This window comes from Myodes glareolus, chromosome X, assembly GCF_982192425.1.
Source record: "Myodes glareolus chromosome X, mMyoGla1.1, whole genome shotgun sequence".
Classification (NCBI taxonomy): domain Eukaryota; kingdom Metazoa; phylum Chordata; class Mammalia; order Rodentia; family Cricetidae; genus Myodes; species Myodes glareolus.
Genome location: NC_142053.1, coordinates 128,631,286 through 128,703,374, shown reverse-complemented (window position 1 = coordinate 128,703,374; position 72,089 = coordinate 128,631,286). Strand labels below are relative to the sequence as shown.

The 72,089-nt window shown below is 38.6% G+C and overlaps 1 protein-coding gene across 2 annotated transcripts; it reads right to left on the bottom strand.

Moving 5' to 3' along the window:
- Positions 1-36,468: 36,468 nt before the first annotated feature.
- On the bottom strand, positions 36,469-68,665 carry Rragb (Ras related GTP binding B). Of its 2 annotated transcripts, XM_087902918.1 has the most exons (11): positions 68,046-68,665; positions 67,227-67,260; positions 63,486-63,585; positions 59,066-59,149; positions 57,179-57,245; positions 55,060-55,282; positions 49,133-49,228; positions 46,884-47,006; positions 45,155-45,246; positions 38,409-38,524; positions 36,469-37,213 (listed from the first exon to the last, which is right to left on the bottom strand). In XM_087902918.1, the coding sequence occupies exons 1-11, from the start codon at positions 68,135-68,137 to the stop codon at positions 37,116-37,118; spliced, it is 1,125 nt and encodes a 374-aa protein (XP_087759044.1). In that variant the 5' UTR covers positions 68,138-68,665; the 3' UTR covers positions 36,469-37,115. The 2 variants fall into 2 exon arrangements, with proteins under 2 accessions (XP_087759044.1, XP_087759045.1); XM_087902919.1 differs by lacking the exon at positions 59,066-59,149.
- Positions 68,666-72,089: the final 3,424 nt, after the last annotated feature.

The window sequence follows — 72,089 nt, the reverse complement described above, 5'->3', positions numbered from 1 at the left end:
AAACCGATTCCAAGAACACATTAGAAAAATTATCCATTACGATCAAGTAGGCTTCATTCCAGAGATGCAGGGCTGGTTTAACATATGCAAGTCCATCAATGTAATCCATCATATAAATAAATTGAAAGAAAAAAACCATATGATCATCTCATTAGATGCTGAAAAAGCATTTGACAAAATCCAACATCCCTTTATGATAAAAGTGTTGGAGAGATTGGGGATACAAGGATCATACCTAAATATAATAAAAGCTATTTACAGTAAGCCGACAGCTAACATCAAACTGAACGGAGAGAAATTCAAAGCCATTCCATTGAAATCAGGAACAAGACAAGGCTGTCCACTCTCCCCATACCTCTTCAATATAGTGCTAGAAGTTCTAGCAATAGCAATACGACAACATAAGGGGATCAATGGGATTTGAATTGGAAAGGAAGAAGTTAAACTTTCGTTATTTGCAGACGATATGATAGTATACATGAGCGACCCCAAAAACTCTACCAAGGAACTCCTACAACTGATAAACACCTTTAGTAATGTGGCAGGATCAAGATCAACTCCAAAAAATCAGTTGCCCTCCTATACACAAAGGATAAAGAAGCAGGGAGGAAAATCAGAGAAACTTCACCTTTCACGATAGCCACAAATAGCATAAAATACCTTGGGATAACTCTAACCAAGGAAGTGAAAGACCTATTTGACAAGAACTTTAAGTCTTTGAAGAAAGAAATTGAGGAGGATACCAGAAAATGGAAAGATCTTCCTTGTTCTTGGATTGGGAGGATCAACACAGTAAAAATGGCAATTCTACCAAGAGCAATCTATAGATTCAATGCAATCCCCATCAAAATCCCATCAAACTTCTTCACAGACTTTAGAGAATAATAATTAATTTTATATGGAAAAACAAAAAACCCAGGATAGCTAAAACAATCTTATATAATAAAGGAACTTCTGGAGGTATAACCATCCCTGACTTCAAACTCTATTACACAGCTACAGTATTGAAAACAGCTTGGTACTGGCATAAGAACAGAGAAGTCGACCTATGGAATCGAATAGAAGACCCAGATAGTAACCCACAAACCTATGAACACTTGATTTTCGACAAGGGGGCTAAAGGTATGCAATGGAAGAAGAAAAGCATCTTTAACAAATGGTGCTGGCATAACTGGATGTCAACCTGTAGAAGAATGAAAGTAGATCCATATCTATCACCATGCACAAAAATCAAGTCCAAATGGATTAAAGACCTCAACATTAATCTGACCACTTTGAACCAGACAGAAGAGAAAGTGGGAAGTAGTCTACAAGACATAGGCACAGGAGACCACTTCCTAGGTAGAACCCCAGTAGCACAGACAATAAGAGAATCAATGAATAAATGGGACCTCCTGAAACTGAGAAGCTTCTGTAAAGCAAAGGACACTGTCAGTAAGACAAAAAGGCTACCTTCTGACTGGGAAAAGATCTTCACCAACCCCTCATCAGATAAAGGCCCGATCTCCAAAATATAAAAAGAACTCAAGAAACTAGACACTAAAACTCTAATTAACCCAATTAAAAAATGTGCTGATCTGAACAGAGAATTCTCAGCAGAAGAACTTCGAATGGCCAAAAGACACTTAAGGTCATGCTCAACATCCTTAGCGATCAGGGAAATGCAAATCAAAACAACTATGAGATACCATTTTACACCGGTCAGATTAGCTAAAGTCAAAAACACCAATGATAGCCTATGCTGGAGAGGATGTGGAGAAAGGGGAACTCTCATCCATTGTTGGTGGGAATGCAAACTTGTGCAGACACTGTGGAAATCAGTGTGGCGGTTTCTCAGGAAACTGGGAGTCAACCTCCCTCAAGACCCAGCAGTTCCACTCTTGGGAATATACCCAAGAGATGCCCTATCATACCACAAAAGCATTTGTTCAACTATGTTCATAGCTGCACTATTTGTAATAGCCAGAACCTGGAAACAACCTAGGTGCCCCTCAATAGAAGAATGGTTAAAGAAGGTGTGGAACATATATACATTAGAGTTTTACTCAGCGGTAAAAAACAATGACATCTTGAATTTTGCATGCAAATGGATGGACATAGAAAACGCTTTACTGAGTAAGGTAAGCCAGACCCAAAAAGAGGAATATGGTATGTATTCACTCATAAGTGGATTCTAGACATAATTAAAGGTCTTTGAGCCTATTATTCCTGATCCTAGAGAAGCTAAATAAGAAGGTGAACCTGATGAAAATCATGTAGTTATCCTCCTGGAGATTGGAAATAGACCAGAGTCCCAGGTAACCTCGGGTGCATGGGGGGGTGGGAGGGTTGTTGGAAGGGGAGAGGGTTAGAGAGAAGGGAGTAGGGGAGGAATGGGGAAAGCTCGGGGGACTGGGATGGGGGGGAGGGAGGAAGGATGAATATGGGATCAGGGAAGAATATATCTCAACTAAGGGAGTCAGTTTAGGATTTACAAGAGACTTGATTATAAAGGGGATCCCAGGTCCAAGGAGAGATCCCCGGATTGTTCTCTGGACAGAGGAGAGGGTACCTGAACCGCCTTGGCCCATAACCATACTGATGAATATTTTGCTTATCACCATAGATCCTTCATCTGGCGATGGATGGAGATAGAGACAGAGACCCACATTGAAACACTGGACTTAACTCCCTAGGTCCAAAAGAGAAGCAGAAGGAAAGAGAACGTGAGCAAAGAAGGCAAGACCAGAGAGAACCTTCATCCGATGATGGATGGCGATACAGACAGAGACCCACATTGGAGCACTGGCCTGAGCCCCCCAAGGTCCAAATGAGGAGCAGAAGGAGGAAGAACATGAAAAAGGAAATCAGGACCGCGAGGGGTGTGATCACCCACTGATACAAGGGGACTGATCTAATGAGAGTTCACCAAGGCCAGTTGGACTGGGACTGAATGAGCACGTGATCCAACCTGATTCTCTGAAGGTGGCTGGCCCGGAGTCTTTCTGAAAAGCCATTGACAATGACACTGGGACTTGTTTCCTCTGCATATACTGGATTTTTTGGGATCCAGTCTGTTTGGATACTCACCTTCCTGAACCTTGAGGGAGGGGGGAGGAACTTGAACTACCCACAGGGCAGGAAACCCTGACTGCTCTTAGGGATGGAGAGGGAGGAGGAGAGGGAGTGGGGGGAGTGGGAGGGTTTTGGGAGGGGGCGGAAATGGAAACTTTTATAATTTAATAAACTTTGAAAAAAAAGAAAGAATATTGATTCAGTAAAAGCAATTTAAAAAATATTTTCAATTCACAGTTGGTTGGATCCACAAATGTGAAACTCATGGATACAGAAGGTTTTTTTGTTCTTATTGTTTGTTGTTTTGCTTTTACTTGGTTTTCCAAAATAGGGTTTCTGTACCTTAATCACCATGCTCCACCCCTAGAACTGACTTCCATAAGTTCATGCATTTGGGAGCTGCTGCTGGGATCCTCTTCATATTGTAGGAATGAAGGAGGATGATCTTGTAGAAGTGTTCCATGGTAGCATTTGGCACATAGTAAAAGTGCAATAAATGATGACTTCTTTTGTTATTATCAACTATATTCATTGTTTACAGCACAGAGAGTGAATTCTATAGGCATACTGAGTCAAATTTTTGGTCTTATGGACACTGTTCCTCTCATGGCAATATTTAGAAACAATTTTTCTTTAAGATCTGGTAAGATGTTTCTTTTCCTCTTTCATAATGGTCTCTGACCTAATAACCAGAAACTGACCTATTAAGAAAACAAATTCCAAGGAGTGAGGTAAAGACTGAAAAGGAAGTAATTTGGGGCTATGAGAGAGAACCTTCTCTGGGAGACTAACATGATACGCTAACAAATCAAAGCCTTGAGTGTAAGACTCTACTGCTGAGGATATTACATGCTCGACTCATAGAACATGGGTCAAGCTGGTGCTGACCTGGAAGCTCCATTCATAGCGGCAAGTTTTCATAAGGCTGGGAGGTGATATTATACTACTGGGGGAAAAATAATCATCAGTCTTACCCAGATATGAATCCACAAATTACAATAATTTTTTCCCAGTCAAGTCATTCCCAATGGTGCATTAGTGGTGCAGATGCCATGAGAGTAACCAACCTTTTGGATTTGATTTCCATTCCTTTCCACAAGATGAAACCCATACCTGGCACCATTATCAAGACCCAAACATGTGGCTAGGTAGGTCTTAGGCCCTAGAGGAGAACCTACCATGATTATTCTGCTAAATGGACATAGTGATAAACCAGTTCCTAATAACATATTGGTATATCCATAGATTACTGAATCTCTCAACTCTCATTTAGAGAAGTTTCTTTTTGCTATATGTGGTTATCAACATAGAGACTCATAACTGGCCAAGGTACAGAGAATGTAAGGCTGTGAAATGCTCATCCCTAAGTGGATTACAACTCTCCTCCCGAGGCTAAGATGTCATTTCAGAAGAGGGGGGTTGAAAGATTGTAAGAGCCAGAGAAAGCTGATGCCTAAAACAGTATTCCTCAGACACAATAGGTAGCATATAGGAATTCACAGAGATTGGAACAGCAGGCACAAGTCCTGTGAAATTCAAATCCAAATAATCCCACCATAGAGTGGGGAGATGGGCACCGAGTCCTAGTCCTAGCTGAGGCACTACTGGCAATTGGTAACTTCTGGAACAGGTGAAGTCAGTTCTTTTGGACAGTATAGTGCTTGGTAGGTTAACCATGCACCACTGGGTGTCTGCACACTCAACAGTATATAGGTAACACAAACTGTACTTGATGATCTTAGAAAAAAAGAGTACACAAAATTGAGTGGGTCAGGAAAGGTGGGTAGATCTGGAAGAAGTTGGGGGTGCATATGATCAAACCATATAGGATACATTCTCAAAGAACTAATAAAAGCAGAAATATTAAAAGAAAATGAAAGAACAATAATTTTAAAATGTAATAAGGGAATAATTTTTAGTATGCCTGTAAAGTAGGTGGGAATTAAAGACTGACAAAAGGAAAAGACTATAAAACTGAGGCATCTAGAACATTAAATAATTCCACTAAAGTCAGATAAACCAGACACAGAATTTTAAGAAGTATCTGATACTATATCCTATGTGAATCCCATGATTTTAAGATTATTACTAGTTATCCTGAATAGTCCACAAAACACGGTAGAAAGCTTTCCAGGAAAACTGCCTTTGGAAATGGAATCAGGTATAGTACAGTGGTGTTCATCTTCTGACCCCATTTTTGGCATTGGAGCTTTGCTGTTTAATGAGCGCTTAACCTTAACTGTTGGATCTATCGCTCTTATTCATTTGATGTTCACTGACTTAAAAAGCACTGTTTGAGCACTGAATATCAAAAGGTACACAAACTAGTTACACATACCCCTCTTTTGGGGGGCTCCCATTCTAGTGGCAAAATCTGGAGTGAAACTCCCTCTAATACTGTAGAACAGAGATTATAAGACACACGTGGAATGCTAAAGGAGCAGGGTTGGAGCAGGGACCAAGGCAGTATCACTGGCATTATAACACATAGGTCTCTTCTCTAGGAATGTCCTGTTTATTTATCATATATTGTGTATGTGCACACACACGTGTATACTCATATGTGTGTGTGCATGTTTATGGGTGGAAATGCATACACACGTGTGTGTAAGCTAGAGACCAATTGCAGATTTTATTCTCCAGTGGTCATCCATTTTATTTGTTAATTGGTTTGGTTTTTCTTTAAGACAGGGTTTCTCTGTGTAACAGCCCTGACTATCCTGGAACTCATTCTGTGGACCAGGCTTGCCTTGGACTCACAGAGATCCACCTGCCTCTGCCTCTCGAGTGCTGGGACTAAAGGTGTGTGTCATCATTCCTCGGCTCACCTCAGTTTTTGAGACAAGTTCTCTCAGTGAGACCTGGGGCTTACAGATTCAGCTAGGTTGGCTTAGCAGTGAGCACCAGAAATCCTCCTGTCTCGGACTCTCGATTCTGGGATTACAGGCACACCTCCATGTCTGACATTTTTTTTAAATGTGGGATCAACTCCAGTCCCAGTCACACTGCCTTCTTCACAAAGTCACAGAACTTTCAGTGGCAAACTCCACCCTATGCCAATCTGCGCATTGTAGTTAAAACTGTCTTATCATCATCTGGCCGGTCACACAGAAGGTACTCAACAGATACATGTGGACTGTGTATGTACGGAGACATCTACTCTTTCATACATTTTGCTCTAGGTGCTTGACATAGAGCAACAAACCTTGTGAGGATCTAAAAAAAATTCTAGTGAGAGCAAACAGATAATTACCAACTAAAACAGCAACTTCAAGTACTGATGACTACATGAAACTATGGTACTACAGAAAAGCCACCAGGAGTGAGATAATAGTAGTTATAACAAGACAGTCATGGAGGAGACTTCTGAGGTGAGTTTGTGAGCAGACACTAGTGTGATGAGGAAGAATCGGGGGCATGAAGAATCGTCAAAGGAGATGTAGTAGCTAGAACAGAGACCTAGAAATAAGTTTAATGCATTAAAGAAAGAGCAGGCATGGCATGGTAAGAGCAAAGTGAACCAAGAGAAAGTAGTTAATGTTGAAGAAGTAGACAGAAGCAAGATTATACAGGCCCTTGCTGTGCGCCATGAGCGGGGCAGAGGTTAAGCTTGCAGGGAAACCATCTATGGACTTGGGAGTGAGGATTGTGAGTTAAGTTTAGAGCTTCTAGTATAGACAGTAGAGATTTAAAGTCTACCTATAACACTGGTGCCTCAACCACTTTGTCCCTCATAAGAAAATAGAAGGCAATGATAGCATCAGCATTGTAGGTTTCTTTGGAGCATGTTAGGGGACAGAGCGCACACAAATGATTAACCAGAAAAAAGTCAGTGTTGTAAGCAAACCCCAGCCTGAGGGTGAAGGAATCATGTTTGGGAACACTTGAACTATGTGCAGAACAAAGCACTGAACAAATGAGAGTAGGGTCTGATACTACATGACCAATAAGGACCCCTTCAAAGAGCGGTGCTGGGCTTAGAAGGGACAAAGAGCATCCTTATAAGAGTCTTCACACTTTTTTGTCCACATAACTATCTCAAAACCATAGATTTTTATTATGGTAAAGAAAAGGCATTGGGATAATAATAGGAATAAATAAATCAAAGGTTGATATATATGTATACATGGAAATGACAGAGTAGACCCCATTAATTGGTTTAAGTCATACGAGTTAATGTGTATAATTTAAAAACTCAGTGGCCTACCTTGGCTGGAATTAGAATTAATGGGGCACAGGCCATACACCACACCACCGTGGTCAGAAACTACAGAAGTGCGACTTAGCCACCCATACATTTTACAGCTCCAATGTGAAATCAAAGTTGACAACCTTTGCAGTTCTTATGTTAATATGCTTTTCTATATTTTGAAGTTGATATCTAGAAAAGCCTATATATTTTTAAAGATTTATTTGTTTTTATTTTATATGTATGGATGTTTTGCCTTCATGTATGTCTATGCCCCACTGTGTGCCTAGTGCCCAGAGAAGACAGAAGAGGGCATCAGATCCCCTGGAAATAGAGATAACAGATGATTGTGAGCCACCATGTGGGTGCTGGGAATTGAACTCAGGTTCTCTGCAAGTGCAACCTCATTCTTAACCACTAAGTCATCTCTTCAGCCACCTATATACTTTTAAATACTTAAAAATGATACAATCTTTGATGTCATAAATGTTGACAATTTAAAATACACTGTGAACTCTAATGGGAATACCACAATTTATACTTATGAATATAAATAAATTCAGAAATGAAAAAGATTGAAGAATTTTACATTGCTTTTCATTGTATTCCAGAACCTCTGTTTGATATCATTATACATTTTTGATCTCTTTATTGACATCTTCTCTCTGATGAGACATAGTTTTCCTGTACTTTTCTTTAGGAATGGTTTTCTTTAGTTTAACATTGTTAAAACTATGTATTTATTTTCATTTAAGAGTGTTTTGCCTGCATGTATGTAAGCTTAGAAACCATGTGGGGCCCTGGTGCCCAAAAAGAAAAGAAGAGGGCACCACCCAGATGCCCTGGAGCTGGAGTTACAGAGGTTACAGGCTGCCTGTGTGTGTGTGTGTGTGTGTGTGTGTGTGTGTGTGTGTGTGTACCCAGATCTTCTGTAAGAGCAGTATGTTCTCATCTGCTGAGCACCCTTTCTAGTTCCCAGTATGACATCTTTTGATAGTTTATTTGCATTAGTTAGCAAACATCTATATGGACTATATTTTTCCTCTATACAGGCCATTTGTTTCTTTATATGTCTTATAATTTTTGTTGACAAGAAATGCCCCATAAACGGGTCCCAGTGAAATTTTCGGTGCCGGACTACAGTTTTCTTAGATTTGATTATCAATGTCTTCTGGTTCATCCTTCTTGGAGTAGAAAGGCATGTATCATATTTTCATTTTACAGGCACTCGCAGTTAAAAGATTTTGGAATTTTACACAGATTTTGTATTTTAGGGTGACTGGATAATTTAAAGATTCTGAACTTTTAAAGTATTCAGAATTTAAAAGATTGTGACAGTTTTCAAAGTTGGAATGCTTCATATTGTGATATAAAATTAACATGCAATGTTAGGAACAAAGAGGGAAGTTTGGAGTTGAAGAGTGATGTTTGTCCAGCAAGCTGACAAGAGGTTAAGTGTGCTGGCTAGTTTTTTTTTGTCAGCTTGACACAGACTAGAGTCATCTGTGAGGAGAGAGCCTCATTTGAGCAACTGCCTGCATAAGACTGGCTTATCCACAAGCCTGTGGAGCTTTTTCCTAATGGACAATTGATGTGAGAGGGCCAAGCCCCATATGGGTGGTGCCACCCCTGGCCCGGTGGTACTGGGTGCTTTAAGAAAGCAGGCTGGATAAGCCATGAGGAGTGAGCCAGTCAGCAGCACTCTTGCAAGGCCTCTGCACCAGCTCTTGCCTCCAGGTTCTTCCCTAGGTTGGGTCCCTGTTCACTTCCTTTGATAAGGATTGTGATGTGGAAGTATAAGCAAAATAAGCCCTTTCCTCCCCAATTCCTTTGGTCATGGTGTTTTATCACAGCAATAGAAACCTTAACTGAGACACAAGCTTTAAGAATTAGGTTGCTTAACAGTCTGCCCCAGGCTTTACTTCCTGATTTAACTGATTCTCAAGCTACCTGGAAATGAGAATCTTTACTGAACATGCTCACCATTTGAAGTGTTAATTGAGACTTCTGGCTTCCCAGAATATATCAGAGCTGTTCAAAGGCATCCTCAATCCAGATTTACCTTTTATGTTTTTCGGTTTTGGTGGGCAATTGTTTCTCAATATTATGTTACTGACTCAGTTAGCTCAGAGTTCAAGAATTGCCTGTGTTTTGTTTTGTTTTGGTTTGGTTTGGTTTTTATTTTGTGAACACCTGATGGGAAATGGATAAAGTGAGCTCTGAATGAAGTCAAATGCAGATAAGAGCTGTGAGTGAGCTTTTATAGGAAACTCCCAGACATTTCAAATACTGAGCATTTTCTAAGAACGGATCTTTGAAAGTGTGCTGGCTCCATTGCTGCTGCTCCTGTGGTTGACAGGCTCGGGTTATCATGATGATGGCTGGCTTTCAAGTCCACATGGAAGCTGAGGATGGACTAGAGCAACGAGACAAGCTACAGGGTGGGAATCTCCTCTACTCACCATGATCACCCACACGAATAAATGTTTTCAGACTACTGTCAGCCTGAGTTTATTTTCAAGATTCTGAAAAAAAATTGATTCATTCTTACTGTTTCCTCTTTGATGGAGAAAATAATTTCTGAAGGTTCATATGACAGTATTTTTAGATCACAGCTACCATTCCAAAGGAAATACTATGGGGTTTATTCTGAGCCACATGAGTGACCATGGTCCAGGAGCAATTCTGGTTGTCATGAAGGACATGTTCTATCAATGAAATGCTTCTATGAACCTTTTCTAGTTATGGAACAAAAGAAAACCATGAACCATTTACAAGATACACTGGTGGTGAGGTCAGGTCAACAGGCAATGCAGAGGAATCCGCTACTGATTTCAGACCCTAGCTTAAGGCATCACAGGCTTCAGACACTATCTTATTCTTAGCGTTTGAGTCACTGGAAGCAAATGGCCTGCTAGGGTAGCACATTTTTTCAGTGGTTATCTGATAGTCAGGAGGATGTTAGGGCAGAAACAGAGGTGAGTGATGCATGCGTGATAAAGAGGATAATGATCGCCCAAGATGATTTTGGTCTATTGTCTGTAACATTCCAACTCCTCACCATCAGGAACTTCTAATGAGAAAGTCTGCAGATTTTCACCATACTTGTGGCTTTTCCAGGAAACCAACCATTACAACACTCAATACTGTAAGGTGAACAGGGACCCAACAACTGGACTTTAAAAACTAAAATTTCTTCATATAATCCTATGTTACGAATGAATTCTGAAGCTATAACAACAGAAGGAACCCTACCCACTGCATCAGCAAGGGATTTTCAGACTTCTAATACCTTAGCTCACAGCTAAATGTACAGATAGTTCTTAGCTTTTGTCACATTGAAAAAATTGTTGTAATACTGAGACAGGAGGAAAGGAAATGAAGTTTTTGAAGTTTTTCCACTCTAGTTGTGGCCCAAAAATAAAGAAACTTATTTTTCTTTGCTAATTTGTATCTCCTGTTTTTTGTGTATTTGTTTGTTTCTGTTAAGACTGGGAGTAAGCAGTGAAGTTTTGTGCTGCCCTTGCATCCATATTGTTCCTGGTTTATAAAACCAACACTAATAAAGCACTCCCCTAAACTGAAATCAGGTTGTTCCTGCTCTAAATTTCTGAATATCATGCAAAACAGTGAGCAACTCCATGTTACAAGCAGAATTCGAATGCTCCACTTTGCGTGCCAGTGCAGAGGCAGGGGGCTTGAGCACACTCCATTGGACGCATAAGCACCAGAACGGGTCAGCAGTACCAGACTGACAAAAGACTCATTCCTAAAAGTCAAAGGGAACCATCCTGGAAACTTACTAAAGTAGACTGAGAGATTAAGGTAGATAAAGATTACTAAATCACTACACAGGGGTATTCAAATCATGTAAGAAAAACTAGGCCCAAGAACTTATCAAACACACCAGACCAAGGAAGGTACAACACCCTCACCTGGACTCCATGAGGAAAGGGACTCCGATGTCAATGTTTCAATACTTGTAGATGATAAGATTTAATACATAAAACACCCTAAAACCTCCATCAAAAACAAAACAAAACAAAAAAACCTCTTAGAGCTGATGAACACTTCCAGCAAACTGGCAGGATACAAAGCTAATCTAAAAAAAAAAAAAACAGCAGCCTTCCTATGCACCAATGGCAAACAAGCTGTGGAGGAAATGAGGGAAACAATACTAGTCATGATTCCCTCAAGAAAATCCCTGGCAGTGTACCTAAACATGGAAGGCAAAGACCTCCATGATGTGCATGATGAAAACTTGGGAATGCCGGAGAAAGAAACTGAAGAAGATACCAGAAGATAGAAAGACCTCCTGTGCTCTGGATTTAAAGATCAACAAGTGAGAGAATGGGTATACTGTCAAAGGACTCTACTCAATACAGTGCTCATCAATATCCCTATGAAATTCTTGCCAGAACAATCTTAAAATTCATATGGATGCACAGAAGAAGGCATTTAGTCAAAGCAATCCTGAGCCAAAAGTAACAACTAGATATAATGCTTGCAACACTGATGTTCACTGCAGCATTATTCACAGTAGGTAGATAAGTCATGGAAACAGCTTATGTGTCCAACAGCAGAGGAATCAACAAAGAAAATGTGGCATACAAGCACAATGGAATTTTTTTCCAGCCATAAAGAAGAAAGACGTTTTGTCATTTACAGGAAAGGGACTGAAAGATGACTAGCCTGTTTTCTCTTACACATTATCCCTCGATTTTACAGAGACATACAAGCATGTATTTATGTATGCATACATATGTATGCATATATGACATGAAGGTAGGAGTGAGTCTCTAGTATGACAAAGGAGACTGACAGGAGGGGCGGTGAGGAGGGTAAGGAGGAAGGCAGGGACTGTGCCCAGGCTGTAACATATACCTGAATGAAAATGCTCTTAGACAACACATCACCTCGTACAATAATATACAGTACAACAAAAGAGGACACATAGCACTGAGACTGAGGCAGCCTCCCCAGTCTATCAGCTAACAAACCGATTTGTGTATCAAGGGTCAGGCAGAGAATCCTATTGCCTCGAGGGGTTCAGCTCAGCTCAATCTCCACTCCTGGCCTGGCCTATTCCACCTGTTATCTTGATGCTGTCCTGCACCTCAAATCAGGCCCAAGCCTTCTTGGCTCAGTCCTGTGACCTTGTGGCTCAACTATGCAGTGTCTGCATCAAAGTTCTTTCTGTACCGAAGAAGCTTTCCCCAGACTGTCTGGACCACCTCTTTTTGGCCTCCAGTGATCCTTCTTTGAGCTCCCCAACATATCTGTGGCTTTGTTAACCCTTTGTGACCAATCTGCAACTTACACAGAAACAATTTGTGTGAACTAAGACTTAATATTAGTAAATAAAGTTAAATCAAAGAACTTGCCTTCCAACCACCAGACCTCAAGGGAAATTGGGATTACTTGACAAAGCTGCTGATACAGTTTGGAATTATTATTCAACAAATTCTGACACCTTGGAAAGACACAGACATGTCCATCTATGTTTCTGGTAATGAGCACTCATGACACTGGTTCAATTCTGTGTAATTTTCTACAGTTCTTCTGGAAAGATATTTACTATAGCTAAAGGGCTAATGACTGAAAAGCCTAAGGCTGGTTAAGGAACCAGGGCAGGAATGTTGATAGCTACTAACATCTGCAGGCTGCCAGGATGCTGGAAGCTCCTGATAAGGAAGCCCAAAGCTGTGGGGCCTCCTACACTAAGGACAGGCTGATAGCATCTGCCAGGCCTCTAGGATTTGGGAGGCTCCTGACCAGGGAGCCCAAATGATGGTCTGGTCTCATAAACTAAGCAATCTCCCTTCCCCTTCAAGAACATCAACGCTTCCCCTGATAACACCACACAACCTCCGCTGATAATTACAGCTCAGAAACCATGGGGGAACAGCCCTGCAGATGGACTCTTCCAGCTTAAGAATTCTGTCTGCACATAAAACCCCCATGCTCCATGTGCCACGTATGCATGGTTCCTATTCCCATGGAGAGACTGTCATCTCGTATTGCTCTGATTAAAGGACAATCTGCTCCGGTCGAGAGTTGTTTTATTATTTCTTTGATTTCTATGTCACCTGATCTAACAGTAAAAACATTTCTAATAGCAAAACACAAGAAATAAACTAAGCAAGTTATAAATAGAAAAACAACAAAATGTAGAATTTCTAGCTATGACTATAATACTGTACTGTAAAATGAAGCTTTATACTTATTAACATAGAACCACTGATAAGTTACACAGCTGAGTGAAGAAAGTAGGAAGCAGTCATATTAGTAGAATGTTATTTTTATAAAATATGACCTATAGAAGATTTTTAAATTTGTAAAACATTACTAAATTAATATATAAAGCAGTGTTAGTTATGAATATCACTCACGGGTAGAAGTCTAGGGATTCTGAAGACTGGTGTGTGTGTTTGTGTGTGTGTCTATAACTTGTATTTTGCTTTTTGCATTAGTTGAATTTAAAAACTGTTCTAGCCAGGCTGCAGTGGCAAATGCCTTTAATCACAGAACTTGGGAGGCAGAGGCAGGCAGATCTCGTGAGTTCTGAGTTTGAGGCCAGCCCGGTCTATAGAGTGATTTCCTGGAGAGTCAGGGCTACACAGAGAAACACTGTCATGAAAAACAAAAATAAACAAACAAAAAACCCAAACCAACCAACCAACCAAAAACTGCTCTATTTGTATTCTTTCAAAACTGTTTTCTATTCAGAGTATCTGTGTACCATAGTGCTCCTTAAATGTCAATGGCCCAAGGGCACTAATAAGTCCTTCTCTTAAGCAGCTGAGTGCAGTAATATTCAAACCAATTGTCTTAAGACCCAAAGTCCATAATGGGATTAGAACTAGAAAGAACAATTAGTTTCATGTCTTCTTTCACAGTTTACATCCATCCTTTTGTGCGAGACTTGTGCATGCCGTCATAGTCACTGTGAATGAATGTGAACAACAGCCCTGTCATGTTAGGAAAATGATTACCAACCAATCCTCTACTACCTCTAGTTCTTAGTCTTTGTGATCCTCTTCTGAGTTCATCCCAGAGCCCTGGGGAGAAAGGGTGTGCTACAGATGTTCCATTGAGGGCTGAGCATTCTGAAGTTTCTTAAGTCTCTACTTAGACCCTGTCTGAGTATCTGCATTAATTGACATTCTATTGGCAACTGATGGTTTCTGTGGGAAGGAGTCAGGTTATTTTTTTGCTTGTTTTGTTTTTGGATATGGACCTTGAAAGGCTACCCATATTCTAGAGGGTGGCTATGCACATGTTGGCAGCACTAAGTGAACTAACTCAATGGGTTTAAAAAGAATACAGAGATTTTACACTTTCACTACTGGATGTATTTTTATGCAGTTACTCACCCCAAATCCCAAAATATCCGTATTAGAGTTAGAACCAGAAAAACAATTTAGCTTTCTATCATCTTTCATAACTCATGTCCATTACTTGTATGCAGTCCTTCCTGTCTCCTAATATGCAACTTTCCTTGTTCTTTTCTCTACATGTTACTGCATACTTGTGTTTACATGTGTACACACATTATTGGCTAGGTTCTGCACATGAGGGAGACATCTGTTTCTTTCTGCGATTTTGTGACTTTGGTTAAGATTATACATTCTGAGTCCACCCATGGTGTGGGAGAATTGTCTGTATTCTGTCAATCACATTTTAAATAAATGCTGATTGGCCAGGCAGGAAGTATAGGTGGGAAAACCAGAGAGGAAGTAGAGGTGGAGCAAAGAGAAAAGGAGTATTCTGGGAAGCAGGAAGCTCCCTCCGCCATTCCTGCCCAGATCACTGGAGAAGCAACATGTGAGCTGACAGCTGAAAAAGGTACCAAGCCATATGGCTAACATAGATGAGAATAATGGGTTACCGTAAGATGTAAGAATTAGTTAATAAGAAGACTGAGCTAAAGGGCCAATAAGTTTATAATCTTATGGAGTCCTGTGTGTGATTTTCTTTGCTGCTTGCCGGCTGTGAGGTACTGGGAGGGACAGATACCCCAACAAACCGGTCCCTCATGTTACACACCCATTTTCCTGAAAATTTTCTGAGTGGATTTAGTATTCCATTTTTCTTTTCAAGACAGGGTTTCTCTGTGTAACTGTACAGGCTGTCTTGGAACTCACTCTAGTCCAGGCTGGTCTCGAACTGCCTGCCTCTGCTGCCCAAGTACTGGTATTAAAGGTGTGCACCACCACACCCAGCTCCATTTTTTTTAATATATGCAGCAAATTTTCATTATTTATCCATCCGTTGATGGTCCTTTAGTTTGATTCCAGGGCCTTGTTAAATGAATAAAGCAGCAATCATTGTACGGGTGCAAATATCTCAATGATAGGGTGTGAACTTCTTTGGGCATTTGCCCATGAGGAATTTAGCTGGGGAATATATACTAGTTCTATTTTTAATTTCTGAGAAGTCCCCAAACTGGTTTCTACAATGACTGCATTAATTTGAACCCACGCTGACAGTATATAAGGGTTCATTCTCTCCCTCTCCACATCCTCTCTGACCTTAGTCTTCAGATTTCTTGATAATAGCCATCTGACTGGGGAGAGGCATTATCTCAAAGTAATTTAATTTGAATTTCTCTGATGGCTAGGAACACTGAACACTTTTTAAAAAACAGCTATTGGCAATTTGTGTTTCTTTCTTTTTATTCTTTTTCTTTCTTTTTCTTTTTTAAAGAAAACTATCCAATTCATCTGAGCATTTTTGACTGGCAGTATTATTTCCTTGGTACTTAATTTCTAATTATTTTTGTAAATTTTGGATCTCAGTCTCTTGTCTGATGTGCAGCTAGTAAAGATTTTCTCCTATTCTGCAGGTTGTTTGCTCTGCTCACCGGTTCCTTTATTGGACACAGTGTTATCTTTTCACGTACTCCCACCTGCTGATTCTTGGGGAGTAATTCCTGGTCTATTGGTGCTCTGTTCAAAAAACTCCTGCCTACCCCAGTGTCTTGAAATGTACACTTTGTTTTTTCTTCTACAACTTTCAATATTAGGTTTTATTTTTTATTTAAATTGATTCAGATTACTTTGCTGAATTGAAGGATCATTCTGGTTTTTAAAATTTTATCTTTATGTGCACTGGTGTCTTGCCTGCATATACATCTGTGTGACGTGAGGGTGTTGAGTCTCCTGGCTTCTGGAAATTGAACTCAGGACCTTGGGAAGCGCCATCAGTGCTCTTAACCACTGAGCCATCTCTCCAGCCCCCAATCTCAGGTTTCAAATTAAAGCTTTTGATCCTTTTTGAGTTGGTTTTTGTGCAAGGTGAAAGATAAGAATCTAAAAGGCATCCTACTGAATGAGAGAAGATCTTCAATAACCCCGCATCAGACAAAGGTCTGATCTCCAAAATATATGAAGAACTCAAGAAACTAGACTTTAAAATTCTAATTAACCCAATTAAAAAATGGGGCACTGAACTGAACAGAGAATTCTCAACAGAAGTCCAAATGACCAAATGACCAAGAGACACTTAAGGTCACGTTCAACTTCCTTAGCGATCAGGGAAATGCAAATTAAAACAACTTTGAGATACCATCTTACACCTGTCAGAATGGCTAAAATAAAAAACACCAATGATAGCCTTTGCTGGAGAGGATGTGGAGTAAGGGGAACACTCATACACTGCTGATTAGAATGCAAACTTGTGCAACCATTTTGGAAATCAGTGTGGCGGTTTCTCAGGAAATTCGGAATCAACCTACCTCAGGATCCAGCAATACCACTCTTGGGAATATACCCAAGAAATGCCCAATCATATTACAAAAGCATTTATTCAACTATGTTCATAGCAGCATTATTTGTAATACCAAGAACCTGGAAACAATCTAGATGCCCCTCAACAGAAGAATGGATAAAGAAAGTGTGGCACATCTACACATTAGAGTACTACTTAGCGGTAAAAAAAAAATGACATTTTGAATTTTGCATGCAAATGGATGGAAATAGAAAACACTATCCTGAGTGAGATAACCCAGACCCAAAAAGATGAATTTGGTATGTGCTCACTCATTTGTGAACTCTAGCCATAATCCAAGGTCATTAAGCCCATAGTTCACAAGCCCAGAGAAGTCAAATAACAAGGTGATCCCAAAGAAAACCATATATTGATCCTCCTGGAAATTGGAAGCAAACAAGATTGCAGGACAAAAGCTGTGAGCATGGGGGTGGAGGCAGGGGTGGGGGTGAGTTTGGGGAAAGGGGAGAAGGGGAGAGGGAAGGGAGAAGGGAAGGACTGGCAAGAGCTTGGGGGAGTGGTAGGGTGGAGATGGATGAAGGGTGGATATAGGAGCAGGGAAGAAGATACCTACAGTAAGGGATCCATTTTAGGGTTGGCAAGAGACTTGGCTCTAGAGGGGATCCCAGGGGTCCACGGGATGTCCCCAGCTAGGTCCTTGGACAGCAGAGGAGAGGGTGCCTGAACTGTCCTGCTTGTCCACGCTGATGATTATCTTGAATATCACCATAGAATCTTAGTCCGGCAACAGATGGAGATAGAGACAGAGGGTTTTTTGGGACCCTAGTCTATATGGATGCACAGCTCCATAGACCTTGATGTAGGGGGGGAGGGCCTTGGACTCCCCACTGGGCAGGATTCCTGGCCCTCTCTCAAGCAGGGTGGAAGAGGGAGGAGGGGGTGTGGGGGAGCAGGGGGGGGAATTGGGAGGAGGGAAGGAAGGGTAAATAATTGAATGGAAAAACAAAAATTAAAAAAAATAAAAAAGAAGAATCATCAACCTGATTTGATAGAATTTTAAAAAAGATAAGAATCTAAGTTTACAAGACATAAAGAAAGAAAGGAAGAAAGAAAGAAAGAAAGAAAGAAAGAAAGAAAGAAAGAAAGAAAGAAAGAAAGAAAGAAAGAAAGAAAGAAAGAAGGCAGGCTGGGCAATGTTTGTGCACACTTTTAATCCCAGCACTTGGGAGGAAAAGGCAGGTGGTTCTCTGTGAGTATGAGGCCAGCCTGGTCTACAGAGCAAGTTCCAGGACAGGTTCCAAAGCTACACAGAGAAAGGGTCTTGAAAACAAACAAACAAAAAGAGAAAAGAAAAAGAACCTATGTTTCATTCCTCTGCGAGTAGAAATCTAGTTAGTTTTGCCTGCACCATTTGTTAAATCTTTTTCCAATGTAAAGTAAGCACGGGTTTACTCTAATTTCAGGACCTCTGTTAGACTCCACTTTGTTCTTGTCTATTGTATGCCAGTATCAAACTGTATAATTATAGTTCTGGAGTATAATTTGAGGATTCTTATTGTAATACCTACAGTATTGTTCTTACTCTTTAGGGTTTCTTTGTCTATTCATAATCTTTGCTGATTCCATATGAAATCTTGTATTATTTTTTTTCTGAGCCTGTGACATATGACATAGGAATGTTGACAGGGGTCCAGAGAGAGACAGCTCAGAGGTTAAGGAATGTTAACAGGTAATTGTATTAATCTTGTAAATTAATTTTGGCAGTATGGCCATTTCCCCAGTATTAATTTTGTCAATCTAGAAGCATGGAATATCTTTTCATCATCTGGTATCTTCTATGACTTCCTTTTTCAATATCTTGATATTTTTTGATATAGAAGTCTTTCATTTCTTTTGTTACAAGTATTCCAAAATACTTAAATTTTGGGTAATTTTGAATGGAATATAAAAATAAAAAGAAGACATGGTTGGGTGTGGTGGTACACACCTTTAATGCCAGCTCTCAGGAGGCAGAGACAGGCAGATAACTGTGAGTTCTAGGCCAGCCAGATCTACATAGTGAGTTTCAGATCTGACAGGGCTACACAGTGAGATACTGTCTCAACAAAACAAAAGGAGTACATGAAGTTGGGAGGAAACGTGGTAGAAGAATATAGTAGTTAGAAGGGAGGAAGTTGGAAGTAAATACGACCAAGATGTTATTTCTGGGTTTCAAGATATGGGCATCTTCTTGTTTATCTAGAACTCAAGAGGTTCTAGAGGGCTGAGATGGAGGAAATCTTTTACCTATTCAATTAGAAGGTAATGTTTCAAAACTCTTGGCTCTGGGTTATTGCTAAACATATCTTAGTAACTTTGATACAGCAATATAATTACCATGTATGTGTATATATGCATTCGCTAAGATTTTAGATCTCTTTCAAAGACAAATAAATACTCATATTATCCCTCTCCACCTCTCTCTCTCTCTCTCTCTCTCTCTCTCTCTCTCTCTCTCTCTCACACACACACACACACACACACACACACACAAATATAGGTATTTATTTACTTTGCCAAAAACACTGAAAAAGTATTTAAGGTAAGAGAAAAAAGATTTTGTAAACCCAGAACTATTCCTATACTATATAAAATTATTATAGCTGACTGTAAAGCAATTGAATGAGTCAGGCAGAACCCACCTGTATTAGTCAGGGTTCTCTAGAGGAGTAGAACTGAGAGACAGAATCTCTATGCATATAGAATATATTTTATTAGAGTAGATTATGGGCTGTGGTCCAGCTAGTCCAACAATGGCTGTCTACCAATGGGAGATCCAAGAATATGGTAGCTGTTCAGTCCACGAGGTTGGATGTCTCAGCTGGTCATCAGTGTATGTTCAAATCCCAAAGAAGTAGACTGTAATGACAGGGAAGGAATGCACTTGCAAGCAAGGATAGAGCAAGGAAACAAAGAGTAAAAGCTTCCTTCTTTCATGTCCTTATATAGGCGACCAGCAAAAGGTATGACCTGGATTATCTTCCCAGCTCAAAAGATCCAGATTAAAAGTGCCTCTCCCCACTTCAAATGATTTAATTGGGAAAAAAATCCCTCACAGGTGTACCTAGCCAGTTGGGTTTTAGTTAATTCCAGATGGGGTCAAGTTGATAACCAAGTGTAGCCATCACACCACCCACCACCTCGTATTAGCAGCAAAGCTGGAATGTGAAAGCTTCATTCCTTGTGCCTCAATGCAATAAATCTAAGTGCGTTAGCTGATACAGAAACATTTTGTCTGCTTGAGTGAGTGGATATACAGGTTTTCCATTTTTATTTCTCATAAAGTGCTTCAGTAGTGGTCCTCAATGGAAGCACAAAGCAGTCAGAATCCAGGACGTCACAATTTCTAAGAGCTTGGATCATAAGCACTTGTCTTTATTGGGTTTGACCAACATAATAGCATGAACCAAAAGGAAAATATGCAGATGCAGAGCCACAGGTCATTGACCTGGGAGGTTAATTATGCTTTGAAATTCTAGGTAATACAACCGTGGAGATTCTGGCACTTTGTCTTCTTAACTAAGTCATGTTCTATCAGAGGAGACACAAGGAGCCAGTCTGTGTGTGGGGGGTGTCTACAGAAGTGGGTCCGCTCCATCTTGACTGAAGGTCAGAGAGTGTAGGCCTACTCTTGCTCTTTCAAAGTTATTGACAGGAGTGGCTACTTAAGGAGTGGCTACAAACAAAATACCCTGACCTAGGGTGTGGTTACTTGGTGTTTTGGATGCAAGATAGCCCGTGAAGGTGGAACTGCTTCACCTTGACCAAAGGGCAGAGAATTCAAGCCTATTCATGCTTCTTCAAGGATGCAACAGGAGGTTTGGCTTAGGGAGTGGCTGCCCACTAAAGTATGGTTGTTCAAGTACTGTCTAAACAACAGAATACTTAACTAAAGACTATAGTCGATTGATGTTTCAAGTACAGTAATTGTTATGTTTGTCCTTTGTGTTATGTTAAAGCAGGCTTTTGCCTTCTTTCCCCTTTTGGATTGGGGTATATAAGCATATGGAAAATAAACATGGGCATACTCAGTATTCACTGGATAGCCTTCCCGGTTCTTTCTGTTCATATCTGTTCCTCCTACCTACATTTTCTAATCTACACACCCCTACTCTGAAAGGTGCGAGTGTGAACCCCATCGAGGCTGGACTCGAACAGATGTTGCCCCAAAGTGTGGTTACAAGTCTGTTATAGCCCTTTTCTGATTGTGAGCCTCTGCCTGATAGGCGATGAAGTTCCAGTCACCTTCCCAAGTCTCACGAGCATGCCATGTAATAGTCGCTTTTTGTAACCTTCCAAACATCACATTTTCAAGTGTTTTTCTTGCATCTAGTATGTTTTCAGTTCTGATTTTGAAAATACAAAAAAAATTGAAATTATTTGAAAGAGCAGAAAGACCAGGAAAAGATCGAAATGAAGAATGGCAAACTGTTTTAAAAGAAAGATAAAGAGACAGATGGCTCATTAGGAAAAAAAGGTTTCTGTCTACATCTCTCATACCTAACCAAACAGTCTAAAAACATGCTCGGTGTAACTCTCAAGCCAGCTCTGCCTAATTTCACTTTTTCTACTTAAGAGGGCAAACAAGGTCATGTAAAGAATAAGGGTAAAAGTCAACTAGATGAATGCAAAGTATCACACCAGGAGACACAGATGACTCATTCAGGTTTACTTTTTTTGCAATAAAGATTTATTGAAGCCTCCCACATTCCATGCATTGTTAATTCAAAAGATATAATAATAGGCAACAAGGCATGATTCTTGTACTTATGGAGCATACAGATATACAGCAAAAGAGAGATTTTAATCCGTTACCCCAAGGGTTATATAATTGTGTGACAGGTACATCTCTTATATTAGTAAGGATTCTCTAGAGAAGCAGAATCAAAGAATGAGTATATATTGTGAAAAGGGATTGGCTTACATGATATGGGCCAGTTAGTCCAATATGGCTGTCTGGATGCTGGAGAGCTTGAGAATCCAGTAGTTGCTCAGTCCACAAGGTCAGGTGCCTCCACATTCCCAATCTGGTCCTGAAGCCTGGAGGATTCTTGGAGAGTGTTAGTCTTCAGTTTGTTAGAAGGCTGAAGAAGATGGGTTCTGAAGTCAGTGAAGGTGATAGCAGCAGCAACAGCAACACAGTAGTAGATATACTGACCAGCAAGGTGCAAAGGCAGACAAGCAACAGCAGCACTACTTTTCTCTGGGACACTACTGGAAAGTGACGCCCACTCTGGAACAATGAGGAGTCATATTGCTTAGCTGATTACAGAGCCAATCAAGTTGACAGCCAACACTATTAGTTTCCAGTCCCATAATTCAGAAATTATCATGGTTCATTTCAACTGACAAGTAAGAAACATCTGAGGTATCTGTCAATAAAGCATACCTTCCAGTGCCTGAGGGTTTTTCCAGAGAAGAGTCAGAAAGAAGGGGAAGACTGTCTCTGAACTTGTGTGGCATCTTCCATGGCCTGGAGTCCTGACCCAAATAAAAAGGGGAAGAGGAGAAGCCAACTGATCTCTGGCATCTTTCATGACTTCCCAGGATGTGAGCAGGCAGGCTTCTGTTGTCAAAGACAGGAACTGATGCTGTTGTCCTCCTGGACTTCATGGTACCCTGAACTGGGAATCAAAATAAACCTTTCCTCCCTTAGGTTACATCTTGCCAGGAATTTGGTCATAACAATGAGAAGAGTAAGAAACTTCATTATCTTTTTACTTTCTTTCAGTTAAGAAAATCTGCATATTTGGTGTCAGAAATGTTAGGAGTGAACATTGCAGGAGTAAAGTAACCTACATAGTGGCTAAATTTCTCCATTTAACTTGAAGTAGTAAAATACTGCCTCCATATAGACTGTGAAAATGAATTATATATAGTAAGATTCTAAATACCTTTTACACACCCATCTTATAGTGACAGGACAGTTGATACAAAGCAATAGTTAAAATATCCATACCACATTCCAGCATGCATTCCCTATCCCACTCAACACCACACAGAATTGTAGACCATTCAACTTTCTTTCCAGATTCTTTTTTATAACATGATCTTATGTAAAAACCTGTATGACCCTTCGCCATTAAGATCTTTAGGGGTGGGGGCTGGAGAGATGGCTCAGTGGCTAAGAGTACTGACTGCTCTTCCAGAGAACCTAGGCTCAATTCCCAGCACCACCCTTGGAGTTAACAAGTCTGGTTCCAGGGAGTATGACACCTTCATACAAATGCACATAAAATAAAGCTAAATAAATTATATATATTAAAAATATCTTTGGGGGGATGATCATGTGCTTGTTTTTAAATTTGGTGAATTTGAAGGGTTTGTATATAATTCCAGTAGAGATACTTAGAGAAACTATGTGAGCACTTGCACAGGCAGATGATGAAAGCAAGTTGGAAGGCTTCATATACAATGGAATTTAAAGACTTTGAGTTTGTCTATGCAGAATATACAGTGAAAGGAAAATAAATAAGCTTTTTTGTAAACTGTCTTAGTTAGGGTTTCTGTTGCTGTGATTAAAGACCATGACCACAAACAACTTGATGAGGAAAGGGTTTACTTCCTTTTCACTTTTACATCACAGCCCAGCACTGAAGGAAGTTAGGGCAGAAACTCAAGACAGGAATCTAGAGGCAGGAGCTGATGTAGAGTCCACGGAGGAGAGCTGCTTACTGGCATGTTCCCTGTGGCTTGCTCAGCCTGCTTTCTTATAGCAGCAGGACCACCATCCCAGGTGTGGTTCTTCCCACATCAATCATTCATCAAGAAAATGCACCACAGGTTTGTCCATAGGCCAACCTCAATTCTCAATAGAGGTTTCCTCATGTCAAGTGGCTGTAGCTTTTATCAACTTGAGAAGAAACTAGACACTAGCCCAAGAGGCAGGGATGGGGAGATAAAGGAAGAGAGTGTTCTAAAAAAGGGATTAAGAAAACAGTGCCAAGTATTGTCTTCATAGTCAAGAAAGATGAGTAGAGAATGTGTCCATTGGCTTTGTAACATGGCGTTAATAAGAGCTGTTTTGGTAGAATGATGAGGAGAGACAGCAGATTGGAACAGGCTAAGAAGTGAATGGGAGCTTAACAAAGTTTGGCTATAAAAAGAAGAGTTAAGATAGTCCTTAGGGAAGACAGTGAAATCTAAGTAAATCTTTTACCCCAGAGATGGGAAAGACTTAAGTAGGTGCTCCAGGGAGAAACAGAGCTTTTCTTACACTGATGACTATGCAGGAGACCCTCTCCGTGTAGGCCCACAAAAGGAAATGCTATTCTACAGTATGACGTTAATTACATGACATTTTTCAAAAGAAACTGTTGATGCTAGAGAACTGAGCAGGAGCTATGGAAGAAGGAATGACCAGATGGAGGGGTTGCCTAGAGGAAACCATCCTGTATGATAATGTTCTTATATATTTGTCAAAGCTCATATATTATACAAAACAGTGAATCCTAGTTTATCACTGTCAGCTCTTGGATTTCAATAAATGTGCCATACATTGGCACACTGTTGTTGGTCGTGAAAACTAGAGGGCGTCCAGGATATCCAGGAACTCTGTCTTAGGGGGATTGTTAGATAAACCTAAAAGTACTGTGAAAAAAAAACTGTCTGCTTACAAAAATCTTTTACCAAATGCCGTATGACAGTTATTGTATGGTGTCCTCTCAGATTCTTCTCTATTAGTTTGTTGTCTCATCTGTAGCTCAAAACCTTTGGAGATGGTTTTCAGAGAAGTATAACATAAAAGTAAGGTGTGCTTGCAGTTTTATATCAACTTGACACAAGCTAGAATCATCTGGGAAAAGGGAACTTTAACTTAGAAAATGCCTTACCAGACTGGCCTGTGGTGAACTCCCATGACTGATGATTGATGTGGGAGGGCCCAGTTCAGTGGGGCAGGACCACCCCTTGGCTGGTCCTGGGTATTATGAGAAAAAAGACACAGCTAGTCCATAAGCAGCAGTCCACCCTGATCTGTGCATCAGCTTTCAGTTTCTTCCTGCTTCCTTACTGTTCCATGGGACTATAAACTGAAACAAACCCTTTCCTCTTCAAGTTACTGTCAGTCATAGTACTGGTCGTAGCAGCATTAAAGTTACTATAAAAGCAGGGGTCTCAACTCTTCCTAAAAACACAATGCAGTGATGTTGAGCCCATCCTATAACATCAAAGCAATAGTCACAAAAAGTCCCTTTTCTGGTATCTGTCCAACAGCAATTCAAGGACACGCAGGGAAGAAACCCTAGTAAGTACCATGAATAGGTCACTCAAGCACAGTGGTTGGCCTGGGACAACCAGTCAACTACCAAAGCCTGTCTTGCATAGTCTCTGAAAGTAATGATTCTCTGGACATATGTGGCCTTGTGTAGAATTACTTTCCATTCTGCAGTCCTTTGGAGCAAGCCATTTAAGCTGAAGCCACGCGTCGATATGTGCTCCTGGCAAGAACTACCATGCTGCTATGGCGCCCTCTATATCACAGAGATGGCAGGAACAAGCAGCAATATCTTCCATACACCAAGTTCTCCTCCCATATCCTAAATCTACTCCATGGCAAGATAAATGAACATATCTAGCCTACTGTGCCCTAAAATGTACATATTTCTCTCAGTTCTATAATTTTAAGAACATAACAATAAACTGTATGCTTTTATACCTCCTCAAATTACCTGTCCATCTTTTTCAGTGACTATTTCAACCAACTCATGATAAGAAATCTTGAATTAGCAACTGGTCATTTCGTCCAGATGTACATTTGAATTATTCAAGAGAAACTACCTTCCTAACTGAAAAATAAACACAATATCCCACCTTCTTTCCCCCTACTTATTGTAAAGGCTGAAACAGTGAGGCACCCAAAGGAACATTTTTCCTCTTACAGATTTAAGATTGCTATGTGGTCTATGCATACTGCAGTTGGCTAGTTCATTCCAGATATAGAATCTGTAGCAAAATTGACTTTATTATTATTATTATTATTATTATTATTACAACATCCATTCTCCAGTTTCTTTAGAGAAAAGCATGATATTTAATTTGGGGATTTCATTTACCTAATGAAAAGTTGACACTTCTTAATTTCATGACTAGATTCTGGCCAATGAGGTGGGAATGGTGTGAGTATGTGTGTGTGAGAGAGAGGAACGAGGGAGGTTGGGAGGGAGAGAGAGAGAAACTTACTGAAATTCTTAAACATTCTGCTCTGTGAAGGATGGACATGATAGCTACAGTTTAAATGGTGATATTGAACTATAAGGTTGTATTTTTGAAAAGAATATCAACCACGCGGTGGTAACACATGCCTTTAATCACAGCACTTGGGAGGCAGAGACAGGCAGTTCTCTGAGTTCGAGGCCAACCTGATCTACAGAGCGAGTTCCAAGACAGGCTCCCGAGCTACAGAGAAACTCTGTCTTGAAAGACAAAACATAAAAAAGAGTATCAAAGCACAGGAAACTTTGGAGATGGCTAACTAGGTTAAGTGGTGCTATGTAAGAAGAAGGCTTGAGTTCAGATCCTCAGCATTCATGTGAAAGCCAAGTGTAGTGCCAGTGTCTATAATTCTGAGCTGGGAATGGGAAGATGCAAGCAAATCCCAGGTGACTTGCTGGCCAGCCAGTGACACATCCTGTCTTAAATAGTAAGGTGGGGGCTATGTGAATGCATGGAGGTTGCTGACTACTAGTGAGGGGCCTGATGGAAGCATTTGTTGGATATATAAACTATAAATTTCAATGTTAAATCATTTGAAGTGGGAAGATCCACATGTACTCTGGGTCACACCTTCTGATGGAAGCCTATATAAGGACATGACTGCTTTTCTCGCTTTGCTGGTAAGTCTATTCTTTCACTGGTATTGGAGCCTATTTGGGATTCCAGCATATAATGAGAAAAGAAGAGTGAGACATTCAGCTACTGGATTATTAGACTGTCTGTTCATTGCCACCCTTCTTTGGCCAGCCAGACCACAGCCAGTAAGCCACTCTAATAAACACACATATACATATATATTAGATAGAGCTTCATTCTATCAATTCTGTTCCTCTATAGCAGTAGTTCTCAACCTTCCAAAAGCTGTGACCACTTTATGTTGTGGTGAACCCTCAACCATAAAATGATTCACTGCGACTTCATATCTGCAATTTTTCTACTGTTATGAGTTATAATGTAAATATCTGATATTCAGGATATCTAGTATGCAACCCAAAGGTTGGGAGCCACTGTTCTAGAACAACAGAAGTGTAAGGATGATTTTTTTTAAAAAAGATTTATTTAGTGGGATGATGGTGGTGCACACCTTTAATCCCAGAATTTGGGAGGCAGAGAAAGTTGAATCTCTGAGTTCAAAGGCAGGCTGTTCTACAGAGTTCTAGGACAGCCAGGGTTACACAAAGGAACCCTGCCTTGAAAAACAAAAATAAATAATCTTTTAAAATTTATTTATGTACTTTATGCATATGGGTGTTTTGTCTGTATGTACATTTGTAAACCAGAAGAGGGCATTAGATCCCATGGGACAACAGCTTGTGAGCCACCATGTGGTTGCTGAGAATTGAACTCAGGACCTTTGGAAGAGCACCGAGTGATCTTAATTGCTGAGCCATCACTTCAGCTGCAAGATGAATTTTTTAAGATATCTAGAATAGGCTTTACTGAAGCCTCTCCTAGAAGCTCGTAGAGTACAGAGATGTGTGTGAACTATTTTACAAACTTACAGACAAATGCATTTGATTATCCTAATTTACTAACTGTGACAGGCAACTGATTTGGTGACTCTATATAAAACGTTTGACAATTTGTGAAAAATATGGAAAATGATGACACCGGTTGGTTGCTCTTAGCATCCCCGGATAAACTGACAAAGAAAAGAATGAGCTCCATGATAAAATTAACCAATTTCTACCATCTCAGAATATTGTGAAGCACAACAGTGAATTCAGTGATAAAATCAACTGGTTCCAAATGCTCAGAAACGGTCTTATAAGGTTTCAAAATGTGCCCCGGAAGAGAATTTTTTCTCTAGCAGCCAGAGCTCAAGTTGTGAAAAATCAAACCAAGGTCCTCAGTATAAGATTGCTGAATTACAGCAAAAATTCAAATCTCAACCTTGGAGGGTGTCAGCAATTAAAGTAAGGGTACTGGTTAAAAATAGGAGTCTATAACTTGTGATGAGGACATGGGAAGACCCCACTGAAGTTGAGAATTCTAAATCCTTAGATACTCAAGGGTTTATCTCATCCAAGGAAGTAGTCCCTCCGTCCTCAGCAGAAGATGTACCTTCAGTCCACCCCCTGAAATACTGCCCTTTCTGCTTTGATTGAGGAAATCAATCCCGAGTAGTCCGCTAAACCAGCTGTGACTTTCTCTGAAGGTGATGGCAGGCAATACTGTTGTCCCTCAGGGCCCAGAAACAGTTGCCTTTAGACCTATAACCAGACTCAAGGCAAAGCAGGAGCCTAGAAAGGAGGTAGAAAGTGTAGTTCAGGAGGAGATGCACTATGCTACTAAAGGGCTTAATGAGTTTGCTATTTCATTCAAGCAGAAGTCTGGGGAATACATGTGGGAATGGATTCAAAGGGTGTGGGATAATGGTGAAAGGAACATAAAACTGGATCAGGCTGAGTTTTTTGATAAGGGGCTATTGAGTGGAGATTCCAGGTCTAATATGGAAACTTAAATTGTTAAAAAAAAAATGATGTCAACAGTTGATTGGTTGGCTGAAGCTTTTGTCAAGAGATGACCTAAGGAAAAGGAGTTGGAGGTGCCTGATATCCCTTGGTTTAATGTTGATGACAGGATTTTAAGACTCAGGGAAATTGCAATCGTAGTGTTGTTATGCTGTGTAAAATTCAATCTTCACAATGGGAAGAAGGCCCAGAAGACATGGCCTTCATGAATCCTGTATGATGCAAAACGGTGAGGGAGTACCAGAACATCTGAAGACCTTTGTTGTTGCCGTTTTCCTTGTGCCAGACCTTAGGGCTGGATATGCTGCTGCTCAGCTGAATGAATTAAATGCAATGAGTTTAGTTGCGCCCTGAAGTAGAAGGGGCCAGGTGGCAGTATTGAATTTCCAGAGACAATGTAATCATAGTTATATTGTAAGGACAGCATAGACAAAAAATGTCCATAATGGCCTGACCCATAATGTGCAACACAGGCAATGTGGTTTTTATGGAGGCATGACCCATAGGTACCTTTGGTACTGGCTTATCAATCATGGCATTTCCAGGCATGAAATAGATAAGCATGCTGCATTTTTTGTTTGATTTGTATAAGTGGGGAAAACTCTCAAACAAACGAGAAGGGTTCCATTGGATTGTGGCAAAAGGGAATCTCAGACCGTAACCCAATTTCCAGACTTGAGCAAGTTTGCAGACTCAGAATCCCTTGAATGAAGGGATAGGTTCTCCTGCGGTAAGAGTTGATAAATTCTGTTTGAGTTTAACTGTTAGCCGTTCTCCAGTCCTTTCCCAAATAACCTATGGCCTTCTACAAAGATAACTGTACAATGGGGGAAACAATCAGACTTTCCAGGATCTGTTGGATATTGATTCTGAATTGACAAATTCCGGGAGACCCCAAGAAACACTGTGGCACTCAAGTAAGGGATTGTGGAGGTCAGGTGATTGATTAATGAAGATTTGGTTGAAGTCAATCTTATAGTGGGTCCAAAGGTTTCCAGAACTCATCCTGTGGTTACTTCCTCGGTCTTATAATGTGTAATTGGCATAGATATACTTAGAAGTTGGCATTGGTTCCTTGACTGCGGAGTGAGGGTTATTAGAGTTGGAAAGGCTAAATGGAAGCCTTTAGAGTTGCCTCTGCCAGGGAAAATAGTGAATCAAAATTAATATGGCATTCCTGGAGGAACTGCAGATATCAGTGCATGATATCTTGCACTGATCCTGATCACCTGATGGTGATCAAGGACTTGAAAGATGTAGGGGCGGGGCGGGGGGGTGGTTCGCACCACATCTCCCTTTAACTCTCCTACCCGGCCAGTGCAGAAGACAGATGGATCATGGAGAATGACAGTTGACTGTTGAAAACTCAATCAGGTAGTGACTCCAATTGCAGCTGCTGTACCAGGTGTGGTGTCCTTACCTGAGCAGATTAACACATGTCCTGGTACATGTTCATAAGGACCACCAGAGGCAATCTGCTTTCCGTTGGCAAGGCCAGCAGTATAAAACTGCAAAGTTTTACCTCAAAGATATATTAACTCTCCAGCTGTGTCATAACTTAGTTCAAAGGGATCTTGATTGTCTATCTTTTCCACAAAGCATCACATTGGTTCAGCATATTGTTGACATTGTGCCAATTAGACCAAGTGAGCAGGAATAGAAAGTGCTTTGGAGTTGTTGGTAACAACTACATGCATCAGAGGATGGGAAATAATCCAACCAAAATTCAAGGGCCTTCTATCTCAGTGAAATTCTTTGGAGTGCAGCAGTATGGGACATGCAGAGATACTCCTTCTAAGGTGAAAAGGGTGGCCCCTCCCACCACCAAGAAAGAAGCACAACATTTACTGGGCCTATTTGGAATCTGGAGGCAGCACATTCCTGACTAGGGTGATTGTTACTCCGGCTCATATACCAAGTGACTTACAAAGCTGCTATCATTGTGTGTAGCCTGGAACAGAAGGCTCTTCAACAGGTCCAGGCTGCTGTGCAGGCTGCTCTAGCACTTGGGGCTTATGATCTGGCAGATCCGAAGGAATATGAGCATACTGGGATGCTGCTTGGAGCATTTGGCAGGCCCTTACAGGTGAATCACAGGAGAGACCTTTGGGATTTGGGAGCAATGCTCTGCCATCTGTGCAGACAACTCTTCTCCCTTTGAGAGACAGTTCTGCTATTTTTTCCTCAGTGGAAACTGAACATTTTAATAATGGGCCACCAAGTTACCATGAGACCTGAGCTGCCCAACATGAGCTGGGTGTTATCTGACCCACCAGGTCATGAAGTAGGATGTGCACAGCAGCAGTCTATTATCAAATGGAAGTGGTACGTATGTGATTGGGCCTGAGCAGATCCTGAACTCACAAACAAGTCACATGAAGACACTGCCCAAATGCCTATGGTTTCTACTCCTGCTACAATGCTGCCTACTGCCAAGCATGCACCTTTTAGCCTCATGGAATGTTCCTTAATATCAGTTGACCAAGGAAGAGAAGACAAAGGCCTGGTTTACTGATGACTCTGTACATTATGCAGGTACCACCCAGAAGGGGATAGCTGTAGTATTACAACCCCTTTCTGGGGCAACCCTGAAAGACACCAGTCAAGGGAAATCTTCACAGTTGACAGAACTTAAAGCAGCACACATGATCATACATTTTGTTGGAAGGAGAAATGGCTAAATGTGTGATTGTTCATTGATTCATGGGTTGTAGCCAATGGATTGCCTGGATGGTCAGGGACTTGGAAAGAACATGATTGGAAAGTTGGTGAGAAAGACCTCTGGGGAAGAAATATGTGGACAGATCTTTGCAAATGGGAGAAGGATGTGAAGATACCTGTGTCCCATGTACATGCTCATCAAACGTGACTTCAGCAGAGGAGTTCAATAACAAAGTGGATAGGATGACCTCTTCTGTGGACACCAATTAAGAGAATATCAGTGGTTAATATATTTAAAAAGAATGTCCCTTAAGGGACATTGTCACCTATCCTAAAATTTATAATTCATTTGGGGTTGTATGAGGGATATAATGCTAGGCATAATTATGACCTGGTTAAATATATAATGCATTAACAATTGCATATGAGATAGTTTTATCATGTTAGGCATAATTATGACCTGGTTAAATATATAATGCATTAAAAATTACATATGAGATAGTTTTATCATGATAGGCATAATTATGATCTGGTTAGATATATAATGTATTAACAATTGTATATGAGATAGCTTTATCATGCTAGGCACAATTAGGACCTGGTTAATGTTTTCACTTGGAAATAAAGCATGGCATAAGGAGATGATTGTGTATCAAGTTGACAAGGGGTGGATTTTGACGGCTTATTTTTTGGTTGTTAACTTGACTCCATCTGGAATTAACTGGGTAAACCTATGAGGGATTTCTTTCTTTCTTTTGTTTTTGCTTTTTGTGACAGGGTTTATTTGTGTAGGCCTGGCTGACTTGGAACTCACTCTGTATGTAGACCAGGCTGGCCTCAAGCTCATAGAGACCTGCCTTGGTCTCCCGAGTGCTTGGATTAAAGGTATGCGCCACTACTGCCCAGTGGGGAATTTTTTTCTTAATTAAATCATTTGAAATGGCAAGACCCACTTTTAATTCAGATCTTCTGAGGTAGGAAGATCCACCTTTAATCTGGACTACGTCTTCTTCTGGCAGCCTATGCCAAGGACATGGAAGATGGAAGCTAGCTTTCTTGGCCTGCTTACTTTCCGTCAAAGAGTCACATTAAGACCCTTTAACCATCTATCACCATGCCTATGAGAAGTCATTTCCATTTTTCAGGAACTACTATTTTAAATATCTTCCTAATTCATTTTATTTCTACTCACTGTTTACTTGGTTGAAGACTTAGATGTGAATGTCTAGGCTTCATGTCACCTGAGTGAAGAGCGGTGTACTGGGTATGCAGCTATGTCTCTGTCCATGCCTGACACAGCACAATGCACTTCCCAACTTCTTTTTCAAGCTGGGTTCTCCTGCAGGTACTTAGTCTCAGACACCTCTATTAACCTCGTTGCTCAAGCTGAAAAACCTTGGCTTTTACCTGATTCTTGTTGGGCACGCCTCATTAAGAACTGCCTTTCGCTCTAAGAAAGTAGCTAGAATCCTTTGAATTTTCATTATTCTGGTCCAAAATTGCAAACTCTTATTTGTTACTATAAATGCCTACACTTCATTCCTTTCGATCTCCAGTTTGTTTTCTAGCAGAAATCATTTTTTGAAAGTATGATTATCAGTCCTCAGCCTAAAAATTTTCTAGTGGCTTTCCAACATTCATGGGAATAAACATCAAACTCTTCAGTCACCTAGCATGCAGTGGTGGTGCACGCCTTTATTCCCAGGACTCCAGGAGGCAGAGGCAGGTCCAAGTCTGTGAGCTCAAGGCCAGGATGGTCTACAGAGCTTATTCCAGGATAGCCAGGGCTGTTACACAGAGAAATCCTGTCTTGAAAAACAAAAAGAAAAGAAAGAAAGAAAGAAAGAAAGAAAGAAAGAAAGAAAGAAAGAAAGAAAGAAAGAAAGACAGACAGACGGAGGGAGGGAAGAAGGAAGGAAGGAAGAGAACCCTGATACTCTCCTCTCTCACCCACTTTTACTTTCTATTTTATCTTATATGCTTGTGGACACACATGTGATGGTCACACATGAAGGTCAGAAAACAACTCTGTGGAGCCAGTTGGCTCCCTCTCCCTTTACCTGGGTTCTGGGGACTGAACTCAGGTTGCCAGGCTTGTTTGGGAAGCACATTTACCTGGTAGGACATCTTGCTTGCCCCCAATTTTAAAATAAAACTCACCATACCACCTCATCTAACTTCTCTCACCTCCCATTTAGTTACGTTAACCTTGCTGCTGCTCTTCTAGTATTTCAAGAATCCTCCCATACCATAGACCTTATACTTAATTATTCCCTCTGCCTGGATAAAACTTCTCTAATTCACATGGTTCATTAATTTTATTCATGTCTTTGTTCAAATATCATTTCATCAAGGAGCATCAAGGAGGCTAATTCTGTTTTCCCTAACGAAATGCATCCCTGTTATTCATTTCTGTCAACTCGAATGGACATAAGGTGTACAAATATATCATGTCCATGACCCTGTTGTTGTGTTAAAATAACAGCTGAATTAGTAGATTGAATAAAGCAGATTGGTTCTCTAATGTGGACGAGCCTCATCCAATGAAGATGAACAGAAAATACGGGATGATCCTTCTGGCAGCAAGAGACTGGCCTGACTGACCTAAGTGGGGATAGCCATCCTTTCTTTTCCTGTTTTATGCAACACTGGCTTTCTTGGGCCAGTATTTCCATTTGCCAGCATTTGGACTAGATCTTCCACCATCAATCCTGTTGTTTCCCTAGCTTTTGTATTAGACAGCAGGTTAGGTACTAGAGGCTCAAAGGACATTTATTTTGAACCCCCTCTTCATAGTCAACAACTTGGAAAATAAAAAATCCAGAAAAATTATCAGGATTTTACTAGTTTTCAGGAAAATTGGATCTGAGTCATATCCTTAACTGCATAAAAAGTTAAACAGAAAACTTTTTAAACTTGGTTCCAGGACCCCTAAACCTTATGCGATTACTGATAAAGAAGGATGTATCATTCCCCCTCTTGTAAGACATAAGCTGTGGCGGTTTGAATGAGAATGACCCTTATAGGCTCATGCTTCAATACTTAGTCCCCAGGTGGTGGAATTGCCAGGAAAGATTAGGAGGAGGTTCCTTTAGGCTCTCAGGTGCTGCTCCACTCAACATGCATGTTGCTTGCTGTCCATGCTGTCCTACCATGATAGTCATAAAGTCAAGAAAATAAGATGTTTCCTTCTATAAGTTACCTTGGTCATGTTATTTTATCACAGCAATGAAAAAGTAACTAATATATAACCCAAACAAGCCTGTCATTCGCTTGGACAGTACAAAGTCCCTCAGGAATAGACACTTAGTCTAGAGAAATATTTTAAAAAAATAGTATTTCATCCGCCTAAATTGCACATCAAGGCTCTGGTCTCCCTGGCCATTGTTTGTCCTTGCCCCATGACTGTATACTCTAATCTAACTTTGTCTGTCTTTGACACTACATTTTGTGTTTCGCCTGAATTCTTTTGATGGAGATCACAAGGGCCTGGGAGATAAAAAGAGTCCAGACCAAGATCTTTCATAGATGTGAACTCAGACTGAGACATAATGGGTTAGCTATTCTATGTGTCTCATTTGTCAACTACAGATCCCCCGAGATTTCTCAGATTTCCATAATCACATAAGCCAACCCCTGTATTTACTTACACATGCGCACATGCACGAGCATGCACACACATACCCCACTCCACCTCTTTTTCTTTAGAGAAGGCCCAGTATATTTTCATTTATTGCTTTAACGGATTATTAGGAATTTGGCAGCTTGAAATAATAGAAATTTATTATAGTTCTAGAGGTCAAAAGAACGATTTGTTTCATAGGGCTAAACTCCAGGTGTCAATATGGCAATTTTCTTCTTGAGGCAATTGGGGTTCTAGAAGCTACTTCATCCCTCTGTCAGTTCCTAGTGGCTCCACAATAGGCTTGTGGCTACCTGCTTCCACTTTTTAAATTTTTTTATTGATTATTTGGGCATCTCACATTATACACCCCAATGGTGCTCACCTCCCTGTCTTCCCATGTCTGTCCCCCACTCCCACCTCTTACTCTGCCTCTAGAAAAAAAACAAATCTACTTTGTGTTGTCCGTATATCACTGGTGCATGGTCAAATTCCCAGTGGCCACCTGCTTCCATTTTTAACAGTGATTTTTAGTCTTTTTTGTTACTGATTGTCTCTTTTGATACTGATTGTCTATCTTCATCATCCAAATTAATCTTAGTTTGTTGAAGGACAGCTGATCAGTAGCTTTAATTGTGTATGTAACCTTAATTTTGAGATTAGAAGCTGATAACCTTTCTGCCTACCTCAATGCCTTCCTCCAACACTGTTGTAATTTTCTTCATAGTACATTTGTCTCCCAATATAGCATACATAATTGGTTACTGCCGATTTCCCTTATTTAAATAAAGAGACCATGAGTTCAAGGGGTTTGTTTTGTTGACCCCTGTGTCTCAGGCTCTGAGGGTATTATTTGAACCATATAATAAATTGTGGACTAAATTTCTGACTAAAATAATAAGGCTTGCAATTTTGTTAGTAAGCATTCCTGCTTCAAAGAGAAGCCAGGAATTTAAGTAGGAAACCATAAGCTGTGTTTTGCAAAGTACTGTTTTAGGAGACCTAAAACAGTTACACATTCCCCCTTTAAAAGGGCTCTAGGGAAACAGAGACTAAATCCTTCACAATAGCAGTTAAGGGAAAACTTAAATATTGCAAAATTGTCCTGGCAGTCAGGTCTTTTACCAGTTATACCAGCACTGGAAATTTTCTATCAAGATCAGGCCTGGATTACTAACATAGATTTTCCAACTGCTGTCAATCCATATGGTATAGAAAAGTTATTTTTTAAATATTGATTTCACATAATTATTCTGCGCAGTAGTTCTTGTGTTTTTCTTTTTACTATAAAATTCATATATCACAGATAGCAGACATTTAAAGTCTTTTCTAGTACTTGGTGCTAAAATTCTGGCTCCATTCTTCAATTAATTTTATTTTAAACTTTTTTTCCAATAAGCAAATTCACTTCTCTAGAATAAATAAAACTTTTAACTCTTAGTGCAAAATTCAAGATATAAGAAAAAGAAACACAGACACTGAAATCCCTAACAGCAAACATTTATTTACAATCCAAGTTAAGGAATACATATATTTATATGTGTGTGTGTATACATACATACACACATATATATATATATGATTTTTTGAGACAAGATCTTGATATATATATCCCTGGCTGGTCTAGTCCTCCCTATGCAGACAGACTGGCCTCAAACTTGCAGCAATCCTCTTGTCTCTACTTCCCAAATGCTGGGATTATAGGCATGAGCTACCATGCCTGGCTGAGTTACAGAATATTTTTAATGCATGCTGAGAAAACAGTAATACTTCAAACTTACATGTATATATTGGATAATGAAAACAAGAGGATGCTGGGAAGGACTTTGGCATACACAACTATTTAAAGCAGGTTATCAGAACACAAACACCATTAGAATCATGTTATCAGAACACTTACATATATCACCTACGTATATGTTACACCAACTTCATGGACACCCCATCTTCTAACTCCTCACTGGCTATTTGAATAAATAGCATTCAAAGTTAAATGGTAAGACTGGGGAGTAGAGAAGAAATACAGAAGTGTTAAGCATCACAATATTTTAGAGTCTACATTTATGAATACAACAATAAAATTAAGAAATAGTGTTTCAGTTTTAGTGTGTGAAACAATATTCGGCAATGTTTAGCGCATGAGAAGACACTGTTTTGGTCCATCCACTCTTTCCAGCTTTTCAAAGTGTTTCCTGGCATTGCGGATGTTGATCAGAGTAGCTGCAGAAGCTGAGGGTAGGGAGTGGGGAGACACCCAACAGAATAAGAAGAGCAGTCAAAGGAATGTCTCTCTAGTAAAAGCAAATAAATTAAAAGATCCAAATCCTTCAATGTGTGCCAGAGAAACATACAGGAGCAGGAAGCCTTAAGTTATGAAGATTTGATATTTCTAAAGCAGATTTTCACATATGCTAAACATAAAATTTCACAATCTTTTGGTTTGAGACTAATAGAATAGACCTCAAGAAATATCTGATGCTACCTTTAAATATTAACATAAAGTAGATAAAACCAGAAGACAGATGATGTAAACATGTGGGAATATTCTGGAAACACTGAGACCCTTTAGTCTAATGGCTGTAGCAAAAATGGCTTCCATAGCATGAAAATAAAAAATACTACCACCTAATGCTCATAACAGAAATATGCAGCTGTGGAAAATGTAGTTCATATCTAATAACTTAGAGGTTACATGGCTAGTCTTTTAAAAGTTCTGGGATCTAGGTTCTTTTTTTTCCAAACTCTGCAATTAGTAATCTGCTGTGGTAGTCTGAATGTAACTGGCTCCCATAAGCTCACAAGGAGAGGCACTCCTGGGAGGTGTGGCCTTTTTGGGGGAAATGTGTCACTGTGGAGGCAGGCTTTGAGGTTTCCTATGCTCATGATACCACCCAGAGGGTCAGTCAACTTCCTGCTGTCTTCTGGTCAAGATTAGCCAGCTCCATGTGTGCCTGTGCATTGCTATGCTCCCCATCATGATAACGGACTTAACCTCTGAAACTGTAAGTCACCACCTCAATTAAATGTTTTCTTTGTAAGAGTTGTCATACTCCAAGTGTCTTTTCACAGAAATAAAAATCCTAAGACACCTGCTTTCTTAAATTCTCATTAAGAAAAACATAATACATGAGAAAAATTCTTTTTCAGTTCTAAAATGTAAGCTAATTAAATAAAATTATTTAGCACTACTAATTTCTTTAACTGTAGCTTTAAAATATATATATATTATACATTATATATGTATATGTAAGATTTACCACACTTACCATTTTTAAATGAACAGTGAGATTAAGTAATTTAGATGTTCTTGCACAACCAACCTCATTATAAAATAATTATTAAATATTTAATAAAGTACTATCTCTTCTGCCTTTACTTAAAAATTATGAGAGGTTTAAACTATGTCAGGTAAGTTTAAACTTACGAATGGATGGATCAGACATCACGACCATGACGTAAGTGTTGGATGTGAATATGTCAATGAAAGCAGCAAAGTTAGAGTTCCTCACTTCCATACTCTGGAAAGAGGCAGCCAGCTTGCTATGGGAAAAAGGAAAATGATGGTTAAAGAAAAGACTAAAATAAGTTGCCCTTTATTATATTAGAAAGTTTTATAGTACTGTATCTCAATTCATCGCTTTTGAAGTTTCCAAGGAAACTGTACTGATGAATTAACATGTTTAGAGACTGACTAGACTGAGAGACAGGACATGGATTGATAAAGACTAAGAAGTGAAAATGAGCTTAAAACTTGACATGTATTACAAAGTATTCCCAAAGACTTTCTAATACTTCTCATAATTAACAGATAAAATAATGTCATTTTTTCTCTTTCTTTGTTCTTATCGTCCCCCCATTCTCCTAAAACCCTCTCCCCTCACCACTGCTAGTTTCCTTATTCCCCAAATTGTGCACCTATCTATTTTCAAGTCATGTGCATCATATTCCCTCTCTTCTCTCTAATACAGCTTAAGATATTTTCCTACTCTCTCACGGTCCCATTTCTTATTTTTATGACCTGTATATGAAGACACAAATTTAAACGTAGATTCCTCATATGAGAGAAAACATGGCATTTTTTGAGTAGCCTATTTCACTTAAACATATTATTACCTGTTCCATTTATTTTCCTGCAAATGTCACAATTTTCCTTTCCTTATGATGGATAATATTCCATACAGTATATGCACAAAATTTTCTTTATCCGTGAATCTGTTCATGGGTACCTAAAGCTGGATCTATTTTGAAGATACTGTTAATAGATCACCAATAACATGAATGTTCAATATCTTTGTACATATAGAGTTCTTTGAGTATTTTATCTGAGTCATACAGATGTTTTACTTTTAGTTTTTTTGGTAAATTTACATGCTGGTTCCATAATGCCTGCAGAAATTTATTCCTTGTACAGTGTACAAGGACTTGTTCCTCCTTCTGATGTGCTTCTAAAGGTGTTGTCTTTGTTTCTTGATGAAAGCCAGACTGATTTCGCTAAGATGTGATAATGAAGATGTTTTAACTAGCATTTACCCTCATGACTAAGGGAATAATTGTGATTCAAACAATTATTGGTCATATACATTTCTTCTGATAACTATATAATTCATCTGTCATTTATTGATTTGAAGACTTTTTTACATTTAGAGTTCTTAATAGATTCTAGATATTCATAATCTAATATGACAGATTTTGTAAAGTTTTTTTCAGTGTGCTGATTGTTTCCTTTGCAATATAGAAGCTTTTCAGTTTCATGTAATCCCACTTGACAAATCTTGGGATTATTTCTTGAGCACCTGAAGTTGCTTTGAGAAGAGTCCTTTCCTATATCTTGAAGTATTTTGCATTTATTTTTATCTAGTTATTTTAGAGTTTCAGGTCAATAACAACTTTGATCATTTTTATTCTGCAGAGCAGGAAATATAGGTCTAGTCTCATCCTTCTACATGTGAATATCCAGATGATTTTCCCCAGAAGCAACTAAGTTGTCTTTTTCCCCTAGTGTTTACTTATGACATTTTTGCTAAAATTAGGGGCCTGTAGTAGTAGTGTTTATTTCTGTATCATCCATTCTATTTATCCACACATCTCCTTTTCTTGTGTGTGTATTCCTAAATATAAAAATGCAACCTGTTCAGTCCATATAATGACTACTATTTTAATGCTGATTAAGTATCCTGTTAATTTGTTGAATATGTTGATTAGCTACAGGTTTGGCACACATAGCCTTTATTATGTAGAGTTACAGTTTTTTTTCGAAGTCAGTGTTTCTCTGTGTTAACAATCCTGTCTGTAGAAACTTATAGAGACCGGCTGCCTCTACCTCTCAAGTGGTGGGATTAAAGGCGTGTGCTGCCACCATCTGGGGAGATACATTATTTTTATTCCTAGTTTTATCAGGCCTTTATCATGAGAAATTGCTAAACTTTGTCGAAAGCCTTTCCTGCATCTAGTAATATGAGTTCTATCAGTTTGTTCATTTATGTATTATATTACACTTATTGAGTAACATGCATTGAACCAACTTTGAATCTCTGGGACAAAACCAAGTTGGTCAAAGTATATAATATTTGTTCCATAATTTAGTTTTCAAGTACTATGTTAACAGTTTTTGCATCTATGTTCATCAGGAAAATTGATCTGGGTTATTTCTGGTGTGCCCTTATCTGGTTATGGTAACAACATAACTCCTTCATAGAATTAATTTCATAGTATTCCTTCCCTTTCTGTCTCATGGGACAGGTTATTAGGTATTAGATTTACCTGTTTCTTAAATGTTTGGTAAAACTCAGTAGTGAATCCACTTAGTTCTAGGCCTCTTTGTGGAGAGAGATGTTTAATTAGTACTTCGGTCTAGCTACATGATATGGGTCTGAGGTATTTATACCTTTTGTACTGAATTTAGGTAGGTTATAAATACTTAGGAATCTATCCATGTCTTTCAGGTTTTTCGGGGGATTTTTTAATATAAGTATTCAATGTGTTCCCTAATAATTTCCTGGATTTAACTAGAATCTGCTGCAACATCCCCATTTACTGCTTTGATTCTATTAATTGTTTCTCTTCTGTTTAGTTTAGCTATAGGCTTATCACTCATGTTTAGCCTTATAAAAAGGCATCTTGTTGCCTGATTCTATGTATTTATCCTTTAGTCTCCATTTTCTTAACTTCTGCCCTGATTTGTATTATTTCTTGCCTCCTACTTTAATAAATTTAAGGTTTGGTTATTCTCCCCTTCCTCCCTCTCTCCCTCCTTCCCTCCCTCACTCCTTCCCTCTCTGTAGCTTTGGTGCCTGTCCTGGAACTAGCTCTGGTAGACCAGGATGTCCTTGAACTCACAGAGATCTGCCTGCCTCTCTGCCTCTGAAGTCCCATTATAATCTGACAGAACAAAAATAATTATTTGAACTCTTTGGTTAAGGCTTATTTGGTAGCTTATATGATCAAATTCAGAGAATGTTTCATGGACTGCAGAAACAAATGTGTATTCCATGGATGTAAGATGGACTATTCTACAGACATCTATAAAACTATTTAATCTGTGGTATGGTATAGCTTTGACATTTGTTAGTTTTCACTTTGGATGACCTACCTAAAGAAGCATATTAAAATCAAAAGTATCAGGACCCATCTGTGTTTTCATGCTGTTGTGTATTTGTTTTATCAAATTAAATGCTGTTAACATTGGGTACACATACATTTATAACTTTTATAAATTCTTAATAAGTTGCTCCTTATATTACTATGTAGCTTCCCAATTTCTCTCTAATTTCCATTTGAAGGATATTTTATCAAGTATCAGAATAGCTGTGGTAGTTTATTGTCTGCTTCCATCTGCTTGAGGAGTTGACTTCCATTCTTTAGCTACATGTGTATAGATTTCTTTGCCAGTGAAGTGAGTTTATTGTATGAAGCAGTTAAATGAGGAACTGAGGACACTTGCATTTAAGGTTTACTATTTCCAACAGAGCTATTTTATTGTGTTAAATGTTATGGGTTTATTCCCAGCTATCCTTTCTGCATATTTTCCTCATGAAATTTAGTCTTTCCTGTAATTTTATAATGGGGACTGTCTTTCTACTGTGTGTAGTACTTTCTCATAATTTTTAAAGTGCTCATGCTGGTAGTCATGAACTACCACAGTTTTTGCTTATTGTGAAATGGTCTTATTTTATTAATTTAAAAAGGTAGCTTTCCTGGACATAGCAATTTTAGTTGTCACCTGTTTGGTTTCAGGGCTTGAACCATATGTGATTTTTCCATCTTTTAAGCTCAGTTATATGCAATTTTATGTTATTCTGATGTTTGCCCTTGTTGGAGGTTTGACATTTTCTCCTTGCAGCATTTAATGTTGTTTCTTTGCTTTGCCTTTTGGGTATTTGTCATGGAAAGGCTCTTCCTTGGTCAAGGATACTTGGGATTATAAATGTCTCTTGTGTCTGGCTGTTTATTTCTTTCCCTAGATTTTGGAAATTTTCTGTTATAATTTCATTGAATATACTGGGAACTGAACTCAGATCCTCTGCAAAAGCAACAAGTGTTCTTAACCTCTGAGCTATCTCTTTAGTTGGATGCCCTAACATTTTATTTAAGCTCTTCTCCCAGATTCTTAGCTTTGGGCTCTTGAACAAATCCTCATAATTTTTACATGGTTTAGTCATGCTAAATTTTTCTTTCGGTTTTTTGAGAAAGGGTTTCTCTGTAGTCCTACTAGTCCTGGAACTTGCTCTATAGACCAGGTTGGCCTCAAACTCCTAAGTACTGGAATTAAAAAGATGTGCGCTACCACAGACTAGCTGGTCATGCTAATTTTATGCATCTATCTGTCTGTCTACCTACCTACCTGAATACATTTTATTCTCAATTTTTTTTCTTTTTTTCTGCTTGGTTTTGTGTGTTAATAATCCTTCTCAATGTATTTTTTGATAGAGTCTTTTCTGAAGTTTAATATCATTCTTTTTCAGAATCTCAATTCCCTTAGTAAATATTTTCTACAAGTTTTTTTTTTTAAAAATTTCTCCTCCACACTGCTGACCTTTCCATCCATTTTGACAACTTTCATAACTAGGCCTTAAATTGATTTCCTTACTTAAGTAATCTTGATTCTTGAATCCTCTATTTGAGTACTGTTATGTTTTAAAAGCAGTACTCTGAAGTCCTTTTGTAAATTTCCGGTATTTCACTCTCTTTGGTTTCCAGTACAGAGGAGCTGTGTGCATCTGTACACATGAACACAGTGTCACAGTGGTTCATTCTCTTTCTAGTGATGTTTTGTTGTGCTTGTATCTGTTGGGTGTAGTTTATAATTTTTCTGTTTCTTTCTTTTCTTATTGGTTTGGTTTATTTTAGGTGAGCCAACATGGTGAGCTGCCTTCACTTGGTATATACTTCACTTCTGTCCTTAAGGTTCAAGACAGAGGGACTAAGGTACTGTGGGGAAATGTACCTTAGTTGCTTATAGCTAAGGTATTTAATAACTAAAAAGTAAAAAGAGGAAAAGATATGAAAAAGGGAAAAGAAAGAATAAAGTATAATAAAGGGAAAGTACAGGGCTACAGGTATGAGAAACAATAGAGAACAGGTACAGAAAAAAAGTAAAGTCTGTCATAAAAGCTTATTCTTGCAAGATACAAATGAAAACAAAACTATTAAATAATTAAAATACAAGCATGTAAATTAACGAAATATAATGTAATAAACTAAATATAATATAAAATAACTAAAATGAGACAACAATTATTATAATGTTAGTATTTCTTCCTTTGGGATGAATATAGTTCCTCTCCACTTTGGTTGGCTCCTTTAGCTGTTAGTGCCTGCAATTTAAATGCATTTTGGGTATGTCTTCCCTGTTGCACGGTGTTTCTGTATTGTACTTGCTTTCGTAGGAATTTTTCCATCGTAAACAATCCATCTGGAAGCTACTGACTGATACTGGATTATTCCTGACCACAGCTTCCATGAGGATATATACTTGTATTTACTTTTATCATAGGATACGTCTTCGGACCCAGATTCGTGCTATGTATTTGCTAATGATCCATACATATTGCCCAAGAATATACTTGTGCCCATCTATAACAGCATATTAGGTCCATCACAATTCCGTTGTGTTATTATGTTACTACTATGTTACTTCATGTTAGTCACTCTGGGACTCTTGCTCCATATTCCCTTGTTGCATTTCTACCCTGCTATCCCTGGTAGTCTCAATGCTCATGGTGTATCCAGTGCCCAGTTGTGTCTCCACAGCTTGACTAACCCCAGATAACTGTTCCTATGACACCTATGCTCAGGATTGGACAGTTTCTCCCTGGTATTATCAGTGCCCTTCTCCCAGCGGAGGCAGTGTGCTATATTCTGGTCTAGTTGTTCACTGCTTCTACTGAAGATACATTTTTCAGTCTCAATTCACCTTATTTTTTTCATACTTCTCACTTCTCCCATGCCAACACTTTCAGCTGTTCTACTTTATGTTGCTGATAGTCATACCCTATTTTCCACTTAGTGTTCCCTTCTTTTTTAAAAGCCGAGGCTTCTCTCCTTCACAAGGTCACAAGTTTCCCCCCTCCTTTTCTAAACTTCTCTGGATATTCTCTACTTTTATCTATTAAATGGTATCAAATATTTCAAAAGGATACTTGAACTTTTTGTTTTGTGTTGTTTTTCAAGATAGGGTTTCAGTGCTCGCTTCAGCAGCACATATACAAGACAGGGTTTCACTGTTTCGCCCTAGCCATCTGAAACTCATTCCATAGACCAGATTGGCCTCAAGCTTACAGAGGTCCTGAGTACTGGGAGTAAAGGCGTGTGCCATCACCACTGACAAGTATTTTTATATGGTTTTGTATAAGTTTGGGTCACATAATACACGGATTTGGGTTATTTTTTCTTTAAAATTCCTGAATCTAGTAACTTACTCTCTGAAATTTCCATGAAGAACATAATATCCTTGCCCTTTTTGAACTTTTCATGTTCAAAATGTAAGACTATTATGCTTATATGAAAAAGACAATGGACTGCACTTCAGTCAGTTGTAGGTTCTCTTAGAACTTGACATTTATCTGTAAGCAAACTTTTGTAAACATAAATGTACAGTCAACTAGTTTCTTTAAATTTCAAAAATGATAAATATTACCCAGAAATTAACAGCTAACATTTAAAGTCTCTTACCTACAGCTCAGCTTGAACTGTTTAATAATGTTGCTGATTTTCTCAAATCTGTGGGCATCACGCTGTTCTTTACACTGATAATGAGAAATGACCTGTGAAGAGAGAGATTGTGCTTTGAATTCATGCAAATACTCACACCTCTGTTACTAATTAAAACAGACATCTATTAGTACTTTAGTTATCTTGGTTTTAAGAAGTGAGTTGTTACCTGGCATCCTGTTTCTTGGCCTCTGTCCCATGTCCTTGCCAACAATTTCCATATTCATTTAAACAACATACACAGGATCATTCTGTTATAAGTTTATTAGATAACCTGTGTATTCTCAAGAAATGATTTTTGACTCAAGATGATATGACTTTTGACTTATGGTGAGTAAGCAATACACATTCAATAGAAATAATATTTTGAAATTTTCCAGGCTTGGAATATACTGTACATATACGGTATTTGTACAAATATTGTACAATCCTCTTTTATGATACTGAACAGCACTAGTGAGCTGTAAGTCCCAATCTATGAAGGTGAATTTCAAGATTATAAAAATAAAGAACGGATGGCTGGAGAGATGGTTCAGAGGTTATGAGCATTGCCTCCTCTTCCAAAGGTCCTGAGTTCAATTCCCAGCAACCACATGGTGGCTCATAACCATCTGTAATGAGGTCTAGTGCCCTCTTCTGGTCTGCAGGCATACATACAGACAGAATATTGTGTACATAATAAATAAATATTTTTAAAAAAATAAAGAACGGATCATTTTTGGAATGTTTCCATTGCTAAGATACAGTGTTTGGTAGGTTTTCAAGTGAAGAGTTTATCAGAGCATACCTTATCCTAGTCAAGGAGCATTTAGCACTTTTCTCAATTACCTTAATCACTAAATTTTAGCTTATTAACATTTCACAAGAAGGTCATTGACTTAAAATGGTATAAATAAAGAGAAAATAATATTATCTAGATGCTCTTGGGCAGTCTTTAACATAATTTTAAAGAAGTCTGTAACAAAGTAGCTGTTGGAATCATATTAAAAACCTTTACTAGATGATCCCAAGTACTGACTATCCAAGTACTGACATACATTAATGTATTCAGGACAAATACACACACCAGGTAAAAATAGTTTTCAATTTTAATAAACCACAATTACCCTAAAAGCTGAAAATAAGTTGCAAATTTCTAGCAGAGGAAAATCCACCTCATCTGCCAGAAGAAAACTGACATGGAAATTCTGACATGATGTTAAATATTTGAAATATAATTCTTTTTTTAATATTTATTTATTTATTTATTAATATTCCTTATTAATATTCCTGCTCCAATTCTCAATCTAAACTCTTAAGTCAATGAGCCTTTTACATGTTAGAAGTTTACATATTGTATCAATCTTTTTGATAAATAGGTGGGGAAAAATTTTCTTAAAAGAAAAATGCACTGTATTTCTTAATAAATCTCAGTAGGTAATAAGATTCCTTTATCATAGTTAAATAGTTATTAGTAGAACTAATCTAAGTCTCTAATAAGGCATACTTGCAAAAATCTAAATTTTACTAATTATTAAAAGGTTACTTACCAAAGGACATTTTCCACACCACTTGCAGACAATAAGGGTTTATAACTAAGACCATATATGCTGATGTAAAAGGGGGTGGTTCTTCCTAAAGGTAGTAAAATCCTGTCCTCTGAATGTAAGAAGACTGCTTGAAATACATCTGTAGAGCAGAAAGTCCTTACCAGAAAGGTAGCTCTCTCAAACAGAAGTACTTCATCAGCCTCAATAATTTCAGCAAAATTTCTCAGGTTCATTTCCAGTTGCTGAACATTAGGAATCAGCTGATAAACAATACTGGACCAAGCCTAACAGGACAGAAGTACAATCAACTATTACTAACAGGTAGACAGTTCTAGGCCTTTGAAATGAGTAAGTACCCTACAAGACACAGACAACAAAATACATTAATAATTGAGTCCAAAACAAATACAGACGCTAAATATAACAAAAATCAAACAAGCAAATTAACCTAATACTTGATTTGTATCCTTGAGTTGAATTTTTAAGAGTTCAAACACTTGAAAAATGCTGGAGAAATGTCTTTCCATGAGTAAACAGGTAATTTAATACCATCATGCAGCCTTAGGAAAAAAGTTGCAAAGTATGATCTATTGTGCTAAAACCATTCTAACCCAGACATCCAACAAATATTGAAGTCCAACATTATACACAGCTTTAAAGAAGAAATAATGCTATATTCTTTATACATCCAAGAGTCAATTTGGTATCAGAGCCACAAAGACAAGTAGCCCCTCCCTTCAAAGACATAACATGTCATTATACAAGAAACAACTGGGATCAAAATTTTCAAATGTTTGGTCACATCTGTAAAAATTACTGATTAAATTGAATTTTCAAAAGTCTATCGTATGACTGCCTGAAACTGAGTTAATCCAGGAGTATGACCAATGCATGCATACGAGATTAGTTTCACCCTCTGAGAATCCTCTTCAGGTGCTTGTATTCATACTTCTGTTAAAACACTTCCATTATTCTTACTATTTTTCTGGTTAGGTGTACTTTGTTCTTCTGTCTCCTTCTAAGACGTCAGGAACCTATCTTAGCCATTTGTGAATGTGACAGCATCCAATAGATAGACAATGAATGCTTGTTGAATAAAACAATATAAAAATTTAAGTCAGTTCTATGCAACATTGATGTAAGAGATAGTAGTAGCGCCATGTGTCTGTTCCAATTAGTTTTACTACTTAGGCATAGTGTTCCAAGTTCCCAGGTTGGTGTTAATGTCACTGCTGAATTTACCTTGGAGAAGGCACCAAAGCTAACCACAGCAGAGACATTGTCACTCACAGCAGTGTTGTGATTAGCCAATTGTCTTTGGTCGTGTTATGTATTGCCATCCTTCACACCGCAGCTGGTTCTTATCAGTGCATCATGTCCATCCTTATTCACGGTTACCTGTTCTATGGGAATAAGGCTTTGAGAGAAATTCGGCCCATATCAATCTGGAACAGTACTTCCTAGACAGGTATCTCAAAATGTTGTTATTAGAGTGAGCCTGGGTCAACATCATACTGGGGAAGAATGAATGAGTTAAAAAAAATCAAATGCTATTTTTAAAAGTCCAGTGGCTTTTCTCCTTGGCAAGTCAGGTTTCTTTCTGTGCATCTGGTTGTAGACACTTGTCAGACGAGTTGAAACTGAAGCTCTAGCTACCAGTGATAGAGAAGGATCCTTTGCCACCCAGCGTCACACTTGTCAATGTACACCAGAAGCAGTCTGAAGGAATGGTCTGACCACATGAGGATACAGAAATCATCAATCTTTAAACCACGAATAAGCAAGACAAATGGAAGAAGCAGGAGCCTATGTACCACTAAGGTAACTTCAACTTCATCCACAGAACTACTGAGATAACCTCTAGACTTGCAAACAGTGTGATAATCATTCCAGCAATGCTACCTAGGAAGGATGAATGCAAGTCTCCAATTTGGCCTGAAAGATCAAGTTATAATATACTTTACATGTACCATATCTCATTCTAAAATTCACTTCTCCCATTTCTCCACTAAATGCTTTTCTTCCATTGCTATCTGAATTTAGGAAGATTAGTTTATACCATAAGCATGTAGAAGTACCTGCATATTAGATACCAAAATAATCCCCGAGACCACAGGGGGTCAAAATGGATGGAGGATATTAAGCAACATTTTTGCTATGACAAAGAACAGTAGCTGATTAATCATATTCAAACTGGCAAACTTGGTAACAATGTCAACCCAACCTAAGATTAAAATCAAATTCTTTTGATGTTAACTCTGATGTTCTTTGAACAATTTGTTAAAGATTATTTTCTTTTTAGTATGACAAATCTAGATGGCTATGAAAGTTTTAAATATTTTAGTTTTGTTAATATCCTTCTAACTTTTATTCATGCTCCAAAAGTAAGAAATGAAGGAAACATACACACCTTATACAGAGTTTCATCCCAGATAGATGTACGGAAACAAGAACATTCTAATGGACGAGATAAACGCCTTAAGTCTTCTTCTCTTTCTTTAAAAATCTGAATTAAAAAATCCAATAAATGGATCAGCATGTAACAGCTCTCCTCTTTCACTACAAAATCTGACGTGTAATTATTTTACCATATTTGGACAAGAACCCTTACTCTATCTTCATAGGAACCGTCAGTATTATTATTTCTCAAATAAGAGTTTAAATGTGCTACTAGATTTCTTCAGACTTATCCTGGTTTTGCTAAATATTCATTGAGAGCACTGTTAGAAAATAAAATTTATCATACAGAGTTATCTGTATATACATATATACAGATATGATATGTATGTTATATGTACATATAGCATATATATGTTTTACACACACACACACACATATATACACAACATAAAAACACCCTCCAATCTGCCAAATCTAGGTCATTTTAATATGGCAACACATATATTAAAATTTTGTAAATTAAAATGCTTTAGTTCTCCAATATTCTAGAAATGTTCTCTAGTAACATATATTACATACATATATGCAAATACATATATTTATATGTGTAGTATACTTAATCTACAACATATATATAACCCACACAAACAACTAAGCTCTAGCCAGCTCCAAGATTTGTTTCTACGTATACATCCATACATATACAGAGAAAATAGGTATATAAAATATGTATACTCAAGATGTTTCCCTGTGTGGGTGAACTGCTAGTATGGGTATACAAACATTACAATTATTTATTTTTATTTTAGGTGCATTGGTATTTTGTCTGCATATATACCTCTGGGAGGATGTTAGATTCTGAAATTATAGACAGTTATGAGCTGCCACATGGGTGCTGGAAATTGAACCTGGGTCTTCTGGAAGAAGAGTCAGTGCTCTTAACTGTTGAGCCATCTCTCCAGCCCCTAAAGTACATTTTAATTTAAAATCTAATTACATTTTACCTTTCCTCTTCCCTTTCCTTATTCCAGATGCTCCCAAGTCTCCTCCTTTTCACTTCTTTCTTGTCCCCCTTACTTCTTAAATTGATTGCCTTTTCTTTGGTACTTATTGTCACATACACACACAGGCATGAATATATAAATACAACCTGCTGAGGTTATTTTGTTTTGTTTTCTGAGACAAGGGTTCTGTAATATAACAGTCCTGACTATCCTGAAACACGCTGTCAACCAGGCTGGCCTCAAACTCATAGACACCTGCCTGCCTCTGCCTCACAAGTCCTGGGATTAAAGGTATGCATCACTACTGCCTGTCCCGAGTTCACTTTTGCTGTCTGTGTATATTTTATTTCAGGGCTAACCACTTTTTACTAGGTAGTCAAATGCTGTCTAATATGACTTAAGGTCCAACAAGTGGGAAATCATGCCTGGTACTAGAAATTTAGTCAACTTCCAGGGACTAGTGAAGCCATGGATCTTAGAAGAGAATCTATTACTTTTCTAGATATGCTACTTCCCTATTATATTCTAAATCTTAATCCTTATACCCACAGATAAGTGTAGCCACCACCACTCATCAAAGAAGCCTCTTTTAATAGCAAAAGAAGAACATCACAGAAAACGACAACTGGACACAATGCTGAGCCCAACAAATCTTGTGGGGTCCAGCCCCAATGAATAGTTCTACATCACAAATCCTGCATCCATCTATTCTACATTGCAGAACAGGGGGCAGAAATATTATAAGAGCCAGACTATGAGGGAGTCCTGTAAAACACCCTTCTCCAGACATGTGTACACTGTCTTTTTACTTCAAGTACAACAGTGAAATTTTATGTTGGCCTACTCTCCAAACTTCCTTCAGGTAAACTACTTGCTTACAATAAATCAATCTCAACTTCTACCCTCTCTCCACTATGTCACATTCTGTTATTCTGCTGCTCTGGAGAACCTTTAATACAAGATTTTAGTACGAAGAGTGGGTTCTAGAGTAAATCCTTTTTTAATTCTTCAAAAAAATTTTCATATAATATAGTCTGATGAAACCTTTCCTCCAAACTTCTCTCCTGGATCCTCCCCTTTTTCTTATACACTCAATTTCATGTTCTCTTGTGTTGTCTCTCAAAATAAAATAAAATAAATCCTGGAAATCAAAACACATTGTTATACCCATAGATCAGTGCATCACTCAACCCTTCTCAGAGAAGCTTCTTCTTGAAGTAGATGGTAATTAACAGAGAACCACAACTGGACATGGTACCCAGATATGGTACCCAGACTGAGAGACTTTGGCACAATCAACCCTAAATGGGATGTCTGTAATCCTGCCCCTGACACCAAAGGCTCAGGGAATCTACTCAGAATGGGAGTCAGAAAGATTCTAAGAGTTAGAGTAGAATCTTAAAAATGAGTTTTCTGAATTAATTTTGATGTAACTGAGATTAGTTCTCTAATCAGGTTAGAATTAAAGATGTCATTTCAAGGAGAAATGAGAATACTCAAGGGAGTCTGTGGGTGATAAGAAATTCAGGTACTGAATCATACTAATCAAATACATGTAAGAGACAACATTCTGCAGAACACAGAAGAAAGTGACTGAACTGCCTTTGAAATTTTCTGCTTCATGGAAAACTGTGCTGGATACTATGATGGGTCTGTAGGCGGAAGATTGGACAGCCACTACATTCTTATCTAAGAATAATCCAACTTTTCCTGAAGAAACTAAAATGGACTCCTCAGAAGTAACTACAAGAGAGTTCTGATTGACTCCTATCATACCCCTTTGCTTCTATGTCTATACACATTCAAGTATCAGAAGAATCCTGAAGGTGAGATACAAAGCAGGAACCATGAAGATTATTCTACCCTCTAAAAGAATCACATGATTTTTCTAATAAATACAGACAAAAAACAGAAATAACTATGAGAACAGATATTAAAGGTGTAGAATATGGTGGAAGGGACATAACATTCCCTCGGGACAAATTTACTGATACAGGTCCAATAAGCAGATGATTTGTAGGTGATGGGTAAAGAAAGTGTTCTTGTAACTGCCTGAGAAATGAATCAAAACACAACCTATACTAACTGAAGCTAAAATGTCAGATCTGCACTGATCTACTACCCAGGAAGGAATCTAATGACTTAGGGAGTTCAGTCTTCAAGGTTTATCATTTATAACCTATTCATCAACAGTGGGAGGTTCCAGAACACAATGTTGATGAGAAACAAATTTGTAGGAACCCCAATTTCCATCCCCTGCTCTCTGATCACTTTTCTCTGTAGGTCAAAATTTACAGTGGTAATTGTAAACTGGAAAACCTAAATACAAAGGGAAAGTGGGTACTATAGTGAGAACAATGTGGAAATATTTCATCATTAAATATAAAGAGAGCTGGGCAGTGATGGCACACACCTTTAATTCCTGCACTCGGGAGGTACAGACAGGCAGAACTCTGTGAGTTAGAGATCTGGTCTACAAAGTAAGTTCCAGAACAGCTAGGGTTGTTAAACTGAAAAACCCAGTCTTTAACTCCCCCTACCCCACATAAACAAAGAGAGTACCCTTATTTTATTGAACAGAAGGGTCAAACTCACAGAAATCTATAGCTTTGGCTAGCTGATCATGGTGTTCCTATACATGATCTTATTTGATCTACATATACGAAATAATTTAGGTCAAATGACCAAAAATCTAGCACAAATCATAAAATGCCACAGTTTCTCAACTGGTATCCAGACCTGTGCCACTTTATAAATCCAGAAATTCTTAAATGAAAGAGGAGGTTGGGTCAACTTAAGGAAAGATGCTGATGCAATTCCATTCAGTCTGTTTATTAAGTTTCTGAAGAAGACTTGGCTCTTGGAAAGTGGGGTATCATATGCTTAAGAAGTTACTGACTGCAAGTTACAACTACTGGGTCAGATATTATTAAAATACCAACTCTTCTACTGGTATAGGAATCAATTTTTCCTTTTGTGTATAAGAAAATTATTTGTTTTAATTTTGTATCCCACTACTTTGTTGAATGTGCTTACAGCTTAGTAGTTTTCTAGTGGAGATTGTAGGGTCTTTTATGTACAAAAATATATCATCTGAAAATAAGGAAACTTTTACTTCCTCTCTATGTATAATACTCTCATTTTTGGGTCTCTAGCTTATCTTCTCTGCTCTCCAGGTTCCAGATTCCATCTAGGAGGCTTCCAGCATCAGTTGAGCTAGTTCCTTAAATGAAATACCCTCCCATTTGTTTGTGCCTTTGTTTTTTCTGTACACAAACACAACTGATTGGGTATGTTTCTCTGAAAAACTCAAACATACATAAACATACAAAGAAATATTTATCTAAGGGCCAGGCAGTGGTGTCACACGCCCTTAATACCAGCTCTTGGGAGGCAGAGGCAGGAGGATCTGTGAGTTTGAGGCCAACCTGGTCTACAGAGCAAGTTCCAGGATAGGCTTCAGAGGTACATGGAGAAAACCTGTTTCAAAAAACCAAAAAAAAAAGAGAAAAAAAATATTTATCTTAGCTGAAATTGTTATTTTGAGAAGTGCATACAGTCATTTTTATTTGAAACTTTTCTGTTTAAAATAATTAATATTTAATATTAATTTTATATTAACTATAACATATATTGTTTAACAATACGATAGTAATTGAAAATTAATATTCAATGAAATTAATGACTTTCTCAGAATATATATTTATATATTTTGATATATAGATATTTTAACTTAAAATATACTATTATTCAATGAAATTAATGACTTTCTCAGAATATATTTATATATTTTGATATATAGATATTTTAACTTAAAATATTATATATATATATTAAAAGACCATTAATATATATTGAAAAGTATTTATATGACCAATTAAAAAACTGTAAGAGAAATTACAAGTGATTGAAACATCAACAAGGAGCTCATTTGTTGGAATGCTCTAGTTTTTTAATTGCAATTTTAGCTAAAAAGTAATTTTTAAAAATTGTGGTGTACTGGGGATTTAATTCAAGGCATCAAATGGGCGAGGCAGCACTCTATCACTAAGTAACACCCTCGGCTCTTAAAATTATTTTTAAAATAACAGAATAAGGAATCGGAGAGATGGTTCAGCAGTGAAGAACATTTATTGCTTCTGCAGATGGCTCACGGTTAGTTCCTGATTCCTAGCACACATATCAAGTGGCATACAATGTTTCCTTACTAAAGCTATTACCAAAAAATCCTTTAGTACGAGGTGTTCCTTAAGACATACTCCAAGACATGGAGAAACTATATCTTCTATACAACCAGTATAATCTAAAACTGCTTTTCCTTAGTTCTTATCTATGACACCGAGAGAATTTTCTTATCTTATACCTTACTATCTAATGTTCTTATTTCACACACCGAAAAACTGAAGGTAGCCCATGTCTGTCTTACCAGACCCAGATCTCATAGATTCTTACCTAAGAATTTGCCTATTTTACTACATCTCTTCTGTACTGAGTCCCTGAGTTCTCTGAATTACAAGTCACTAGTTTTATGTGTTTTTGTTGAGGTGAAGGTTGATATTTCCTATTCTACAATTCTTGGTCACGTCTGAGGTATACTCATGTATACAAATTCATTCATGCCAGTGCAATTGTGAGGGATTGTAAATAGCACTTGACAAACTGCGAGGCACCTGAATTCGTATGTAGCAGTTCCCAAAATCAGTCCAGTGACAGAAGCCACCTCTCCTCATTCTTACCCCTGGTGGGTCTTTTAGCTGTGACAATACAATAGAGGTAGTAAACTATTTTTTAAATGATAAAAAGTTACTTAGTAAAAGTACATAGTCAGATCTTAATTCTGAAATGCAGAATGCTACAAATTTACCTACACTTTTATAAAGAAAGTCTACAAAGCATGCTAACCATTTGGTACAGCACCTTTTCAGCTTCTTACCAAGTCTCGTTGATCCTCCTGTACCAAATCCATTTTGTGTACCAAGCAAAAGATTTTGGCTTCTGGAGAATTCTGTAGAATGGCCTCAAGGCATGACTGGTAATAGTGCATGTCCTTTTCAAGTTCACGGCTCTCCACATCAAAGACATAAATTAGAACCTCCACATTTCGAAAGATGTTGTCACGCTGGCTAGTGAAATAATTTTCCATGAAGGTGTCTTGTCTGGTAGGAAAGAAAATCTAGATAGTAAACAAGTCCTTTGATTAATCACTAGTGCTTAAAATTTTCTTAGCTCGATCAAGAGAAAGATAATCTTAAACTTCAATTCACAGAGCAAAGAACAATCAAGCATATTGAGCTCTGCCTTACTCTATTTCAATCATAACTTGCAAGCCTGTAAAATTATTTGCCTTTCTTCTTATGTTTGTTTTGCTGTTGCTGTTGTATTTGAGACAGGGTCTCACTGTGTAGACCAAGTTGGTCTCAAACTCATAAAGATCCATCTACCTTTGCATACTTACCATACCACCATGCCTCGCCTCTCTCCCCTCTAATTTAAACACCTTCTGTTCATTTTTTCAGTGGCTGATGGTTTAACTCATGAGTCTTTTACACATATTGATCACTCTTTCACTTCTTCATCTAATTAATCCCACCTTCTTCCTTTAGATTTCCATCCAATCCACATGTCCTCATAGATACCATCCCTACCTTGAGCTAGTTCACTTACTGCAGGCTCTTTACCAACACATCCTTGTCATTTACAACACTTACCACAACTGCAATACTATACTTATTTGGATGAGTTTTTAATTAAGTGTTCAATTCTCTACACAACCAGCCAAGGATCATCCCTAATATTATCTCCCACTGTCTCACAGCTTTTTGCTTACTGAACATTTGCTGAATAACTTCAGTCAAATATTCTAAACTATATGAAAATGACTCCAATGATGACTTCTCAGCAGAATGTTACTCTCTGCTCCTAGGTTGGGTGCTACTTTCCAAAACAATCTCAATAGCAGGACATCAATAAAACAGTAGTATCATTTAGCGGTGTATATGGGGTAGTGTTTACAAATTTCTAATCCCGCACCTTGCTAACTACAGCTGTGCAACCTTGGAAAAATCATAAATTCTCTAAATTACAGATATTTGATCTGCAAAATTGAATTTCATATTTTAGTACCTAAAAGCAAGGAACTTGGATAAATCTGTTGACATAGAGAATTAGAAGTAATCAAAATGAGGGAAGATTTATATCCTAGGGTATTAATCCAAGTGCTAGCAAGAAAAGAGTTACTTTCTTAAGAAGATTTAGGTCTTACATTATTCTGTCAAAATACTCTCTGAGCATCTTTTGTATGTTTAGAGCTAGGAAATACCCACCGAACAATAATATCCATTTTGTAAGACACTACAGTATATATTGTATATGTTTCAACCTGCTTAATCATCATAATAAACCAACAAGTTGGTTATTTTGCTCTATTGTACAGGTGAAGCTACAGCACGGAGACTTTGAATATATGCCAGACAAAGAACCTATGATCTTAATCACTATGCATTCACCACTGCTGCTTCAGCACAGTGATGTATATGAACTCAGCACACAGGCATAGTAAGTGCACATTTGTACGGGGATATTTGATGATTGCATTGATTATAAAAGGAAGTGCTCTCTTACTCTCCCAATAATAGGTAACTTGGTCAGATATTATATGCTCAGAATGCAATCTACAGGTGATAAGATTGCCTAGAAGTAATTACCAAAATGACTATGAACAGTCTATTATAATAAAAATAGCTAAGAACTCAATACTAGTGTCAGTCAACCTGAGACAGATTAAATTTATGCCACTGCAAAAGAGGGTTGATCTATCCCATATTATACATACTTAGATGGAGCTTATATTGGCGCTACTTAAATATCTCTTATGTAGAGGGCATTTTCAAAGTTGTACAAAACACATCTTTGTTAATCAAATGACAATTCTGAAATATTTTTAGGCAGTGGATATATGAAAATAATAGTTATTCTAGGTGTAGTTGCTGATTATACTAGATGACATCATTATTGCTATCAGCTTCACAAACAAGTAGGCACATAGTACTTACCCACCACAATCCCACAGGTTCAAAACCAGGTTTCCCAGAAATCGAACATGAGAATGCTCTACATCAACTGGAAGATAAATGTTACAAATCTAGTATTTGCAGTAAAGACCATTAAGATCAGAAAAAAACCCATGGTGTTTAGAAGGACCAAAGTGGAGTGAAATGCTCAAAGCCATAACAAGAAGGTGATTTTCAGCTTAGTCATGTGGTTTAGTTGCAAGGTAGCACCTACACTACCCTAAGCTAAAGGATTGCCTTGTGTCAGTAATTTTTAAATTTCAGTAGTTTAGTACCCAAAGCAGAAACAATCCCCAATTATAATATTAATGTTAAGTTTTAACACGCAAGACAGTGACACACACCATTTAACAGATCTTCCCAACCCTACCTTCTTTCTCCAACTTTCCCAAAAAAATTAAAGACAGAAAACAAACATAAAACATAACAAAACTAACTTCTGTACTGATTTCCTCAGCAGTTAATGACTTTATTGATTTTCCTATTTTTGACTCCCCTGACCATGTTCAATTCTCTTTGAATCATTTTTAGTATCTCTTAATTTTATTCTTTATTTCATACTCTATCATTCAACATCAAGGAGGGCCCTTACTACCTCATGCCTACACTACAAGAAAGCCTTACTTACATCATCCATTAGGCTATTGCACGGTTCATCTTCTTTACACTACTTTGAACATATCACTCCCCATTCAAAACACTTTCAATGGCCCCTACATATTTAATGGTCCTTCACTCAAGGTCCTTCACTTTGGCTTCCAATCTACCTTTATAATCCCCAGAAATTCCCATTAACAAATCCTTTCACTTCAACATATTATGTTTTATTCATAGTCCTCCCAACCCTACTACCTCCCCATCCCACAACAATTTCACATTCAGGGGTCGCAAACTTGCTAAATCAGGCCATGTGAGCAAACCTATACCATTTAAGTTAGCTAAATGTGATGGAAAACATCTACCATGGGCTCACAGAGGTTGATAGTTACTCAAATCTTGTTCATTTGCCATGCAAAATTACTACTGGCTCAGGTTTACTAGATCTTCAACATTTTAAATAGTAGCTTGAATTCTAGATTTTTATGAAAACGTTTACAGGAGATTATAACATCAAATTGTTCTAAAACAAAGCAAAAGTCAAAGAAAGCACAACCATAGGCCTTATGCAGCACACAGGCTGTTTGTTTGCGACCTCTGCTTAGTGGTTCCCTCCCGCAATCCATTTCCATCCTTTGCTACAAAGTACCATCCCTTCTTCCTTTCAAAGGATATTCTAAAATCCAAACTAATTCCCACCTCCTCCAAAAGTCCTCCTTGCCTGACAAAAATCCCACTTACCATAATCTGAACTCATTAAAACATTTATTAGGCAACTACTCTCTGCCAGGCACTAAAAACCTCAAAAAGGAATAATTTAAGATTTTATCATGAATATTTTTCATAGTCTAACAATTTTGTTCTATATAATTTAAGTGCTAGTTAACTCTATCACATTGAAATATTTCCTGTGTCTATCCCCAAGCTGTTACCTAAACCAATTGCTATCTACTTTTATACAATTTTATTGTTTCATAATATATAGACACAAACCATTCATGATAATGTACATCATACAGATTTTAAAGTCAAACAGACTTTAGTTTATATGACAGCGCTACCTCTGTATGACTTTATGAAAGTCATGAAAGCTTTTAGAATTTGCTTCCACTTCTGTGAAAAGGAAGGAAGGAACATAGTACTGACCTCCCAGGACTGCTATGAGGATTCAAAGAGCTATATACATAAAAGTGCCTGGCACATAGTAGGTGTACAAACTACTTCCCCTTTACCCTTTACTTCCCCCTCCTTGGAAAAGGAATCATATCTTACATGTCTTTGTATTTCCAACAGAGTCTACGAGAGAGTAGGTGCTCAAACTGCTATTAATTTGAAGACTATGTATACGGTCTAGTACTAAAAAAAAATGGAAAGAAGTGCTACTGAGAAAGGGAAAGACAATAACAAAAGAAGTGACAGGATTTAGTGACTTAATATGGAGCATATGGGATAGAAATCAGGTTTCTTCTCCCATAGCACAGAAACAGTTCTCATCAAGTGGCCCATGGTCCCACTGCCAAATCCAGTGGACTTTTTAGTCCTTACTTTCTGCAGCATGACACTGTTGACTACTCACTTCTCCTCAAAAATAATTCTGTTCTCTTGGTCTCTAGCATCACATCTACACACTCTCTGGAAGATCCTCCCCCATGGACTCTTATTCTTCTTTCTGTCCCTTAAATGTTAGGATTCTTTGGGACTCTAACAGTGGCCACCTTCTCATCAAAACATTTTTCCCCAAGGCAAAATAACTGTCATATAATATTACTTTATCATCTGGATACTAACTAGGTAACACCAGTACTGATTTCTCGGTGTGTTCTGTCTGTATTGTAAGCATCCCAAATGGAATCTATTCAATGTAACTCAGCTCTCCTTTCAGTTGGCTCCACCTTGGTGAATGTAACCAGGTGTCTAAAACCTCTCATCCTTCCAGTCTTCTTTTTCCTCATAATTCTCTCCAAGTTCCCCGGAAAGTTCTGTTGCTCTGTCACCTAAGCATATCCCCCAACACAGTAGCTTCGCACCATATCTACTACAACTACTCTAGTCCAAATCAAGCGCCTGCCATCTCTCAAAGTTTTTTAAAATTATAGAAATTTACTTCTCATGGTTCCAAAATCTTGAAAATTCTGAGATCCCACCACCAGCTCAGTGAAAACCAGCTCTCTGGCTTACAGATGCTACCTGTTTCTACCCTTCCATCACTCTAAACTTCCGCCTACATTACACATATAGTAATTCCTCCAAATTGCTGAGTTTCATACGATTCTTCAAAAAGACCATGTCTGTGCATGCATAATTGTACGCACTGTGCAGAGAGTCAGAATGGTAACCTGAGAAGTACTAATGGTGGTTGTCTCTAGGGAAGTGGCTTGACAATAAGGAACAAAGCAGACTTTTTATATTTAAATAACACTTGAAGCTTTCACAAGTGTTATTTTGAATTAAAACTGTAGCTCTGATCATGTTACTTTTTTATTGTTTAAAATTCTCTTATAGGTTGACTATCTTATATGTCAATCTTGGCTTATATGGCATTTTACATATAAATCCCATTTCCTGCTTCCTGGTTAAATGCTGTATTACTGTGTGTCCCTCTGATATCATGAGAGCAACTGAAAAGAATAAAGAATGGAGCTTTGGGGAGTCATATACACTTATGGGGCAGAAAGAAGAAAACATTATGGTAAAGATTATCTTTTTTAAAAAGCAGGGAGGGGTGGTTAAAGATAAAGGAAGAAAATCAGGGCAATAAAGCATTAAATAAAAAGCCAAGAGAATAGAATTTTGAGAAGACAGAAAATCTTGGAGCCGTCAACAGTGTTTGATATCAAAATACTTCATAATCTTTTTAGTTGCAAATTTACCATCCCAACAAACACATTTTAACATCTAGGTAATGAATTAATTACATCATGGTTTCTTCTTTAATTCAAATTTTCAAATGCAGGAGGCTTTATATTTAACAAAATAAAACAACTTTTTTAGGAATGACAAACCAGCAAAATACTAACACATTAAAGTCAAACAACACTGTAAAAGTAGTATTCTTTTTACTACCTTTAAACAAAATCAGTACCCGCATTAAAAGGGATAACAAATAAAAACAATGCACTATATGTAATCTGAACTTGTCTATACATTTAGCAACGAACACAGATCTGTCTTCATTAAGGACAAACCAGTTTTTGATGATATGCTAAAACATTAATACCAATATTTTTCATTATATTTGTACTCTCTTTAAAGAAATTCAGGAAATACTAACCAATCAATTTACTACTTGACATATTCTTAGGGGCAAGTGCCCTATCCTACTGACAGTCTGACAAGAGACACTGCTAGGTATATATTTGTTGAATAAATAGACTATTTTAATGAACAGGATTATATAATTTGCAACATTATGCTTATAATGCAGATGAATATATCAACATTATTTTCAGCAGTTTCAATAGTTGTGAAAATCTTGCTATGAAACTATTCATCAGATTCAGGGTAATAAACCAATAAATCAGTTAGAAATGGAAATCAGTGGTACTAAGAAAAAATGTTTCAACGAAGTGTATAGGATTTAAAATATGAAGAAAAGGTCTTCTAGGAATTGAGTAGTGGAAATATAAACAGGCTGTGTCATAATGAAGAGAAGAACACAGACTAATATCCCAAGTCTGAAACTTACTAGCAGAATGCGACTAATTTTTAAGTTATACTTTCATTATCTGTTAGAATAAAGGTAATATGAAAACTAAAGTAAATGAGAGCAAGAATAAAAGTCATAGTACTTCAATAAGCATCTCTACTCTACTAAAAACACAGATATGAGGCCTATCTATTTAATCTGGAAGAGAAAGTTTGAATGTATCAAATCAAGACACAGAAAAATATTTGGACGAGTACACTTTTTAGAGGCTAGAAATCAGCTCTACAAGTGTTACAAGCCATAGGAAACTATCTGGACCAACATTTTTACAGTACCTGAGATACTTATCAATAAAACTGTATATAACTATGAAGGGTAAGAACCACATCAAGTGAGAAAATAAGTAGCTAAAATGAAAATATGAACTCCTTTTTATTATGCATAAGAAAACTATAACCCAATGGCTTGGATTCTAAAATAAACATGAGCCATTTACTATAAGGATTCACTATTAAGTTCAAATTATGAACGATATGTACGCTTGAATAAAATATATGCAAATATGAATTGGGGCTTTTATTACAATTCTGTAAAATGAAGGGCGCTTCAAAACAAGAAGGTAGAGTTTCACCATGCTGACAGCAAAGTAATGCCCCAAATAAGAGATGTAGTAGGCCTGCCTTGCTCTGATAAAACCACATTTGCATTCATGTCTTATAAGAAAAATAGCAACAAGTTTGGACAAGTCCTTAAAAACATTCAAAATTATGTCAAATGAGGAACCAGAGATATTTTAAAATAAGGAAAGCAAAATTTCGGAGGCAGGGAATGAATAAGATAAATTGAGATATTGTGTATTCTCAAATATGTGTAGAGAACAGAATAGAAAGAAAAGTAGACTTGGAACTCTATCTAGGAAACAGCATTCTTATCTTTTCTTTCTTTTTTCTTTTTCTTTTTCTTTTGGTTTTTCATGATAGGGTTTCTTTGTAGCTTTGGTGCTTGTCCTGGAACTAGCTCTTGTAGACCAGGTTGTCCTCGAATTGACAGAGATCTGCCTGCCTCTGCCTTCCGAGTGCAGGGATTAACTGTGTGCGCCACCACTGCCCAGCAGAAACAGCTTTCTATTCACCAAGTTTCTGCTTAAATTATAGAAGTCTACACTATATGCCAACTCCAAACAGAAATAAAGTTCCTTCTCCTTTATAACTCAGAGTCTGAAGCATAATGTGCTTAAAAGATGTCTATTATTCTTAAAATCAGATTGGGACACCTCATAGAACAATACTAACTTGTTGCTAAACATACTAAAGATGCTAGAAACCAAGACTGAAAACTCTGAAGTCTAGGCAGAGTGATGCCTTTCTCAGCCAGAAGTCAAGAATAAAGCAGACTTCAGAAATGCTTAGATGCTTCAAAATAAAATAACAATCTGCTTCAGAATAAGGTATTCCCAGGATTCTTGATTCATTGTTCTGGAAGCCATGCTAGCCCAGAAGTCTATACTAACAGTCTAGTCACAAAGTGCTATTAAGTTATTTCCCAACTCAGAATAGATGCTCCAAAGAGAAGCTATAGGTATATAAAGAAAGAGAAATGGCGGAATGCAGAACTCCTTACTATTCCCAAGTTTTCCTTTTAATAAGGACAAGGACCAACTCCTGCATTAAAAACATCTTCAGTTTTACTGTATGCTAGCTAATGCCTATGATGTTCCTCTTGGTATAGAAAGTTACAAACATTCTCCCCACAAAATAAGCAGGCAAAGGGTCCCTATTCTTGCCTAAGAAACAGCAGGATACACAAGAAGTTAGCTAAGAAAATCCCACTTTGCAAGCAACCTAGAAAAGAGAGCAGCTCCCAAAGATAGTGAGCAATAATAACCAGAATTAGGCCACGCATTCTGAGGAGAAATGCAAAAAGGGAAAGCATGCTCCAAAGCAAATTCATCAACCTGTGCATTCCCAAGCTGCTGCAATCAAGTGTGTTATGCATATTATTAATAGCCAAGGTCACCTTGCTTTACAATAAGATGAAACATCTTACTTGTTGCACCAAGGCGACGTGTGTCTCTGGCAATATAATTTGCAAAGATAATAGACCTCATGCTGGTCTTACCAGATCCACTTTTACCCATTAACAGCACCTAAAGACAAAGGAAAAACGTTAGTAATCTAGAGCAAATCTAGTGTAAAGGGATCCATTTGTCCTCTGTAGCTGGCATTTTACCAAAGTGTAAGTACCAATGACCAGTATGGACACCTGTAATTAGTTCAACTCTTCCCCAAGTAACATTCCAAATGCCAAGCACTTACCTGCTACCAGGTGCACCTCATTTTAGCAATACAATGGCAGTGAGTTTGTTATTATGCATATTTTTAAAAATTTATTTCTATTATCTTAATTTTGCATATGTGTGTGGGAGGTATGTGCACATGAATGAATGCAAGTACCTGCAGATGTCAGAGATGTGAGGTCCCCTAGGAGCTGCAATGACAGGCAGTTTTAATGCCACCTGATGGGGTTGCTGGGAATCAAACTCAGGTCCTCAGGAAGAGCAGTATATGCTCTTAACCAATGAGCCATCTCTGCAGTTCCTTGTTATTATACATAATATTTATTTAGAACAGTGTTAGAAAAATGCCATCTTTCTGGAGAGATGGTTCAATGGTGAAGAGCACTGAGTGCTCTTCCACAGGACCCACGTTCAATTCCCAGGACCTACACGGCAGCTAACAACTGTAACTCCAGTTCCAGGGGATCTGGCACCCTCACAGAGACAACAGATAAATAAATAATGCACATAAAAATAAATCTTGAAAAAACAAATAATTAAGATAATTTTTTAAAAAAGAAAACTATCATCTTAATATGAAACTAACCCTATTCTCTTATAATTCAAGGTTATACATACATTGACAGAAACTAGCAGATCTCAGAGTAACTGAAAAGCTGCTCCTACTTCTCTGTTCAAGGTCAATTCTTTTCACTCCAGGCCATGATCTCATCCCTTTCACATCTTTCTATAACTTTCATCAGCTTTCTGTCTTTTCTTTTTAACTTTCCTATGCCCTACAAAATTGGGCACTTAAAATTATACCCAAGGTCATTCTTGGTTTAGCTTATCTACTTCTGTCTTCACCTCCCGATTCTCCTGGCCCGGAACTGTTAGTATCCAGTCACATTGAACTGAATGGCATATAGTCTCTTTGTTTCCAGTCCTCTATGGAATCGTAACTATGTCTGTATTCTCTACCATCCTTTAGCCTTCTTTCAGCTAAGTCACACATGTCCTTCAACACTTGGTTTAACAATCATCTCAGCAATTTTCTCTGGAGCTGGGGATGTGCCTCAGTACTAGGGTATTTATCTCCTACAAGTGAAACCCTGGGTTCAATCCGCAGTATCCTCCCCATAGTTTCTCTGACACAAATGCCTTGGGCCAGTGGTTCTCAACCTGTGGGGTGTAACCCCCCACCGGGTGGTTGAATGACTCCTTCACAGAGGTTGCCTAAGACCATTGGAAAACACAGTTATTTACATAATGATTCATAACAATAGCAAAATCACAGTTTTGAAGTAGCAACAAAAATAATTTTAGGGTTGGGGGTCACCACAACTTGAGGAACTGTATCAAAGGGTCAAGGCATTAGGAAGGTTGAGAACCACTGCCTTAGGCTGACTTAAGTGCCCTCTAGTGGTTTTACTATATCATTGCAGACCATAAAGCTCTGCAGTCCCTTGTTTTGGGAACTCTCTCAAGACTTCAAACTGTTGAAGGGCAGAGGGAGTTTCTTTGTATCCTTTGTGCCCTTTTTATCTCCAGTGCCTAATATATAACAAAAGCTTGAAGTATTTTCATCAAAAAAGGGACAAGCCATTAAAACTAAAATGCAATGACAACTGTCTGAAAGCAAGACCTGACAGTCATCTTTCTTGTGTTAGGATTTAACACAAGAAAGACACCTGTGAATAATGCCACATATTCTTGCACTAAATGACTTGCAAATAGATAAGATCTCCTGGGTAAACTGGGGTGGGGGTGGGTAGAGGGGAATGGAAGGGGGATAAGAGCATCAGGGATCAGGATTGTCAAGTTGGGGGAGGGATGGAGAGGGAGAGCAATGAAAGCAATATCTTGATAGAGGGAGCCATTATGGGTTTAGGGATAAAACTGGGGCTAGGGAAACTCCCAGGAAACCACAAGGAAGATCCAAGTTAAGACTCCTAGCAATAGTGGAGTGGGTACCTAAACTGGCCTTTCCCTGTAATCAGATTGAGGACTACCCTAATTGTCATCATAGGCCTTCATCTAATAACCAATGGAAGCAGATGCAGAGATCCACAGCCAAGCACTGGGCTGAGCTCTGGGAGTCCAGTGGAAGAGAGGGAGGAGGGTTAAATGAGCATGGAGCAGGGGGTCGAGATCAAGATGGGGAAACCCACAGAAACTGCTGACACTCCGGACAGACAGCTGGGAAGCCTGTATGGGACCAAACTAGGCCCTCTGAATGTGGGTGACTGTTGTGTGGCTTGGTTTTTCTGTGGGGCCCCTAGCATGGGACCAGGACTTATCTCTGGAGCATGAACTGACTTTTTGGTGGGTTACCATGCTCAGTCTTGATACAGGGGGGGAGGGGTTTGGTCCTGTTTCAATTTGGTATGCCAGGCTTTGTTGACTCACCACAGGAGGCCTTACCCTTTATGTGGAGTGAATGGAGAGTGGGGGAGGGGGGGAAGAGGAGGGAAGGGAGGAGAAACTGTGGTTGGTGTGCAGAATAAAAAATTTAAAAATGACTTTCAAAGAGTCCTTCTAAACACAAAAACGATGAAATACAATTCTCATAATCGTCTCATTTTCAAATGAAAGGGATACCTAGTCTCTACCTTCAGTCCCAATGTATTTTATTAAAATGTCTGATTACAAGGAACATTAATGAAAACATACCGGACCGGATATGCATTTATTCAATCCAACAATTTATAGCTTTACCTCCCTAAGAATATGTAACTGCTTAGCCAGTCTAAAATTAATATGGAAGTTTTCCCCTGTCTTTTGCAAAAAAAATGTAATTGAAAACAATAACTATATATTTCTGATGATACAAACTGATTCTTTAATGTGTGTATACTGTAGAATGGTTAAATCAAATAAAGTTTTACCCTTTTTCTCTTTTCACAGTTTTTTCAGATTTTCAATTGTTTCTAATTTTTGCTCCTAATCATGTAGAGATTTCTGGCATTTTTAGGCATCCTTGTTCATAGCAACTTCAGACATTTCATCAAACTTAAGGCACAGAATTAAATTTTAGATGAAGTCAGGCTAAAAGTATTAGGCCTTTTTATGAAAAGGCAAGGATAATTATATTTGAGCTCTACGGGGAGTTTACTCATGTAAAGTTCCTATAGTCTTGGGAGGGTTATGACCCCTTCACAGATTGGCACGAAATCTCACAAAGGTCAAGAAATTGCTTCAGAGCTACAGTCTTAGGGATAATACTAAGTCCCAATAAATGTGCAAAGCAAAGAACATTCAATTCCAGCTAGCAAAACACATGGAACATTTGATTTGTGTTAAAGAATCAATGTGCACACAGAGGGCTGTGTAATATTTGTATATGGCTTGACTCCATGAGATTAATTTTAGACAAAGGGAATCTGGCAGTAAATAAAGGGATGAGAGTCCAAAAGACCATATAAGTTATTGCTACAGTTCAGAAAAAGATTTCCTGAACTGTGACTTCTTACCTTTTTCTTCATGTTTCTAATGTACCTACCACATCTTACCTTTTTCTTCATGGCTGCGTTTGGCATTGCCCACCTGTAGATATAAACCAAAAGACAGTGTTTCCATGATCTAATTGCCTTAGAAATTTGTAAAAAAAAAAAAAAGGCAGGTAAACGGAGAGAAGAAGAATACTGTTTAAAACAGCTAAGTACGCAGGAGACCTCGTTTCAGAACTCTTCATTTTTCTAAATTATAAAACTGGGTCTACGTTCCCTGTTTCCTTCGTTAGCTCAGGAGATGCTTCCTGGGAAGACATATTTAGAAATAAAAACAATTTAAATTCAAGATTTGATATTTGTCATAAAACTAACACAATACTCTGTGCACTTTTATAAGTCAAACAATATTTTTAATTTGAATACTATGCTTTTAATTTAGCTCATTTTCAAAGCTGGAAGCATCTTTGGACCTTCAATCGTCCTTCCAAGCTGCATTTCATTCATTAAAGGCACCAAGTACATATAACGCAGCTCTCAAACAGGCATATCAAACTATACGTCATTGGTCAGTAAATGTCCTCTCCCCCTTTTTATCACTAACGTGGTGATATCACCAAATCACCTTTGTACAAAACGCAAAACAACTCAGAACTGCCTCAATTAGACAACTACGCATAAACCAGGAATCTCAGCTTCAGGCAAAGGGCTGTTTCTGGTCTCCGTTTTTGTCTTCTATCATCAAGGGCATGATATCAATCAACCATGCAGGTAAATTACAGCAATTTATCCCTGGAGGTTAGGGGTTGTTGCCGTTCGCAATACTCTTTCCAATTAGCACACCCTCCCTCCTAGGTACAACATAATATACCCTTCACCCACCCAAGCGATCCTTCCGGTTCCCCGAGTGGAGGCTCCACTCTTGGGCCCAGATTCTCTTTCTCCGTCTTTTTCTCGGAGTCAGATTCTTCCATCGCGCAACAAGTCCTTCACAGTGCCTTCTATATGCGCAGTACTCTTGTCTTCTGGCTCACCTCCTCAACTGCCTCTGCTCACCGCCCGCGGCCCTGGGCCTGCTCTAGCCCTGCCTCCGCCTTTGTCCACTGGGGGGCCGCGTTTCCCACAGTTACCTTTACCGCCCTGAACTTAGTCTCCGGCACAGCCGAGCCGGCCAGCCCAAAGGGACCAGCGACTAGCGGCGTGCGAAGAAGAGATGGAGGAGAGGGAGGGCAAGGTGGCTGAGGAGTTGGTCCCGAGTTGGGGCCTCACTCCCCAAGGGCTCCAAACCCAAAGGGAACTTGGTCAGCCTCAGCGCAGCCAGCGAAGGCTGAGATAACGGAACGAGCTGACCCGAGCTGCCGAAGCAAAGCGGTCACCGCCTGGGGGCTCTTCCCAATCCCGCCGCCAGTAAGAATCCGCCTGAGGCCGCCTTGACTTCTGCGCCCGCCCTTCAGGAGCGCAGGAGCCTCACCGCAGCCACGCTACTGCAGGCCAGGATCACGTGGGAACCTGCCGTAGTCCCGGGCCAGTCACGTGCCGCTACCCTGGGGGGCTGAGGGGGGCTGGGGAGAATACCATAGAGACGGCTCTAGGGAAGCCAGAGTGCCGCCCGCCGTCACGTGGCCCGGGCTAGCATTTCCGCGCCACAGGCCCTAAAGGCGGCCCGCAGGCGCTGGGAAACTGACGGACTTGGCCCGGCCCACCCTCTGCTCAGAGTTAAAGGAGAAGGTTGCAGTTTCAGTACCAACAAGGTACCTGTTTTCAAGGCTGCTCAGGCTTAGGAGTGTGTGCAGAAAAGGCTATTGTGGTAATTTTTCCTTCCGTTAGCCCATATGGCAGTTCTAATAATTTTAAAACATTAGTACATCTAAAGTGCTTTTAAACTGTCGTTCACATAGAAAATTCTCAATAAGTTGTTATTGCCAGGACTAAAAACACACACAGGGTGTTACACATTCACCACTTAGCTTTTAAAAATTGCAAATGTGTTTTTAAATTTTATTATTAACATGTAATATTTGTTCATACAGAATTTAGTGTGGAAAATAAATTCTCATAAGAGAATGTACTCTCATAAGAAGTTAGGAAAGTACAGAACTGATAAGGGACCATGCTTCATAGCTAAATTCTATTCAGAATCTAAAGAAAAAATATTCCTCATATTTCCCAAAATGTTCCTGAAAATTAATAAGAGAGGAATACTTCTAAATGCCCTTTGGCAATAATGGAAGTAGTTCATAAATTTTCTACTTACCAAAATATATTTGCGTGTGTGTGTGTGTGTATAATTTAGAGAACAAAAATACCTATTCATGTCTCGTGTTGGTGGCACATGCTTTTAATCCCAGCAGTCAGAAGACTGGCAGGTGGATCTTAGTACATTAGAGGCCAGCCTGGTCTACAAAGCAAGTTCTGGGACAGTCAGGGCTACACAAAGAAACCCTGTCTTGAAAAACTAAACCAAAAAGACAAAAAAAAAAAAAAAAAACAAAACAAAAAACTCCATTCACCCTGTAAAGCGTTTGAGTATAAGAACTTATATATTTTGAACTTATTCATCCTCCTTTCCAGATGTAATGACTATCCTGGATTTTGGTGAACCTCAAATCACTCCTGTTTTTATCATATGTGTATCTAGTCCCAGGGTGATGTGATAGTTGGTTTTTATGGCTTTACTATGTGTATTCTATCTTGATTTGATTGAATTTACTTAATGTGAAGATTTATATTCTTTTTTGTTTTTTTTAAATTTTATGATTTATTTGTCTTTTATTTTATGTGCATTGGTGTGAAGGTGTCAGGTCCCCTGGAACTGGATTTTCAGACAGTTGTGAGCTGCCATGTGGGTGCTGGGAATTGAACCCGGGTCCTCTGGAAGAGCAGTCAGTGTTCTTAACCGCTGAGCCATCTCTCCAGCCCCAAGATTTATGTTCTTCATAAAATTATCATCACCCCATCACATTGTTTGTACTGTAAATATATACAATATTGTGATGATTGATTTTATTTGCCAGGTTGAAAAAATGTAGAATCATCTGAGAGATTGTCTTCTGAGTAATAATCTGTGGGATTATCTTAATTATGTTAACCAAGATGGGATGACTGGTGCTTAAGTGGGTGGCACTGTTCCCTAGACGGTAGGAGTGAAGAAAGGGAGCCAAGCACTAACATGTGTGCATCTGTTGTTCTCCCTTATGATTGTGGATGGACGACGAGCAGCTCTGTCATACTCTTGCCGCCATGACTTCCCCACCATGACAGACTGTACCATGAAACTCTGACCCAAACAAAATGAACAGACCCTTTTTCCCTTAAGTTGCTTTCATCAGAGTATTTTATCTCAGGTCCAGAAAGAAACTAAGACAGATGCATTTCAACAAAAAAGAAAAATAAGTTAACTGTAAATAGGACGACTTTAGAGTACATATATTAAAACTTTGGGACCTCTAAAGAGCAGCACACTAAATTTGTACTTTACAGATAGTAATCTAAGGTAGAGAAAAGTGAAAATAGTTGCTTATGTTTCAACCACTGTTTGTAGGAAGAACAAATCCCAACCAAGCTCTGTTAAACTCTCTTACTATGAACACTGTCTTATTGTTATAAAGAAAAAAAAATGATCTAAGGCAGAATGGCTCTTGGCCCAAAAGATCCAATGTACTTTCACTTTGAATGTCTGAGAGCCCTGAGGCATAAAATTGTAAGGACCTGAGAGGATCGTATAAGAAGAAACATTCTGTCAGTACGTGGTACATAGTATGAGATCACGTCAAAGTGTTCTGAGGAAGTGATGAAAAGATGCCGATAGAAAGAACCCAACCTGTATTCCTGCTTTCCATGGGAGAAAACACCTCAAGGAAACTGGTTAATTCCCACAAAGGATTCAGAGCTTTATTTTCCTAGAATCCCTGACACAGATAATGTAAGATCACGTGCTCATCTGAAAAAGAGTTCTTGCTGGTGAGATAGATGGACCTGTTATCCCAGATGCTCAGGAGACTGATGCAGAAGGATCCTCATCTGAGTGTCGTAGCACGACTTTTTCCTCTGGGAAGCTGGTGAAGTCTGGCATTTCTCCCTTGACTCGGTGTATATCCAAGAGCGGGAAGAGAGCTGAAATAAGGCATAGTTCCTCTCAATATCTTTGGGCTTGTTCCCCTGACTGCTACTGTGATGGCCAGAGTTCTGAGGTTCCTCAAGGTCCCCTCAGCATGTGCCTATGGGAACCATAGTAGCCCCTATTACCCTACCAGTAAGGGGCACTTGAGCACAGTACAGTGGGGAGGGATGGTGGAAATCTCATGGGCACCTGGATTTAGTCCTGGCCATGGCATGGGTCTACATGCTGCTGGCCACGCCGCCTGTGTTACAGAGGAAGGCTGATCTGGTTTAGGAAAGCAGTATTTGCAATCCCTGCTGTGTTACAGCACACATACCCTACAGAGCAAGGCACTAAGTGGGCTCCATTCACAATCACTCTTACTGACAGATTGGGTTTAGGCAGTTAATCCCTTAGCCAGTGCAATAGGCTCTCCAGGTTCCCACAGAGGGGGAGAATGCAGGAATTTCTGACCCATTCAATAGCCAGCTCACACAATAGCTCCTTGTTGAGATAACTTCTGGCTTCAGCACCCTGGTGGCTCACTGGGAGATGATGTAAGGTCCTTTCCCAAGGCAAGGTTATTGTGCATTTTTCACACTGTTTATAGAAGTGGGCTGCAATTTTGTGAGGACTTAGACACTTTTGAGTCGCCAGCATCCACACTGGGAGAGTTTACTGGGAGTCTGCCTCTTCCCTGCAAAGGGTAGTCTTCACTTCCTGCAGCTGTGAAGCTTGAGTACCATATGTCAGGATGTTTTCTTTCTCTTTCTACGATACCTTAGATCTATGAATATTAGAAAGTTACACTACCCTCTTGTTGACTT

Bases quoted from the DNA above. Each gene is read 5' to 3' on its own strand.
- Rragb (XM_087902918.1), bottom strand. From the start codon at position 68,137: ATGGAAGAATCTGACTCCGAGAAAAAGACGGAGAAAGAGAATCTGGGC. The intron at 59,150-63,485 runs GTAAGATGTTTC...ATTTTTTTTTAG, and splicing joins ACGTCGCCTTGGTGCAACAA to TACTAGACCGTATACATAGT. The intron at 49,229-55,059 runs GTAAGAAGCTGA...TTTTTAATTCAG, and splicing joins AGGAGGATCAACGAGACTTG to ATTTTTAAAGAAAGAGAAGA.